Source organism: Electrona antarctica, assembly GCF_951216825.1.
Source record: "Electrona antarctica genome assembly, chromosome: 24".
Taxonomy (NCBI): domain Eukaryota; kingdom Metazoa; phylum Chordata; class Actinopteri; order Myctophiformes; family Myctophidae; genus Electrona; species Electrona antarctica.
Window position 1 is genome coordinate 33437094 of NC_136803.1, and position 72089 is coordinate 33509182.

The window sequence follows — 72089 nt, forward strand, 5'->3', positions numbered from 1 at the left end:
TTTGAGTCCTGAGATCCTGATTCACACCTAGGGCAACCAAATGCTAAACATGGGTTCAAAGTGGTCACTGTTGGAGTGGTTGATCAATGCGTAAGCTGGGGTTGACTTCAGGGGAACAGTGAACACGCCTCTATTCTCACCTCTTGTCTGTGGGATTGTACTTAATGTCATGCAATTGAATGTAACCAGTTCAGTCAGTCAGTTGGCCAGTCACTACCTGGTGGTGGCTGGTCAAGGCCAGCCAGGCCTATGCTATGCTATGCTGTGTTGTCGAAATAAACATCAAGGAACATCTTACTCTGTCTGCTGCCGTCTCACAATTATCTCAATGCTCTCCCGTTTTGGTTAAGTTTGTATGGTCTCGTGTCCATAATAAGATGCGACAGATGGTGCGCGATCCCGACCTTCATGGTGTTTACGCCAGTTAGGAGAAGAACCAGTTGGCTTTTTTATTCAGTCTAATCAGCGAGTTTTTGTGAGAGACGGCGGCGACGGGTTCCAGCGGAACGAGGACGAGGATGACGACGGACCACCGCGATGAGGAGTGTTGCGCAACGGCGGCCTGCGTCTCTTTCCAGCTAGCGGGCAGGGGGAGCGGTCGGCGGGGAAGCAACAGCCACACGGGGGCCTTCGATCGTCAACTCTACGCGGGGGACGGCGAGCAGGGGAGCGATGCAGCGCAGCACGGCACGGGGACGCCAGCGGAGGTCCACGACGGGGTGAGGCGACCACTCGACGCTTGGCGCGGCGGTTTCCACTTTCGGGAATTCGTTTCGGAATGGACAGGAGGACAGTGTCGGACAGCGGCCGTGTAGTATGCAGTGTACTGATCACACATCGCACGCACGACACGTGCCGAAGGAGGACACATCTCCGTGGCGGCGGTGACTTGGCTTTCCATGGCCGACTGACGACACAAGCTGAGGGCCTTCACGGACCTGAGCAGGGGTCTGTGATGAAGATGTTGCCTTTTCTTTCTCGTTTTCCCATCTCTGTTGTTTCAGAGCTGGGAGGGGGGGGGAGATGATGATGAGATGATTATGAGAGCTTTCAGCGAGAACAGCGGTGAACATTTTCTCAACTTGATCCGTGGCTGAAGCGAACTTTGAGGTAACGGAATGCAGAATACAGAAGATTTTCCTTTGTTCATACGGAGGGGAGACGGACATTCCTTCTTTCTGATTACAAAATTGTGCGTCGTGTTTGTTTCAACATGAAAAGATAGGCCTCATGTTGGTATGTTTTTGTCGTATAATTAGGTAAGTTGGTTCATAAGTAGCCTAATTGTGAATCAAATAGGTGTTTTCCTAGAGACGTGAAGAGAGTATTAATTAGTTAAATATTGCTTAAACTCTGGCCTGTTAATGTATTTGTTTATGGTCAGGATAGGTCTGGAGACTTATTTTGATTTTGGTCAGGAAACTCCAAAGAGAGAGTTTCATGTGATTTGGTGTGTATGTTCTATATACCTTAGTGGAGCAGAGTTTTATTTAAAGCATTATAAACGTATAGATATGTTATGGCACGTCCTAAATTTCCTGAAAGCGGCAATGTCTTGTTTAAACGTCAGCTAATTGTAACTTACTAATCATTTTCCATTATCCATTGTTTAAGATACTTGTCAGGATAGTGCAATTGGCAGTCGTGTAGTGCCGACAGTGTTAAAGAGGGTTTAATTTGAAATAACGCAAAGAGAATCCTCCACTGATACGAAATTGTATTTGAACTTACTGTAATGGAAACCATTTATGAATTATCCACTGATACGAAATTGTATTTGTACTTACTGTAAATGAAATCATTTATGTCGAGTTTTGTAATCTTGAATGTCTGTTTGAAAACCATGTTGGGGTAAAGCTGCTATTCTGGTGTCTCGAATGTATTGTTAACCTGAGGGTCAAGGGGGGTGGTAACTGGTAAGAATTATGGTTTCTTCATATTCTTTTATATGACATATATGTCATAAGGGGGGTTATGTGGAATCTGGAAATCATAATTATATCCATAATGTGTGCTACTGTGCTCATAGCATATGGTGATCTGTTTAGTTGGTCAGACTAGCTGGCTGGCTTAATTGGGGTCTGTCTTTGATATTCAAGGACCACCTGGGGACAGGGGTTGTTTTTACTGTGCCTTTTGTTTGAGTCCTGAGATCCTGATTCACACCTAGGGCAACCAAATGCTAAACATGGGTTCAAAGTGGTCACTGTTGGAGTGGTTGATCAATGCGTAAGCTGGGGTTGACTTCAGGGGAACAGTGAACACGCCTCTATTCTCACCTCTTGTCTGTGGGATTGTACTTAATGCAATTGAATGTAACCAGTTCAGTCAGTCAGTTGGCCAGTCACTACCTGGTGGTGGCTGGTCAAGGCCAGCCAGGCCTATGCTATGCTATGCTGTGTTGTCGAAATAAACATCAAGGAACATCTTACTCTGTCTGCTGCCGTCTCACAATTATCTCAATGCTCTCCCGTTTTGGTTAAGTTTGTATGGTCTCGTGTCCATAATAAGATACGACAGTAACTAATACAATATATTTATTTTTTTACAATTACTTATTTGTAGCCAAGGAAATTATTCCAAGATTGGTCATTGCATGGGAAATTTTCTGTGAATAGTCTTATTGGCGGACATCTTGGATTGATGCCAATTAAACATATTTCCGCAACTGGGATTTCTTGGGACTTTTAGTATGGTGTTCTGGAGACTTCATAGAAATGGTATGCGAAGAAAAAAAATCTTTTACAATTACCACATGGTCAGGAATGTATTCCAAGATTAGCCATTTTTCTGATAATAGTCCCAATTGGCGGATATTTTCAAGTAATGATGCCAATTGAACATATTTCCGCAACTTCGATTTCTTCGAACTTTTAGTATGACGTTCTGGAGACTTCATAGAAATGGTCTGTGAAGATTTTTTTATTTTTTACAATGACTTATTGGTAAGGAATTTATTCCAAGATTGGTCATATTGGACCATTTTACTGAGAATAGTCTATTGGCGGACATCTTGGATTGATGCCAATTAAACATATTTCCCCAACTGGGATTTCTTGGGACTTTTAGTATGTTGTTCTGGAGACTTCATAGAAATGGTCTGTGAAGAAATTTTTTGTTTTACAATTACTTTCAGTTTTAGGTTTAAACTGAGCTAGAATGCCTGGACTAAACCTGTGGAGGGCAGTAATACCTTAGTAATACGCCTCGCGGCGTCCACACAGCCGGAAATCCAAAAAAAGAAGAAGAAGAAGAACACCGTTACCCACAATGCAGTTGTGAAAACAACATGGCGGTGTGTTGACTGCGCGGTGGCATTTTGATGCACACTTTTACATTTCGGGAAGTGGGGGACCTGCTGTTGACACTTTAACAAACAAAGAAAAGGAAAAACGTGTCGTTTCAAAACAGTGTGGTCGTTAAGCAGCAGGAGGACGTTTGTTAGCAGCTCGACCACGGAAACACAGCAGGTAAACTATTGACGTTGTGCTTCATCCGTTTGTCTTTGACTCGTCTTTTAAGATGGAACATCAATCGTATTTCTCTGCTTGCTTGTAAATGTGATCATAAACAACCAGTAGTTACCCCAGTAAAAAACAGGTATTTTTTTCTCCTTTCTCCCTGGTTAACTAGTTAGGGGAGAACGGGGTAAGATGAACCTGTCCTGGAAGCAAGGCAAAATGAGATGGCAGTAAAATCCAATGATCTACCCATATTTCATGATGTCTTCTATCAATTGAAATGATGAGTAAGCATCTATGACAAAGGGCCATGAAAATATGACCTTTTTAAAAAAAGTGGTCATGTGGCTCAATTTGCCCCAGGTAAGGGGTAGCCGCAATTTGCAACTCTAGATTTTTTTTATAATGGGATGAATCTAGAGTTGCAATACCCTCCATTGACTCCCCACTCATCATTTTGCGTTTGCGATCTGCTTGTCTTAAACGACGTTAAACTCACCAACATTGCAGCTGTAGTCCAAGCTTGAATTATTCTCTTTCAATCTGCAAAGCTTGTTTTTCATAAAAATCCCCCGTAGACATGTTATGAGCTACTTTCTGTCAAGAAATTCTGTGCAAGTGATTATTTTTCTAAGTGCTGGAGTTTGGAAGCGCTCGTCGTAAGTCACTGAACGTCCCTGCATGCATCTGTTTCGCATTTGCACATAATGCAAGAGGCAGCAGCGCGACCCCTTAATAAAAACGAGCGCTTCCAAACTCCAACATTTCTTCTTCTTGACAGAAAGTAGCTGAGTAGATGAGTGGGGAGTCAATGGAGGGTATTGCAACTCTAGATTCATCCCATTATAAAAAAATCTAGAGTTGCAAATTATTGCGGCTAGGTAAGGGGTAAGTTGAACCACATGATATTTTAATGTTAAAAGCTTAAACTTGAACAGATAATGTATTCACTTATCGATAATAATATAACAGTTTTCCCTTTTGAAAATAGTCTTATTTGTTTATTTATTATTTAAACAATATTAAGACAATTAACCTTATATTTGCAATATTGTTAATACAATATTGCAAACTTCTCTTAAATGAGTGTACATTAAAATTAAAGGTCATTCAGTATAATTTGAGTAGCAAAGACTTAATATATGAATATCCCATTGACTCAATTTACCCCCAGACATTGGTTCATTTTTCCCACATCCACCATTTTAGAAAACAATGACTAGAATAAGCTACTTCAGACAATTTATTTGCTAAATGATTCACATGGTTCTATCTATTGGCAAATCATCAACGTGTATGATATTACATTCTAGACCTAGGTACGTAACAGTCATTTTACATGATGTCTACATTTTACTTTGACCGAGAAAAAACAGTTTTTTGTGCAAAAGATTGTTTTCTACTTTCCCCATGTGCTTCCCAACTTCACAGCCAGGTGTAAATGATGGATGCTTACTAGATTTAAGGTCACATGGCAACACAGTTTTCTAGTTTTCTAGATAAAGGGGGTGGTTCAATTTACCCGCTGGCTGGCGTTATTTAATTATATTATTATATATTGGCGATTATTATTCAGACCTTCAGTTAAATGTCTCTCAAACGCTAGGAGACACAGACTATTTAGGCGAGATGTTGTCATTGTAGTTTTGTGTGCACTTTTTACTCTTTGCACAATAGAAAACAGACGTTCAACAGTACATGCAGTGTAATTAGTGCCCATAAGAGGTAATGTACACTAGTGCAACGGTTCAGTTACCCCACGGTTCGGTTCGTACCTCGGTATGGGGGCCACGGTTTCGGTTCGATTTCGGTACATGTTTTGCATAAAAAGAACAAGAAGTTTTACTATTTCCAAAATTCTCTTTTATTTTCCTTATAAGCAAATTCAAGTATGACAGTTTTGAGAGCCTTGATGACTCTAATATGTATATAAAACACTTTTCAAACTGTTAAAGTGCCTCTGGATTAGACTACTGTACTGGTGGTATAAAGTATAAAAGGAGGTAGGTACAAAAGGTGCACATTAGCTTTGGCAAATGGCAATAAAACAAAATAGCCTATTTTAAAAGTGCTTCAGTAGTACTATAGGCTCATTAGGCTATACTGTATAAGTGTATATACATTCAGGATGTAGGGAAAACATTCAAATAAAAAATGGCCAGCAGCAAACAAAATAGCCTATTTTAAAGTACTTCAGTAGTATAATGGCTATGTATTCTGAATGTAGGAGAAACATTTAAATAAAACATTACAACCAAATAATATCTCTCAGCAATGTGTTCTCAATTCAGTAAATTGTAAGGTTCTTCTTTAAGAAGACAAGCTGGTCAACATTCTCTGGAAGAAGGCGAGAGCGACATGCACTAACAATGTCTCCTGCGGTGGAGAACACTCTCTCACTTGGAACAGAGGTTCCAGGGACACAGAGGTGACGTTGTGCAACTTTTGCTAGATGGGGGAACTTGCTCTCGTTGCTCTTCCACCAGGCAAAAGGATCACCATCAACATTGATGCAGTCCGCTAACCTGTATGATGTGACTTCCTCCTCAATTAACTGGGAAAGGGGCTTGACCTGGTTCTGTGTTTTGAAAACGTCTCCAAATAGCTCTGCCATGGCTGTCTTCTTCTGGGGAGGAGGGGAGGATGGATTCCGTCCCTCTGTGGATGGGCCTGTTGGCCTCCCCTCTGGCTCTGCTTGACTCTGCAAGAATAACAAATGTTTTAATATATATTCAATTCAATTTTTAAATGTGTTAAATGTGTCAAATCACAAGTTGTCTCAAGACACTTTAAATAAATTAATAACTAACAGCCAATCTAAATAAATGTACATTCTGTTTCTGTGGACTCAATTTAAAGGACCACAATTGAAATAAGCTATCATCTCATGAATACATGACAGACATGTATTCTGCATTTGCATCAATACAACATATAATAATAATAATCATAATCATAATCATAATAATAAAACAATACAATTATATGCAATCATAAAATCACAAAAACAAAAATAATACCTGCTGTTCATTCTCCAGGATCTCTGTGATGAGGTCCCTGTAGAGTCTGTCACGGGATGGGTCATCTAGGGATGGCAGGGATTTAAACCTGGGGTCCAGGACTGTGGCCTTCTGGAGGTACTTTTGGAGATCAGGGTCATTGTACCTTTTATTCAAGTCTTGTTTAATCCCTGCTTTGGCATCTCTGATTGTTGGGGTGTCCTTGGGCTTCTGTGAGTCTAGTGTGTGCTCACGGTCTGGAGCCATGGCGTTGAGAATCTTTTCTTTCAGAGGGATGATCATTGATACGGTGGGGTGTGTTTCACTGCTCATGAGATTTGTCATAGTCGAGTGGTTTGAGTAGTTCAACAAATTGTTCTCCAATTAGCTGCTCATCATCATTCAACATGGCCATGTCCTTTGTGACATTCTTCTTCACAGCCGGGTCCATTAATGTAGAGTAGATGGCAGGCTGCTGTTCAAGATAACGTTCTAACATGTCATGTGTTGAATTCCAACGAGTGCTGACGTCATGGATTAACTTGTTTTTTTTATCCAAATTTAGCAATCGTTGTTTCTCGGTCAGAACAGCGGCAGCTGTGGTGCTTTTGTGGAAGAAAGATACAACTCTCCTTACCTTCCCAAGGAGTCGTGACACTGTGTTGCCTGCCACTGCCTTCTTGGCTGCCAGATTAATGGTGTGAGCAAAGCAGATATGTGGCCCCAGTTCCTCGGCTTCATGAATCGCGTTCACTATATTTGATGCATTATCTGTGGTAACTGGGATGGTTATGTTTGGCCGTTCCAACTTCCATTCGGTCACTGCTTTTCCCATTTCTTTGGCCAAGTTGGCGCTTGTATGGCTTTCATATATGGGGCGAGTTTGAAGGACTGCGCTCTTCATTTCCCAATCCGACATGTAGTGGACCGTCACGGTGAGGTAACTTTCTGTAGCCCGGGAGGTCCAACCATCTGTGGTCAGTGCAAGGCTTTGTGTGTTAGCCAAATCTTCTTCAATGACTTCGCGCACCTTATTATAGATGCCAGGAATTATTTTGGTGGAGAAATAACTACGGGAGGGTACAATGTAACGTGGGTCGACCGTTTTCATTAAGTGGCGAAAGCCAACATATTCAACCACGGAAAATGGCTGCATATCTTTAGCGATCCACATCCCTATTGCATGGGTTATTTTCTTGTATCTCTCTGAATCAGTGCTGTATGGCTTATGGAAACTATCCCCGATAGACTGTTGTTTTCTCGCTGTTACCTGCGGGGCTGCTGGTCTGCTCTGAGAGAGCTTTACCTCTGGGTGGCGACGCTGGAGATGCGCGCCCATGTTAGAAGTGTTCCCATTTGCGTACGGGACATGCTTCACACAAAGCTTGCAAACAGTGTTAGTTCGGTCAACTCTTTTGTCTCCCTCGTCGCTGTACTCAACAGCAAAACCAAAATGCTCCCACACCGCAGATTTGAACGAAGCGGGTGCTTTTTCAAACTTAACTCGCTCCACTCCTCCGCTCGCCATGGCTTTTTTGTTTCTCCTTTTTTTTCTCAGCTCAGCTCTCTGAGTTGTCGGCTCAGGTTACACACGGGCAGTGTGTGGGGGGGGGGGGGGGGGGTTTGGGAGCTCGACAGTGATTGGATATTAGTTTACTCGTGGGGCGGGGGTTTCTTTCTGCAGCACAGCAGCCTGTTGTCTGCCTGTGAGTCTGTGTGCGCTCCGCTCCAGCTGTAAGAAATTAATTAATGCAAACCGAAATAGCGCGGTTCATTAGAGCGTATTGAACCGTGTATGCTGTACCGAACGGTTCGGTTTTAAACCGAGAACCGCTGCACCCCTAATGTACACTCACTGGCGAAACGGCTGAGCACGCATCAAATTAAATACCTTCACCAGTCACCTTCTCCCACTGAACCCCACCCCCTGGCTCTCCTTGAACACAAAGGCGTTGCATTTGCATGTCTATGGGAGGGTCGCGCCACGTAATGGACATGCCTGTGAATGGCACGTCGTCAACATGGCTTTGCATATTTGCTATAAAGCAACGAGGTTCAAAGTGCAAACAGTGGTGTGCTGTTGATTTTAGACAGCTATCTGGGTCCCTGGGTCTGTCCCTGGCTGGCTGTGTCCGAGCACAAAAATAGCTTTTGGTTGGTTTTCACAACCAAGTGTCACTGTTGCGCAGCCGCACTCCGGTGCGGTATTTCCGAACGCTCCCAACGTTAAACAGAGGCGTGTTTGTCAACCCAGATATTTCATGGTGCTACTGTATCGATACAGCAGTCTTTCTAGAGAAAGGCCAAGAAATGGCCAAGACGTTTTGGCCATTATCTCTGGAACGGGAGGTCCAATTTGCTCAGTTTAAAGTGTGTTGGATACGTGACAATCAGGACATTAAGCACATTGGATTGGTGGGCCAGTCAAAATTGCGCCGCGGGCCGGAAGTGGCCCGCGGGCCAGAGTTTGAGTATCACTCGGCTACAGTAAGTTCCTGGGGGTCTGGATGTTCCGGGGACCCCCCAGGGACCCTTACATGGTAACTGTCATTTCTCGACCGTTTTGGATGCGGGGCGGCTCGCCGGAACCGGGCCGGCACCCTGGCCGCGTTCCTGGGGGCCAGGAACTTCCGTGGACCCCCACACGGAGTTGCACCACTCACTTAACAACGGGAGCTGCTATGTTTTAACGATATCACGTGCACGCGCAGATGCAGCTTAGAGGCTGGTCAATTGTTTATTTTATTTAATGAAACATGTGTACGTATTGAATGAAAAATATGAATTATGAACCTACAGTGACTAGTCCAGTGTGGTGCCGTGACACAAGTCCAGTGGTGCTGCAGAATACTTTAATATTTGGAATGTATCAATGTCACTTCAGTTTAACCACTAAACCCTTTATACTTGGACCACCAAACCTAATATATGGACTCCCAAACCTAAAATAGCCGATCTACAAGCTCACAACACGTCACAACTTGACCCGAGCTTGTAGATTTGCTATTTTTGGTCAATGTTTTCACTTTCGGTCCAGTGGGCACGTTCTTTAAAATATCAAATTGTCCCTAAGCAGCCATTTTAATTGAGGCAGAAGCGAGCCTTTAGTTTGCCGAATGAATGTGTGGCCTTATTTATTTACCATTGTCCTTCTTATTTTCATGATGATGAATTGAACTAAAACATTATTTTCTGTTGGTGATTTCCACAGAGCACCACAGGAGGAGATCTCACGCCATCAGGAGAGATGGCCTCCAAAATATATTCAGCACGGTCAGAGGAACAGCGGGAGATGGACCAGCGACATGGACTGTTTGATGCAAAGCTGCAACCCGTAGTAAAGTTGTACAGGATGGGTATGTACCGTTTTATTTACAGCTAGTTAAACATGTGAGCCATGAGCTATTGCACATTTAATCGCTTCCATAGCGACAATCTGCCGAAATCTCTCACGGCCCACGTCTATTTTACATTTGGGTGGCTGCACAAACATTGACTGCCAACAACGGCTATTTTTATTTATGCGGAACTGCCAAAGACGGTGCTTTACATTCAATGTTCTTTTCAGTGGTTTACCATAGATGGCGCTCTTCGCCAACGTATCAATGGCTTTAGGTTGCTAAGCGACAGATACAACTGGAAATGCAGCAGCGTAACTAGACATCAGTAGGCCCCCACGCACGCTGGTCAGCACCAGACATAGGGCTGACCTTCGATCACGCTTTTGAAGATCAACGCTTCGGAAAAAAAGGCGAGCAGTGACGCACAATGAATTAGGCTTAAAATAAATAAAACAACGATCGGATGTTTATAGGTCAGATCAATTAGCAGAGCGGAGCAGCTTCTCACTGACCAGCTCTTAAAGTTTACTTACTTTAATAATATGACATAGTGTTGGATCTCCATTCTCCAGACAAACAAACCTTGGATTATAATTATTGGATTAGGCCTATAATTCTTCTTTCTTCAAACCAGCACGAGCCACGAGGTAAGAAACTATATAATTATTCACTGTTCGCACAGCACCCAGGCAGGTGTTCTTAATCACGTCGCATTCCCATCAAAGTAGCCTATAGTCTACCACACTAACTTTGTGATCAACCTTCTTAATTTGCTTATTTTATTTGTAAAAAGCAACACTGTATTAAGACATGGCAGTATAATATTGGTGCAAAATGGAAGTATGTAATGAAATACCGGTAGTTGAGAGAGAGAGAGAGAGAGAGAGAGAGAGAGAGAGAATTGCTTTGAGAGAGAGAGAGAGACGTAAAGCCGTTCCATTTCAAAGAATAAAAACATGCCGACTCCGCGAGGCCCATGTGCAGCCGCACCGTTCGCACAACCTAAACAGCGGCTCTGTCTCTGAGAGTGCAATATTATAGTTAGTTACCGTACTTATATTAGTGCAGAAAAGAGACAATAAATCCCACTTTGGAGAAGATTTGCTCCGAATGGGTTGTATAGTGGCAGGGAATCAGGGATGGATAGAATCCTCTTCGCTATATAGGTGCCAACTTTGCATAACGTGGCACATTATTTTTCCACCACAGTGGTCGTGGTGGCAATGACTGTAGCTGCAATTGTTGACTTCCTTGTTAATTAACACGTGAGGACGGAGGAAGCTCTGCGAGGCGTGAGCATGGCTCGCGGACCAAATGGGCCGGCTCGCGGACGAAAAGGGGACGCTTTTTTAAAAATGACTATTCGATTTTTTATTTCAAGATCGACTCCCGTGCGTATCGATCGAATGTCGATTAATCGATTTTTTTGGGTCAGCCCTAACCAGACACCACCCTCCCTTGCGCGGTCTGCGTTTTGGTTTATAAACAGCGGGGCACTGTACAGTAGTTTGGATTTGTGAACAGAGCAGCAGCATCCAGTCTGGACTCGGGAGAGCCCACTGCACACTCGCCACTTCTGACTTCATGTTATTCTCCACCAGAGCTGTTGTAATTGGGAGGCGAGGCACGTGTGTGCCTATGGTGTGTGGCTGTGTGCTAGCAGCAGCCACCATCAGGCTCCGCCAAACGTTGGTCAACTCAACTGTTATTGCATCTCTGTATGTATTTATCATTTTATTTTACGGTTGGGCGGCCGTGTGTCGCCCCCCTTGCTACTGAGCCCCAACGCAGTTGCTTTGTCTGCGTCACGCTAGTTACGCCCCTGCGGAAATGAACCGGATCAGATTTATAAATATATATTACGCACATCCACGACAAAAATAAATTATGTTATTAATATTAAGCTCAGAGGAGTTTCTGGTCTTAGTTAATCCTAAACTCCTCTGGGATTTCAATGGTTTCTTTCCAGACTCTGAGAAGTCCAGACAGCAGGCTCAGATGAATTCTCCAGACCCAGCCAGACCTGTTTCAGTGAAACAGGAGGAACCTGAAGAGCAGCCAGACCTCAGTAAGTCTCTCTCTTTTCCAGCTTCAAGGTGTTGTTCATTGTCACATAACAACAGCTGTTGCTGCAACCGAAACTGCTTGTAAATCCACCCATCAGTTCAATAGTTAAAGTCCATTGAAAATGTAATGGTGGTCTCGGGTGAAGTGGAACGATACAGGAAGGGGGTGTTCCAATGTTCTAGAAATTTCTCTAACATGGGAGTGGATGGCAGGCCAGTTTTATTCTCACTGGAGACCTAGCCTGTGCACCATTTCATTTAGGGTATATGATCCTGTCGGGGGCAGATGATATTGTTACGTCATGTTGTAGTATTCTTTTGTAGTCGACAACGGGGTGGCAACTTCCTTTTCCCTCAAACCGATTTTTCTCAATAAAAGCTGCAGGCTACGAGAGCTTTTATTGTTATTCTTCCGGTTTGAGGGAAAAGGAAGTTCCGTTTGATTGTTCCTGACTTTACATGACGTAACAATATCATCCGCTCCCGACCGGATCATACAGATTTTTTAAACGGAGACCAGGCTTTCCTCCGAGGTGGTGGAAAGCCTGGTGAGGCGAGGTTACTGGAGACCTAGTGGAGAATACTAATAACAATAATATTATTATTGTTATTAGTATTCTCCACTAGGTCTCCGGTTATTCAATTCCTTATTCACTTGCTGCATTTCAGACCAGTGTGTGGAGTCCAGACTGCAGGTGAAGATGAACTCTCCAGACTCAGCCACGGACGTTTCTATTAAACAGGAACCTGAAGACGTTTCTATTAAACAGGAACCTGAAGACATTTCTATTAAACAGGAACCTGAAGACATTTCTATTAAACAGGAACATGAAGACGTTTCTATTAAACAGGAACCTGAAGACATTTCTATTAAACAGGAACCTGAAGACCACCAACACCTCAGTAAGTTTAATTTGCTCTTCCTTTTTCTCCTCCTATTTTCTGTTCTGTCGGGCTGCCACAATGTCTTATTTAAAGTTATTTTCACTACAATAACAATGGCAAAACATATCAGGACACTGATAATATGCCAATATGAAAATCCATCATTGGAATATCTCTCAAATTTAATTTAGAAAGATTATTTTCTTATTACCATAAACAAAAGCAACATCATATTTTGCACAAATGCAATGAGAAAGTAAACTTGACAATATAAGTTCACCATGTTTCTTTACAGTAAGTAGGTCTCAAACAGTTTTTCATGGTGTGTCTCTGTAGGAGACGAGGTGTCTAGAAATGGCTCTGTGAGTCTGAACTGTGTAAGATGACAGATCTCTGACTATCTTTTAATCAGCTTCTTCATTTGAGGTTTAACCATTTGAACCTACAGTATATTGTGGGGGGAACAGTTGCCTGAAATAGTCAATCCACAAGCTCACAACACATTGCAATTAGCTGCAATGTAGGAATTGCTGTTATGTTCTGTCCGTTAATTTGACATGGACATCACAATGACATTAGACGAACCAGATTATTATTATTATTGCTTAAAGTGTATATTGCACCAGTGCTATTTTTCAGCACCTATCCACAGGAGGCTTTTCTAATTTCACTATAGTCGAAACCCAATCAAGTACAAAAAATATAATATATAAATATATACAGTGAGTTGCTGCGTTTAGCTGTAGCCTATAACAGGCTATATTGTTCCATTTTGTGAGTTGTCCCGGCGTTAATAGTGAATGTACTTCGCGCTTCCCTGCGTTGGCTGATCTGAGCACGCAGGAGTTTGTAGGGTCCGATAACAAGAACGCAAGAATACAAGAACGCAAGCCCCTAAAAAACATGCTCACCCCAGGTGTGGTAGGCTACTTAAAGGAACACAATCAGGTGTGAATTAATGAGTCATAATTTGCAAGCAGTGTTTGTGGAAACATCCAAGGCATGCAAGGTAACACGCCTCACAAAACCCCAGCCGCCAGACCACAAACATGTCATTAACACAAAGGCTATACTAGTGCAGCGCCATATCAACATCATTCAAAATGAGGCATTTAAGTGTAAATGACAAATATGCTACAATCGATAATATGGCGTCTCGTTCTTACACCTTTGTTGCCTTACCTCGTCATGACGGTACCAAAGAAGTTCCGACGACAGTGTCACTCTGCCGAAAGATAAAGTCCACAGCGTGTCTCATCACAACGTACTGTGAGCTTGCTTGTAGGTCAGACAAAATAAGCCTGAAGTGTAAAGCCAAATATATCCTTTGTCATATCACGGGGTCCCACACCGAAAATAGCCACTCTACAAGCTAATCTGGTTGTCCTTCTTTTTGAATATTTTGCAGGGCCTTTGCTCCTAGACCATAAGGGTCATAACACATTGTATTTGTTTTTTTGTAGACTTTCTGCACGTTCCTGTGTGTAAAGAGGAGGTTCCACCTGAAGAGGAGAGGAGCTCCAGTCTGGTCCAGGAGGAACCACAAGCTCCAGAGATGAAAGAGGAACAAGAGGACTTACTTCAAAGACCAGAAGAGGCTGGTGGAGCAGCGTTGACATTACTAGCAGTGAAAAGTGCAGAAGATGATGAAAACAGAGAGACAGAGCCTGTAGCCGGCACCTCAACCGAACACATGAAAACACAAGCTGATGTAGACGACTGTGGAACATCACAACCAACTAGTGACCACCAGCTCCTCTCTTCACACTGTTCTGATTGTGACACTGAAGACAGTGATGAGTGGGAGGAGACTAGGGGAGATCAGTCAGCTTTAAACACACTGAAATCACAAAACACACACAATGTGGGAGGACAGAGCAAGCTGTCCAAGGACCTGAAATCATCGAAACAAACTGACTCCATGTGGAGTCACACAGGGAAGAAAAGTTTTAATTGTACAGAATGTGGCAAAATGTTTAATCTAAAGGGGACTTTAAAATCACACATGAGGATTCATACAGGTGAAAGGCCATTCTCTTGTACAGTTTGTGGTACAGGCTTTACTCAGGTGAGTAATCTAAAAACACACATGATGATTCATACAGGTGAAAAGCCATTCTCTTGTACAGAATGTGGTACATGCTTTACTAAGGCGGTTAATCTAAAAACACACATGATGATTCATACAGGTGAAAAGCCATTCTCTTGTACAGTTTGTGGTACAGGCTTTACTCAGGTGAGTAATTTAAAAAAACACATGCTGATTCATACAGGTGAAAAGCCATTCGCTTGTACAGTATGTGGTAAAGGCTGTGTGAACACAAGTAGTCTAAAAACACACATGAGGATTCATACAGGTGAAAGGCCATTCTCTTGTACAGTTTGTGGTACAGGCTTTACTCGGGTGGGTCATCTAAAAACACACATGATGATTCATACAGGTGAAAAGCCATTCGCTTGTACAGTATGTGGTAAAGGCTGTGTTAACACAAGTAATCTAAAAAGACACATGATGATTCATACAGGTGAAAAGCCATTCTCTTGTACAGTTTGTGGTACAGGCTTTACTCAGGCGGTTAGTCTAAAAACACACATGAAGACTCATACAGGCGAAAAGCCTTTAGTTTAAGACATAATGATCAGTCAGTCTAATCCAGGATGACAATGATGCAAAAGCAGAGGAATTACATGTGTAATCTGACACTATCAACATGACAATAAAATACCCATTAATAGTTTCTTGTGGAGTTTGGAGTTTAATTTGTATCTTGTGTATGGATGTTATTTTCTATTCAACATGATGATTTTTTTATTTTATCTTGCATTATTCCCTCCAGCTCATAGGTTACTGGTAGTACAATATGAGCATCGGTGTGTGTCCACATTTGTCAGTATTTAACAAGGCATGCATTAACATTCATGCAATAATTATGTTCATTGATATGCAGTAAATGATGGTGCAGTAAAGTGCTCACAAGCTGCTGGGTTTGTGTAGATCAGGGGTGTCAGCTACATCTTATAATGTACCTTTGGACCATAACAAAGCCACATATGCATCACAGTTACGATTCTATTTAACTATCATCGTCATTTAAAGCTATATTTAGTGATTTGAGGGATTTTGGAAAACCTCTGTCCGCTAGGAGGTGCCTCCTGAAGTTATTCCTCCATGATACGGAAACAGAGGTTTTTGGCTACTAGCTACCTATTAGCATCGAACATTCGCCATCTTATTGGCCAAGCCCATTCTGAACGGGAACCCCTTTTGGTGTTTTAAGCATTATGCTTTAGCTTTTGAAAAATAGCAGATCTACAACAAGAGCTTGTAGATCTGCTATTTTTTTTAAATCGTGAAAATGTGGCGCACATCTTTGAATATATATTCTTTCAGAGCGTTTTGAACTCAAATCTTTGCTTCTGGGAGGTCCCTGGAACAACATATTTTCAGATTGGGGTCTGTGGCCAAATACAGATAATTCCATGGGTACTTGACATGGAAAGGTTGAGAACCAATGACATAGAAACATGGGTTTTTCAGAGACACTGAAGTCACACTCGGATCAGATTACACACACAACCCCTCCCTCCATTGAAAGTCACATGAGAGAGCCCTCCCCTCCCTGAAACAAAGATATTATAAGATAAACAAGAAGACTGCAGCCAGCTTGGTTATGAAGCCATTATGTTGCCCCGAGATGCATGGGAGTCTCCAGCCTTTACGTGAGTGACAATACGGGGGCTGGGCTGCCTCGTGCTGTTTTCAGGAAGGGAGGGGGTGAGGCATTTTTTTCTTTTTTTTTGCGATCACGTGATCGGAGTGTTGTGCTATCATCCGATGCTAGTTGATAAAGTGCCCGGGTGTGTAGAAAGACGATTGAAAGTAATCAATAAAAACATGCGGTAAACGTAGAAATCCGCTTCCCGCACGTGACATTTGAGATTTGAACCACGTAGAAATCCCTCTCCCGCATCCACTGTGTTAATTATATCAGAGTATCTAATGAGGTTCTACGCAGTAGCAATATCGATAAACCATACATAAAGACATCCCATATAACACTCTACAGTAGGCCTTTGCAACACCTCTGCTCTCTGTATTAGTGTACAGTATACTAGAGCGGTGCCCTTGGGGCCTCTACAGCGGTGCCCGTTGGTCACTGGCCTACTTGGAACGATGCAAGTTGGAAATGAATGCCCCACCCAGATATTATGAATGTGTCCCTTTTATGCCCATATATGGAGTTCTTTGTCAGGCATGCCCACATGTGAAGTATATGCAGACGTCAGTATGATGTCAGAACAGGCCAGATCCAGATATGGACCCTGGGCAGGGGCCCTGTCCAGAGCCCAGGCAGAGGCCTTTTTGGGGCGGTTCTGGACAACCGGTGGTCCGAATCGACTCTACACCGGCCACTGCACCCCCTGTAGTGTGGAACGTGTGTGTTGAATTTGGAGTCGGTGGTGCAGACGGTGCTTTGCTTCTGTTGTTGGCTGTCTTTCATTTCTTCTTCCTCGTGGCAGTGCAGCCTGTGGAAGTTGATGGATGGAGATCTCAGGTAGCCTGGCGCAGCCACACTTCACCCGCCCCTATTGCATATGCACGTAGCCCAGCGCAGTGGTATATTAGTATCGCAACGCGAGGCTAGATCTCAGGTGCATCTTGATTAGATGTATTGTGCTCGCCACCTATAAAAACAAAGCAGCACTAAAATGTGCTTCATTGGTATATACACCAATGCAAATCAACTTCTTTCTAAATGTATCTGCGGAATATACAGTATAGCAACTGCTTATATATATTTTTGTCCAGTGCACAGCATGCAAGCACAATGTTGTCAACGGTTGTTGGTGTTAGACGATTCTGGAGAGGAAAACACCCCAGCGGTTCGCCATGTGCTCGAAGGCGTTCTCGACAACTGTTCTTGCCCTCGACAACCTGTAGTTGAATACACGCTCTGCACATGTCAGACCTCTGTCTGCATAAGGCTTCAGAATGTACTCAGTCATTGTGAATGCTTCATTTGCCACTATGGCATATGGAGCCAATTGCTTTGTTCCAGGGAGTATATTGGGTTAGGGATTTTAGCCATCCTGTTCTCCAGCGACTTCTGTAGCGTACACCCTTCAAAAACTCCACCATCTGAGACTCTGCCATTACATCCCACGTCGACATACAGGAACTTACAATAATGTCAACCAATGCCATTAGGACAATAGAGGATCCATGTTTGTAGTTCCTGTAGATTTGTAGTTCCTGTAGATAGAGAGGTCGTGATCATGAATTTTTGTGGACAATTCATTGTCAAATAATTGCACTTAGCTATTTTATGGTGTTTTTAAAGCACAACATTTTATAATTTAAAAATGTTAGCAGAAATAGGCTATCTACAAGTTAACAACGCATCACAATGTGATGCATTTGTGAGCTTGTTTTGCCATTTCTCAACAGATTAAGAAATTCATAGATGAATGGAAACTAATCTGACAAAGAAAAAACAATGCTGATTATCTTAATTGCATTAAGGTGATTATGTAGAATTGTAACAGGACTACCTGAATACTGAACCAGAGTTTCGTGGGGGGTAGATATAGACATGTTTGCCATCCAATGCGCCGAGGCAGTGGATTTGAGGAAATTCCACTTCTCCTCAAATCCTTTTGCGACCTCGAGCCACTCCTCTGCTGTACTAGGACACTGAAAAAGAGATGCAATTAAATGAAATGTTATTGAAAATGAAATGTTATTTGCTACAACTGTCTGTTATCATCATTTTTACAGGAGGATGATGATGGCGAGACATTTTTAGTGAGCAACAAAGAGAATGAGGCAGGAGAGAATGTGGCAGCAGAGAATGAGGCAGCAGAGAATGAGGCAGGAGAGAATGAGGCAGCAGATATGGAGGAAGAGGTGGGGCATGCAGGAAGAGGAACTGCAGGAAATTCACAGGCACCCCAAAATAAACGTGAGAAAGAGACAAACGTCCCCAACTCAATTGGCAACTACCTAAAACGATCCCAACAAAAAAAGTCAGATGACATTTCTGCTTTTTGTAAAAACCTGGAGAATAAAATGAGGAGAATCAAAAATGAGCAAGTATACGACTTGAGTTGGAGCATCAACTAGAAGAGGCCTGCTACCAAGCAACATTGAGTGATCGCTCACTGCAGAACCCCAACCCTTCTGGAAACCCCAGTACTTCGGTCCACTATTCCCCCACCACCTCAACCAGCTATGCTCAGTTTTACCCATCAAGTTACCACCCTTACCAATATGGTAATTAGATGTATTGCAAATCTTTTCTTGTGCATTTACTTTATATAATATTTAGTTATTCATTATTTTTGAGGCCCCTCCTATATATAGTCTTTAGTTCAATGTTTGTTTAATAAACGCCATTGACAATGAAGGGAAAACTTTACATCACCTAATCATGAGTTAGACTTTAATATATTAGTGCCCCTCACTTCACACGGGTGTGATTTTTTTTTCTAGTTCCATAGATATTTAGTCAATTGTGATTTATTCACTGAATTGTTAATTTGTATTCTACCTTCTATTGCTATGTATTCATTATTCTAAATAAAGTACATTTGAGGCACTTTGGCCAGCTATAAAGTTTTCTTTGTTTACACAGAGTTGCCAGTCATGAAAGTCCTGGAAAATATTTTGAAAGTGCTGACATTTTTAGTGAGCTAATATAGGAATAGACTATGTGACAACCAGGAATATTTATATATAATAATTGTTCTATAGACCATTATCTACAATTTAGAAGTGAAAAGTAAACTTTTACATGAATTGTAAATGACAATGTGTCTAGGAGACCCCACGATTATGCAGAATGTCTCAAGTTTTGAGAATGTATAAAAGTATTTTTTTTAATAGCAGATCTACAAGCTCACACCGTATCAAACTGCAACACGATGTGAGCTTATAGATTTGCTATTTTCAAATAGCTATTTTCAAAAGTGGTTAATGTTTTGTAACTACTAATAATTAAAATAACACATTTTCTATGAGGTTGAGATCAGGCAAGTTGGCTGGTCAGTTAAGCACAGCAATACCATGGTCAGCACACCAATTAGTTTTGGGTGTGAAAGCGGAAAGCGCCCTTTCTCTGGAAAACCAGCAGTCACAGGGGAACACTTCTTCCGGTACAACCCACTTGTATCTTTTATTACTATTTTCCCTTTGCACAATGGTGAACAAACAGTCTCTTTTCTTCAGGCACTGTTAGTTTATTATAACTCATTTAATAACATTTAATTTAACATTAATATTAACAAATTATTAAATGAACCACTAACCAATTCCGAGCCGTAGGTCAGGGATTGTTTTTATTTCTCAAATTGATTAACAACGTCAGCCCTGTTACACTAAGTTGTTGTGTGCGACTTGTTAAAATAGCTAATCTACAAGCTCAAAACGCATCGAACTCTGCCTTGTACGAGTTTTAGATTTTTTTTTCATTATTTTTTTTCTTTTTCTTTGGGAAGATGTATATTGACAAGCTGTCCCTGCTAAGTGCTTGTGCGTGTGCGTGTGCGTGTGTGTGTGTGTTTTAACAGATCCAATGTCAACTACATCCCTCCACCGCAAGAAGTGAGCGTGAGTACTCTCTCTCTATCTGTATCAGTGTCTCTCTGCCTTTCTCTCTCTGTCTGTCTCTCTCTCTCTATCTCAATCTCTCTCTAAAGATGCAGATAATGGACAGTATTTGCACATACGCAGTGGTGTAACAAGTACTCAAATGTTTTACTTGAGTAAAAGTATCAATACTGCAATGTAGAACTACTCCGTTACAGGTAGAAGTCCCATATACAAAATAGACTCAAGTAAAAGTACAAATGTATCTGCATCGAAATCTACTTAAAGTACTAAAAGTAAAAGTACTCATATTGCAGAATGTCCCCTTTCACTAGTTCAAAATGTGTACAAAATCTTTTGGAAATAGCCGATCTACAAGCTCACGCGATGCGACGCATTGTGATCACAACGCGAGCGGATGATGTCATGTTGTCACATCATGTTGTAGTCATTGTTTTGTAGTCATCAGGCCGGAACCCTCAATCTGGAACTTCCTTTCCCTCAAACCGGAAGAATAATACCTTCCCAATAAAATCGTCACTCATCACCCGCTCCCGTCCAGGCTACTTGTAACACACGTTCTTTTTCTTTTTTTTGTATCCATTTCCTGAGACGTAACCGTTTTGGACATACAAGGTTTCTCCACCCGACAGTGTCACTGGCACTAACCGTTACCCAAGTGCAATGAATTGCTAACGAAATTTGCTGTTGTTCTTTAGAAGTGACTCAAACCATTGTTGCAGTGCAAATATAGTTAAACACAATGTAATCTCTCTCTCTCTCTCTCTCTCTCTCTCTCAGCCCCAGGACTTCAAACATACCCAATCGTTCATGCTGTGAGAAGCAGGTCTTCTTTTAGTTCAGTTTTGCTTTAATGTGCCAACACTGGATTTATTTTTATTCTCCTTAATTTTTCTATTTTTGGACTCAAAAGAAGGAACTTCTTCGCCTCCTCCCCCTCACCCAGTGCAGACACCATACTGTTGTCAATCTAACACCCACACTTTTTTTTCTTCTTTTTTTTGAAGGACCCCTGTAACTCTGAGAGGGTGCATATGGACCTGTAATGGACCCGTAAGGATCCATTTGGTTCCATTTGTACACTCTCAGAGTTACAGACCCATAAGGGTCCATTTGGTTCCATTTGTACGCTCTCAGAGTTACAGACCCATAAGGGTCCATTTGGTTCCATTTGTACGCTCTCAGAGTTACAGACCCGTAAGGGTCCATTTGGTTCCATTTGTACGCTCTCAGAGTTGCAGACCAGTAAGGATCCATTCGGTTGTATTTGTACACTCTCAGAGTTACAGACCAATAAGGGTCTATTTGCAAAGAGCTCAAGGAACCCTGAGGGTCCCCGGACCCCAACTTTTGAGAAACACTCTTGTGGATGGGTAGCGACAACAGGTCATCAAGGCTTAAAAAAAAAGTATCCTGTTGTGTTGATGTGTTGCTATTCTGTTGCCATTGCAGTGGGCCTATGAGGTTTACTACACTTAACATGGCACAGTGCCTCCCCCTAGTGTTCAAACGATGAAAGTGTGTGTTGTTTTGTGTTCCCCCCTCGATGAGCTGATGACTGGATTTTTATTTTATTTATATTTTTACGGAAGAGTGGGCGCCTGACAAGTATGAGCGCCTCATCGTTAAATTGCCAATGTTTCCCAAAATATACTAATACTAATTTGGGAAAATGGTCTGAAGTACGTGATTTGAACACATAACAGTACAGCCTTTAAATATCAGACTTAAATGTGCCCAAAATGACTGGTTTAGCTACAGGTTTTATGTAGAAGTGTAGAAACATTAGGCCTTCAAAGTCAAATGTTCAAGCACGTTCAAATCATGTATAATTTACAAATCTTCCAAATTCTTAAAGAAGAATTGCCCACAATGTTTAGGTGCCCACTCGTCTCGCGAAGCCAGACAACTATTCCACAATCTCCGAATACTACATACATAGAGGCTATGATGGAGGCATTTGAAGATCGTGGGAGGCGAGAGTCTGGCTCGCGGCACTACAGTATAGGTAGGTCTTCCATGTGTCCCTTTTATTTACTCTCTGCAGGCCAAAATTATGAACTACCTACGCGTTCCTTTACCAAAGACTGTCTTTTTATCGAGGAAAATCTTTACCTTACAGTATTACACACACTATGCGAGACTCGAAGGGAACGTGTTTTTCGCCGTTAACTTAAAAAAGCCATAGGGAACAACATCTTAATTACGCAGCCGTTCGTTCCCACTTCTGCCAGTCAGTATACACACGTGCCATTTATTTACCTCGTTGTGACGTCGCCGTTTGGTGGAAACCTTGTATACCGTTCAGGAAATTTAAATAAAATAACCTGTGTTGCAATTAGGCAGTTTTTTTCTTTTCTTTTTTTCTTTGCTCCCAATCCGATTCCGAACATTGGATTTTGAGTATCTGCCGATAACGATTTCATATCACAACAGTACAACATCCAAAATCACAGACAATATCCAGTCTAATGTCATGATATGGATATAATATTGATACTAGGGATGTCCCGATCACGTTTTTTGTCTCCCTTTCCGATTCCGATAATTTGACATGATCGTGATCGGCCCCGATTTCCGATCACGTGATCGGATCGGGACAACTCTAGTTCCAATGGATCCAATGTAGTTATGTAGTCACTAGGGATGGGACGATAATCATTTATTGTGATAATTTAAAAAAAAACACTCGCAATAATCGCATCGTGGAGATTGTCATTTATGGTGAAATTGTCCTCGGTCATACACTTAGGAATTAACTTTTGTTGAGCTGCAACTTCAACGCCACTTAAAACCCTCCATACTTGATAAAACAGACCTGTAAAGAGTATATTTGGTGTTTCTCTCTACACAAATCGATTCGGCCAAAACATAGCAGATCTACAACTTCACAACGTGTTGCAATGCAACGCAACGCATTGTGAGCTTGTAGATCTGCTATTTGTTTTGGCAAATGTTCCTCCCCAGATTAGGGATGCTGGGGGTTCAAGTGGTTACTACAAAAATGGCGTTGTATGCATATTTTTATTATCGCGATAATATAGTTAATTGCAATCATTTTTGCCACAATAATCGTGAAATGTCATTTTCATATTGATATTTCTAAAAACCCACTTAACAACTTTCACGTAAACGGTTTCCAACTTGTAGACCGGCTATTCTTGCGACTTTTGGGTGACACAGTAGCATGAGGAAGAAGTGCATTACTAAAATACAGAGATACAAGGTTTCTGCCCAACATAAACGATAAGCAATCTGACAGTATTTTGTAGGGCTGCACAATGTATTGTAAATATGCAGGATTGGATTTTCTGGGTGTTATTTTGCCTGTGCTTTTGATATCCCTACCCTCTGGTCATACTTTTTATTTTATTTATTTTTTTATGTCCAGTTGGAAATATGTTTTTATCCCATGTTTATTTTTATTTGAAACAAAACAAAACATATGTTAATCGTGTTAACCCTGGTGTTTGGGGTATATTTTCAAAATGTGTCAATTTGACAAAGTTAATAAAAAAAGAAAGAAAATAGAGACAATCTGCAAAGTGGACGCGTGGCATTGTGAGTTGCGTTGTGACTTTGTAGATAGTCTACTTTCACAATTCCGCGTACAAAGAAGAAGAATAGTAAAGAACCCTCCCCCGTTTGTTTTGTTTTTTGTTTGTCTGTTTTACAAATCAACAACCCTGCAAATATATGTAAAACGCTATATTGACTAATACAATATGCCGTTTTTCATTTTTCTGTTTGTGCGTTTGTTTGTTGGTCTGTCATTGTTGTTTTATAGCATTAGCATTCCCCCAAGCCGTGTTCATTTCACACACGCAATGCAGTACATATCTCAACACTGAGCCTATTGCAATGTTTTCTATAGATCAGTGGTTCTCAACCTTTGCAGGCCGTGACCCCCCCAATCCCAATCCCCCAAAATTACATGAATAAATAAATCCTATTTGAACTGAGGACCCCCACCCTGACAAGCACTTGGAATTGTAGAAGTTGAGGCGTGACATTTAGTTTGACTCGGTTCCACAGATACATTGTGAATACATCTACAGCCAGTGAGCTCGTAGATTGCCTATTTTCAAAAATGTTGCCTCTTTCTTTGACCCGTTTTTATAGTACAGTTTGTTGATTACTTTTGATGCAGTAATGGTCTTCTTTCTTGTCTTTTTTCTTCCTCTTTCTTTGAGGTATTAAAAAGTCCTTAAATTGTGGTCCCGACCCACAGGTTGACAACCACTGCTGTAGATAAGGGAGGCGTCTCCGACCGATTTGAGACCAACCCCCCCCCCGTCTCCGCCCTTATACACCCCCCACCCGCTCTAATGTGCCTGCATGGGAAATCTTTTTTATATACCTTGTGCCTTTTTCATTTGGTCCCTCAGAGTTTATCTGTGGAACTGTCTTTTTTATGTGAAAGGATCTGCCTTAATCGTTTCTCGTCTTTATATTTGGTATATCATGCTACTGTTGTGTCCAATGGAGTGTCTGTTTTTCGACATGAAGTGCGAGTGCATTGCTGAGAGGTTTATTTGAATGACGATGATCAATGATAACATTAAAAAAGGGTTTTATATCAAACTTGTCTCTGTGTGCCGTGTTAATTTCATTGACTGGTGTCATGGCCATGTTACATGCAAGGTTACATGCAGGAAGTAGAGCTACTGAGTTAGGACACTGGCTATATGATCTGGAGGTTGTGGGTTCAGACCCCACTCAAGTCTTTACTTTCAAGACAGATTTCCAGAAGAACAATTAAGGACAAACGTTTCGGCTATCCAGCCTTCATCAGCCATCACACTGATGAAGGCTGGATAGCCAAAACGTTTGTCCTTAATTGTTCAAATATGAAATAAACTTTTTGAACTGCAGTATTGGTGTGTGCGACCCACTACCTTTATTTTGATATGTTTTGAATGGGTAGCGCACCTATAGTCAGAGCGCGGTGGTCATATGAAGAGCAGAATAACAACTTCAAAGTTCCAAAAAAAGCAATGTCAATTGGCTGGTACCAGTGGTGCCTATGGTAGTCAATAGGGGACTAGTGACGCAGGATACCTTGAAGGTCATTGCAACAGGCATCACCGCTTGGTTCAAATCTCGTGCCGGCGAACAGTCAACGCCAGTGTCCTCACACATTCACACACCAATGGTGGCAACCACTGGGAGCAATTTGGGGTTTGGAGTCTTTCTCAAGGACACTTGGACAATAACTGCAGTGGTCCGCGTCGTCCAGGGCAGGGTGGTTGAAGTCCCTTACATGAGACGGAGTATGGAACTAGGGATGTCCAGATCACCAGATCTTTTCTTTGCTCCCAGTCCGATTTGAAAATGACGTGATCGGCCCAATTTCTGATCACGTAATCTGATCGGGACAACCCTATATCGAATTCATAATTGCACATGATGTTCACAAACCAGGGCAGGCACCTCGAGCAGAAAACGAACCTCAAAACCATTGTTGAATCTTTGTTATGAAGATTTGTTTCTCAGTCAGAAGGACGTAGATTATTTTGCTTCTGAGAGGCTGCCTGATAAGTGTGGTTACTGCAGGATCCATGTTGTCTTTCTAATATGTGAGGTGCCCGTGTTAGTTCGATTATTTTTTTAATATATTTTTGGAGGGGAAATGGGGAGAACAAGGATCCATAAACAATTCAAAAATTAAAAATAAATGAAAAAAAGTAATCGAAAAAACACAGACACCTCACGTATTTGAAGGACAATATCAGTCCTTTCCCTTAACAAATACAAATTTGTATTTGTTACATCATATTTTTGGATTGCTCATTAATTGATCATCCCATTACACGAACACACAATAACAGAATGTTGAATTATATGACTAAGAAATAAAACAGGCACTAGAATTAAAGGGCCACTTCACCCCTGACACCACCTGATCTTATTTGAATGATGTTTAGGACACTAGAAACACTTTTCCTGGGTTCTTTTGTGTGTAATCTGTTTTCAGATATCCTGGACAGGAATTCATGTGAAAGTGAAATTCAATCAAGTTTGTACCTTTATTAGTATAATATTTATTTAATTTGTTTCGGCATAGTGGTGGACGCCATCTTTAAATGGTCCATTTTGAACACGTGAATCTCGTTTGCGTCCGAGCATAGGCATGGTAACGCCCCGCCTGCCTCTGATTGGCCTACCGACACTGCCCGTCTTGACCACTGTCCTCTGAGGTGGATATAGCTATTAGGAGTAGGGATTCAGCAGACTAGCTGAAGACAATGTCGCGTACATTTTGAAGGCTTTCATTGACCAACAATAATAACTAGACAAGCAGGAAGGCAATACGAATAATATGCACAAGAAACATGGAAGACTAAACTTGAGAAAAAGACCATGGAATTGTGACAGGGTCGTTTTTTTTATAGTGGGGGGGCAGGTACAGGTTATTGAAGACTCACAGAGTTGGCGGTGCCCAGATTTGAACCCATGACTTTGTGTTGCAAAGGCAAGAGCTCTACCTACAGAGCTAACAAGCAAAATCATTCAGTGTTTTTGTAGCAAGTTGCCCAAGGATAACTAATGATAAGGTGGGTATAAAGATTTATGAATTGACTGCGTATAAACCAGAAAATATACCAGATTCGGATGAGGAGCTCAATGAGTGAAAACCAATGAAATGAGTCTGAAACAGGGATTAAAGGTTAACTGAAAAATTATTATAAAACTTCAGAGAAAAGAAACAGCTTTGAACAATCATGAAAAACAAACGTGGCCCACTTCAAGTTGTTGACCTGAAAAGTCCCAGTTCAGTTCCTATTCAGTTCAGGGAAAGCAGTCTCTTTCTCCAATTTGGAGAACCAGATTACCACATTTGTGGGTGAAGGGGGGGGGTTCAGAGTTCCGGGTCGGCTCGCCAGGTCTGGGTACCATCCGGTACCAGAACCATCCATGCAAGGGAATCCTCTCAGGACACAAAAAACCTGAACTGAAAGGCCAGGTGTCCAAATCAGTCTTTGTTTCAAAATCACTGTTGTACAACATCAAATAATCTATCAATTCATGAGTAAAGAACCTGATTTGATCAGGATCAAGTTTTTTTATACATGTTTCCATCAGTTTCTAGCATTGTTACGGCCCTTTAAACTTGGCTCAACCAAGGGCTAACATAAAAGGACACAAAGTCAGATCAAAAGTTTACAAAGATATTACACATTTATTTAAAATCCTGCATTGCAAAACAGGGACTGATTGACAAGAATACTTACAACCAGCCCATCTGAAACTTAACTAATAACAGCAACAAAAAGGGAACACAACTGTTCAGTTTGGGTGTTTGGGAGACAATGAGCTGCTGGCCACAGGTCCACTTATATAGCCTGCAACTAATCAAGAACAGCTGACTAAGGGTGTGGCAGCCAATCTCAGGTGATTGACAGGTGATGCACTTTAGACCAGCAGAGGTCAGCAAAGCCACAGGCACTACAACAGAACAAAGTAAAGACAAAATTTCACAAAACAGCAATTTTCATTGGCTCATAAAACCTTCATTTTTTCACTTACTATACTTTCCCATGTCCGTATAGGTCCAAAGTTCACGTGTAGAAGTTTTCGTGCATTTTGATCAAAGATCCTGGGAGGAGATGCATTTTAATTGATTTTCATATAATTCAAAATGGCGGGTGATCTAGAGGTCAGAGGTCAAAAGTAACAGCGCGGAACTTGTTCGGCATGAGGAGACGCATATGTGTGTTGAGGTTTCATTGCCGACGGTCAAACGGTTCATGAGCTATGCGTGGTCAAAGTTTGCATTTTCAATATAGCGCCACCCTTTGGCCAATGGTTGTGGGCTTCGCATCCTCACCGTTTGGCATGGCCCTCTACCATATCTCCAAATTTCGCGAAAACCGACTGCACGGTTCAGCCAGAACTGCTATTTTTGGTGGAAGAAAAGAAATAGCAATTTCAAAAAAGGACCAAGTTCTTTCAGAACTGCTTGGTCCTTTAAGAGAAACATGATGAGAAATGACTAATGAGCAAAGTAAAAGAATATGGAAATGTAATTTATAATGAATATTATTATATATGAATATTACAACCCCTATCACACAGGAAAGTGTATTTATGAAACTAATAATAAAACAATCAGCTTAAATACCAAAATAGACGTGATAGACATGTATAAATAGGCCAAGCATGTAGGTAGGCACTGACTGTGAATAAGGACAGTTTTTATAAAGTGATGCAAAGTTTCATGAATGGCGGACTCATCTTCAAAGTGCTGTCCCATTTCTTTCACAACAATTTGGAGGCGCCCTTGCAACCTCTCAGGCTCTCACCCTCAAGCACTTACAGCCGACGTCACTAAAGTCAATGAGGGTTCAGGGCTCAGGGTTTGAGGGAGGCAATAAGCCTATCTCACAGAATTTCCCCGCCCCCCTAAATACGCCCCCTTTCGGGGTTAGTGGTGATAGCGTGACGTCACTCCATAGACGCTACATGTTAACAGAGGTTATTTAAGAAGTCTACAACTTTTGTTTTCTCAAGGTAAGGTTTGTTCTATCTGCTCGACCTGATTTACCATCTTGTTTGCTTCATAATAATATTGGTCTGTCACATTTTTACATTAGAAAATGTACTTAGATTCTCCAGAGAAAAAAACGTGTAAATGCCCATGTTAAAGTCACCACTATTTACCGGAAGTGGGCGTGAAAAACGGGCTGTGAGATAGGCCTATTGGGCCCTATATACGCGCTACCGGCAGTGTTGTGAGGCCCCACAGCTTTCGGACCTGCTACCTGCCTGCTCAGAAAGGCTTTAAATACCCCTGTCACTTAATCTCTGCCTCCCTCTAGGGGTTACATAAAGATGGTGCTGCAAGCAGCAAGGATGTTTTTGAATGTGGAAGACATAAGTGCTGAAGAACTGGACAACACATTGAGAGAGGGGTTTACCCTGACTCAGCCAAATGCGGCTGAAAAATAGAACCGAACTAGAAGAAGTGCCCTTCTGGGCACAGGTCTCCACCAGGAGGATAGGACTGTGTGAGATGTTTGGCAAAATGTTTAGGAGTAATATAAACATGTTTGCCTTTGATGGAAATTGGATGATTTGAGGCATTTTGTTCCAAAAATGTGTTTTGCAAAAATCAACCTGTTGGTGGCGCTATAACAGGCCAATGTGAAAAGGGTGGGATATATTCCTCAGCCTAGTAAGAAAATGTGTGAAAGATTTCACGTAAATTGCATGCTGCGTTCATGATTTGAGGCTATTGTTCAAAACGGGGCAATCTTGCAAACTGTGAAAGCCAATTATAGCCAATTAGGATGGAATATGAAATATGGGACAGATCCAACTTGAGCACATGACCATAGAGATACTGTGTAACGATTTGTGAGATTTTTGGACAGAATCTGGAGGAGTAATGTAAAAAAATGTGTTTTACAAAAGTCGGCCTCCTGGTGGCGCTATAAAAGGCAGATGCGGAAATTGCAGGTCAAAGGTTTGTCCTTGGCCTCTAGGGAGTGTGCATGCAACGTTTCACGCAGATCGGTGCAGTTTTAGGTAAAAATGTGAAAAGCTGCCTCATGGTGGCGCTATAACAGGCCGTTCTGGAAAATGCGGTGCCGGAGATTAGCTGTACACAGACGGACGGAAGGAAGGACGGACACACACACACACGGACGGACGGACACACACACGGACGGAGTGCAAAACATACTCTCTCCCCATGCCAGATTAGCTGTACACAGACGGACGGAAGGAAGGACGGACACACACACACACGGACGGACGGACACACACACGGACGGAGTGCAAAACATACTCTCTCCCCATGCCTTCGGCCTGGTGGAGACAAATATCAGTAAGGGGAAAGTTCGGGTGGGCACTGTAATGATTCACTGAGGATGCCAAAGGAGACATTATATTCCCAACCTGTGGAGGGCAGTAATACCTTAGTAATACGCCTCGCGGCGTCCACACAGCCGGAAATCCAAAAAAAGAAGAAGAAGAAGAACACCGTTACCCACAATGCAGTTGTGAAAACAACATGGCGGTGTGTTGACTGCGCGGTGGCATTTTGATGCACACTTTTACATTTCGGGAAGTGGGGGACCTGCTGTTGACACTTTAACAAACAAAGAAAAGGAAAAACGTGTCGTTTCAAAACAGTGTGGTCGTTAAGCAGCAGGAGGACGTTTGTTAGCAGCTCGACCACGGAAACACAGCAGGTAAACTATTGACGTTGTGCTTCATCCGTTTGTCTTTGACTCGTCTTTTAAGATGGAACATCAATCGTATTTCTCTGCTTGCTTGTAAATGTCAAACAACCAGTAGTTACCCCAGTAAAAAACAGGTATTTTTTTCTCCTTTCTCCCTGGTTAACTAGTTAGGGGAGAACAGGGTAAGATGAACCACTTTTTGCTTAAGTTGTCCTGGAAGCAAGGCAAAATGAGATGGCAGTAAAATCCAATGATCTACCCATATTTCATGATGTCTTCTATCAATTGAAATGATGAGTAAGCATCTATGACAAAGGGCCATGAAAATATGACCTTTTTAAAAAAAAGTGGTCATGTGGCTCAATTTGCCCCAGGTAAGGGGTAGCCGCAATTTGCAACTCTAGATTTTTTTTATAATGGGATGAATCTAGAGTTGCAATACCCTCCATTGACTCCCCACTCATCATTTTGCGTTTGCGATCTGCTTGTCTTAAACGACGTTAAACTCACCAACATTGCAGCTGTAGTCCAAGCTTGAATTATTCTCTTTCAATCTGCAAAGCTTGTTTTTCATAAAAATCCCCCGTAGACATGTTATGAGCTACTTTCTGTCAAGAAATTCTGTGCAAGTGATTATTTTTCTAAGTGCTGGAGTTTGGAAGCGCTCGTCGTAAGTCACTGAACGTCCCTGCATGCATCTGTTTCGCATTTGCACATAATGCAAGAGGCAGCAGCGCGACCCCTTAATAAAAACGAGCGCTTCCAAACTCCAACATTTCTTCTTCTTGACAGAAAGTAGCTCATAACATGTCTATGGTGGATTTTTATGAAAAACAAGCTTTGCAGATTGAAAGAGAATAATTCAAGCTTGGACTACAGCTGCAATGTTGGTGAGTTTAACGTCGTTTAAGACAAGCAGATCGCAAACGCAAAATGATGAGTGGGGAGTCAATGGAGGGTATTGCAACTCTAGATTCATCCCATTATAAAAAAATCTAGAGTTGCAAATTATTGCGGCTAGGTAAGGGGTAAGTTGAACCACATGATATTTTAATGTTAAAAACTTAAACTTGAACAGATAATGTATTCACTTATCGATAATAATATAACAGTTTTCCCTTTTGAAAATAGTCTTATTTGTTTATTTATTATTTAAACAATATTAAGACAATTAACCTTATATTTGCAATATTGTTAATACAATATTGCAAACTTCTCTTAAATGAGTGTACATTAAAATTAAAGGTCATTCAGTATAATTTGAGTAGCAAAGACTTAATATATGAATATCCCATTGACTCAATTTACCCCCAGACATTGGTTAATTTTTCCCACATCCACCATTTTAGAAAACAATGACTAGAATAAGCTACTTCAGACAATTTATTTGCTAAATGATTCACATGGTTCTATCTATTGGCAAATCATCAACGTGTATGATATTACATTCTAGACCTAGGTACGTAACAGTCATTTTACATGATGTCTACATTTTACTTTGACCGAGAAAAAACAGTTTTTTGTGCAAAAGATTGTTTTCTACTTTCCCCATGTGCTTCCCAACTTCACAGCCAGGTGTAAATGATGGATGCTTACTAGATTTAAGGTCACATGGCAACACAGTTTTCTAGTTTTCTAGATAAAGGGGGTGGTTCAATTTACCCGCTGGCTGGCGTTACTTAATTATATTATTATATATTGGCGATTATTATTCAGACCTTCAGTTAAATGTCTCTCAAACGCTAGGAGACACAGACTATTTAGGCGAGATGTTGTCATTGTAGTTTTGTGTGCACTTTTTACTCTTTGCACAATAGAAAACAGACGTTCAACAGTACATGCAGTGTAATTAGTGCCCTTAAGAGGTAATGTACACTAGTGCAACGGTTCAGTTACCCCACGGTTCGGTTCGTACCTCGGTATGGGGGCCACGGTTTCGGTTCGATTTCGGTACATGTTTTGCATAAAAAGAACAAGAAGTTTTACTATTTCCAAAATTCTCTTTTATTTTCCTTATAAGCAAATTCAAGTATGACAGTTTTGAGAGCCTTGATGACTCTAATATGTATATAAAACACTTTTCAAATGTAAACATTAGACATTTTAAACTGTTAAAGTGCCTCTGGATTAGACTACTGTACTGGTGGTATAAAGTATAAAAGGAGGTAGGTACAAAAGGTGCACATTAGCTTTGGCAAATGGCAATAAAACAAAATAGCCTATTTTAAAAGTGCTTCAGTAGTACTATAGGCTCATTAGGCTATACTGTATAAGTGTATATACATTCAGGATGTAGGGAAAACATTCAAATAAAAAATGGCCAGCAGCAAACAAAATAGCCTATTTTAAAGTACTTCAGTAGTATAATGGCTATGTATTCTGAATGTAGGAGAAACATTTAAATAAAACATTACAACCAAATAATATCTCTCAGCAATGTGTTCTCAATTCAGTAAATTGTAAGGTTCTTCTTTAAGAAGACAAGCTGGTCAACATTCTCTGGAAGAAGGCGAGAGCGACATGCACTAACAATGTCTCCTGCGGTGGAGAACACTCTCTCACTTGGAACAGAGGTTCCAGGGACACAGAGGTGACGTTGTGCAACTTTTGCTAGATGGGGGAACTTGCTCTCGTTTAGAGTTCTCATTTTCTGCCCGAACCCGGCCCGACCCGACCCGGCCCGACATTTTCGGGCCGGGCCGGGCCCAAAACATTATGCTAATTAGTCGGGCCGGGCCGAGCCTCGGGCTCTGTGATTTTCCGTGATTTTTTTCTTTTTTCTTTCTCTTTCTCCTTTTTTCAAGAATGTTATTATAATAAAAATAGCAATTCTGTTATTTGTGTAATGTGTAGGCTATACTGCCTACAAGTATGTATTTATTATAAAGAGGGCTTCACTTAATTGTGACAGGAGGAAGACGGAGGAGTGGAGGCAGGGGGCTTGGATTACTGACTGCGCACAGTGCGCAGGCATGAGCAGAGAGAAGTGAACGGTGGGGTGGTTGTTTATACCGCTGGCTGGCCTCTGGTTTGCGGCGCACCAAATGAGCTTCAGTTCATATGCTAAATGTTTTATAAATCATTCGGATTATCACACGATATCTGATTCAGCTATCGTGTGACTGCAACATGACGAAAACAGTTGCACAGTTGCACTGAGCCATCTCGTTAAACCCAGCTGGCTGCGATGAAATGAATAACCTAATCATTAGGCCAGCTAATCAACGTCATATAGTCACCAACCGTTCCATATAATTCTGTAGTGTATGATGACCACGCAATGTTACAGTCCACTGCAGGCTACAGGCTATTTGATTTACAAAATGATTAGTATTATAACCGCCGTCCCTCAGTGCGGCGGCGCTCCTCGTTATATGTGCCCGATTTAAAATAACAGATCTCTAAGCTGTCGAGACACGCCATGAGCGGGTGCGTGGATGGTTTGTAAACTTTGTAGGCTATGTTTGTTCTTTTGGACACCGAACGCAACGGGGACGATACTTGGGGTCTTGGACATAGCTGCTTCACTTCAGAGGAAACTAAGGGGAGCTACTCAACACCACTGGAAATGGAATCCATTAGAATGATATGGAAATGGTACATTAACAGTCTAACGTGAGCTACATAAATCCTTTATTTCGGCGATAAGTCCATTGAACTCCTTTCTCACTCTCACACAGACACACACTGAACCACTGACGGCGCACGCCGCTGCGCTGGCCATGCATTAAAGTGGCGTTCTTTTTTTTTTTTTTTCCCGGGCTTCATCGGGCTTCGGGCCTAACATTATGGAAATCTTTAGGGTCGGGCCGAGCTTCGGGCTGAACCAGTTAGGGCCGGGCCGTGCCGGGCTTCAAATTTCGGGCCCGATGAGAACTCTACTCTCGTTGCTCTTCCACCAGGCAAAAGGATCACCATCAACATTGATGCAGTCCGCTAACCTGTATGATGTGACTTCCTCCTCAATTAACTGGGAAAGGGGCTTGACCTGGTTCTGTGTTTTGAAAACGTCTCCAAATAGCTCTGCCATGGCTGTCTTCTTCTGGGGAGGAGGGGAGGATGGATTCCGTCCCTCTGTGGATGGGCCTGTTGGCCTCGCCTCTGGCTCTGCTTGACTCTGCAAGAATAACAAATGTTTTAATATATATTCAATTCAATTTTTAAATGTGTCAAATCACAAGTTGTCTCAAGACACTTTAAATAAATTAATAACTAACAGCCAATCTAAATAAATGTACATTCTGTTTCTGTGGACTCAATTTAAAGGACCACAATTGAAATAAGCTATCATCTCATGAATACATGACAGACATGTATTCTGCATTTGCATCAATACAACATATAATAATAATAATCATAATCATAATAATAAAACAATACAATTATATGCAATCACAAAAACAAAAATAATACCTGCTGTTCATTCTCCAGGATCTCTGTGATGAGGTCCCTGTAGAGTCTGTCACGGGATGGGTCATCTAGGGATGGCAGGGATTTAAACCTGGGGTCCAGGACTGTGGCCTTCTGGAGGTACTTTTGGAGATCAGGGTCATTGTACCTTTTATTCAAGTCTTGTTTAATCCCTGCTTTGGCATCTCTGATTGTTGGGGTGTCCTTGGGCTTCTGTGAGTCTAGTGTGTGCTCACGGTCTGGAGCCATGGCGTTGAGAATCTTTTCTTTCAGAGGGATGATCATTGATACGGTGGGGTGTGTTTCACTGCTCATGAGATTTGTCATAGTCGAGTGGTTTGAGTAGTTCAACAAATTGTTCTCCAATTAGCTGCTCATCATCATTCAACATGGCCATGTCCTTTGTGACATTCTTCTTCACAGCCGGGTCCATTAATGTAGAGTAGATGGCAGGCTGCTGTTCAAGATAACGTTCTAACATGTCATGTGTTGAATTCCAACGAGTGCTGACGTCATGGATTAACTTGTTTTTTTTATCCAAATTTAGCAATCGTTGTTTCTCGGTCAGAACAGCGGCAGCTGTGGTGCTTTTGTGGAAGAAAGATACAACTCTCCTTACCTTCCCAAGGAGTCGTGACACTGTGTTGCCTGCCACTGCCTTCTTGGCTGCCAGATTAATGGTGTGAGCAAAGCAGCCGATATGTGGCCCCAGTTCCTCGGCTTCATGAATCGCGTTCACTATATTTGATGCATTATCTGTGGTAACTGGGATGGTTATGTTTGGCCGTTCCAACTTCCATTCGGTCACTGCTTTTCCCATTTCTTTGGCCAAGTTGGCGCTTGTATGGCTTTCATATATGGGGCGAGTTTGAAGGACTGCGCTCTTCATTTCCCAATCCGACATGTAGTGGACCGTCACGGTGAGGTAACTTTCTGTAGCCCGGGAGGTCCAACCATCTGTGGTCAGTGCAAGGCTTTGTGTGTTAGCCAAATCTTCTTCAATGACTTCGCGCACCTTATTATAGATGCCAGGAATTATTTTGGTGGAGAAATAACTACGGGAGGGTACAATGTAACGTGGGTCGACCGTTTTCATTAAGTGGCGAAAGCCAACATATTCAACCACGGAAAATGGCTGCATATCTTTAGCGATCCACATCCTATTGCATGGGTTATTTTCTTGTATCTCTCTGAATCAGTGCTGTATGGCTTATGGAAACTATCCCCGATAGACTGTTGTTTTCTCACTGTTACCTGCGGGGCTGCTGGTCTGCTCTGAGAGAGCTTTACCTCTGGGTGGCGACGCTGGAGATGCGCGCCCATGTTAGAAGTGTTCCCATTTGCGTACGGGACATGCTTCACACAAAGCTTGCATACAGTGTTAGTTCGGTCAACTCTTTTGTCTCCCTCGTCGCTGTACTCAACAGCAAAACCAAAATGCTCCCACACCGCAGATTTGAACGAAGCGGGTGCTTCTTCAAACTTAACTCGCTCCACTCCTCCGCTCGCCATGGCTTTTTTGTTTCTCCTTTTTTTTCTCAGCTCAGCTCTCTGAGTTGTCGGCTCAGGTTACACACGGGCAGTGTGTGTGTGTGGGGGGGGGGGGGGGGGGGGGTTGGGAGCTCGACAGTGATTGGATATTAGTTTACTCGTGGGGCGGGGGTTTCTTTCTGCAGCACAGCAGCCTGTTGTCTGCCTGTGAGTCTGTGCGCTCCGCTCCAGCTGTAAGAAATTAATTAATGCAAACCGAAATAGCGCGGTTCATTAGAGCGTATTGAATCGTGTATGCTGTACCGAACGGTTCGGTTTTAAACCGAGAACCGCTGCACCCCTAATGTACACTCACTGGCGAAACGGCTGAGCACGCATCAAATTAAATACCTTCACCAGTCACCTTCTCCCACTGAACCCCACCCCCTGGCTCTCCTTGAACACAAAGGCGTTGCATTTGCATGTCTATGGGAGGGTCGCGCCACATAATGGACATGCCTGTGAATGGCACGTCGTCAACATGGCTTTGCATATTTGCTATAAAGCAACGAGGTTCAAAGTGCAAACAGTGGTGTGCTGTTGATTTTAGACAGCTATCTGGGTCCCTGGGTCTGTCCCTGGCTGGCTGTGTCCGAGCACAAAAATAGCTTTTGGTTTGTTTTCACAACCAAGTGTCACTGTTGCGCAGCCGCACTCCGGTGCGGTATTTCCGAACGCTCCCAACGTTAAACAGAGGCGTGTTTGTCAACCCAGATATTTCATGGTGCTACTGTATCGATACAGCAGTCTTTCTAGAGAAAGGCCAAGAAATGGCCAAGACGTTTTGGCCATTATCTCTGGAACGGGAGGTCCAATTTGCTCAGTTTAAAGTGTGTTGGATACGTGACAATCAGGACATTAAGCACATTGGATTGGTGGGCCAGTCAAAATTGCGCCGCGGGCCAGAAGTGGCCCGCGGGCCAGAGTTTGAGTATCACTCGGCTACAGTAAGTTCCTGGGGGTCTGGATGTTCCGGGGACCCCCCAGGGACCCTTACATGGTAACTGTCATTTCTCGACCGTTTTGGATGCGGGGCGGCTCGCCGGAACCGGGCCGGCACCCTGGCCGCGTTCCTGGGGGCCAGGAACTTCCGTGGACCCCCACACGGAGTTGCACCACTCACTTAACAACGGGAGCTGCTATGTTTTAACGACATCACGTGCACGCGCAGATGCAGCTTAGAGGCTGGTCAATTGTTTATTTTATTTAATGAAACATGTGTACGTATTGAATGAAAAATATGAATTATGAACCTACAGTGACTAGTCCAGTGTGGTGCCGTGACACAAGTCCAGTGGTGCTGCAGAATACTTTAATATTTGGAATGTATCAATGTCACTTCAGTTTAACCACTAAACCCTATACTTGGACCACCAAACCTAATATATGGACTCCCAAACCTAAAATAGCCGATCTACAAGCTCACAACACGTCACAACTTGACCCGAGCTTGTAGATTTGCTATTTTTGGTCAATGTTTTCACTTTCGGTCCAGTGGGCACGTTCTTTAACTCTTTGAGAGTTTCATGGATTTCTATATAGTTTTTAGACTTCTCTATGGCAGAATGGCGTTTTTGAATGATTTATTGAAAATTCTCTGTTGTGAATGTGTGACAACGAAAGACCTTCAGAGAAAGCTTGGCTTGTCTGCTTCCAAGGATAGTCTAAGAAGGATAAGACGCGAAGACCGTACGGGCGACGCCATGTTGCTTTGGAAGGAAAGAAACATGCGCAATGGGCTATATGCAGCCAACACTTCCGCGTTCAGCTTCCTTGGTCTCAACTGCGCATGTTTCTTTCCTTCCAAAGCAACATGGCGTCGCCCGTACGGTCTTCGCGTCTTATCCTTCTTAGACTATCCTTGTCTGCTTCCAGGAAAAAAATGAACTGAGTTGATAAAATGTTTAGTTGTGGTGTTGGAAGCCATTTAAAAGAGCCTGCATTTACACTGGGTAGTGTTTCTAGGACAACAAAAAAAGTTATGACCGGTTGAAGTTTTATTTTCTAAATAACTTTTTTTCTGCTGGGCGTACATAGCCATGCAATATCTCATTTTAAAGGGTGAGTTGTCTAGTTCAATTAAAATAAAATAAAAAGTTTCTCACATGTACCACTGTAGATATTTTGCCATATATAAATAGCATGGTCAGTCATGATCAATCTGACCTATCCAGCTAAAAGTCCCCCTAGCTCTGAAATGGAACATCATATAAACTCAATTCTTTTTTGGGGTAAAATTAGACATTCTAACGCACATTTTGATATATACCATGTTTACATAGTCTTACCAGTACCGTGTCTATTCATGCATGTATCTCAAAAACCTGTTGTGAAGAAACAGTTTTGATAAAAAACTCATCCAAGGACATTGTTTTGATATGACTTTGTGCCCATGATATGTATCAAAATATAGACTTGAATGTATACTGTATTATAACAAAAAAATTGGGTTCTTACCATCTACCGTTACAGAGTAAATCACAGTTGAAACTCGCTTAGTCAAACCATAAACCTCAGACTAGTGAACAAAATAGCCATGACAGGTCTAACTCATTGTAAAAGCTTGTCTTTTATTTTTTATGACTACTAACATAATACAATTATAATAAATATTACAGAAAATAAATAGGCCTACATACAAAACAGTTGTCCCCAAACTCCCCAGTGTCCCCAAACCACTGCATTCCAGTTGTTCTTGACGGTGTGTGTGTGTGTGTGTAGGCTAAATTTAAAAAAAAACAACAACTGAAATGAATGAATGCATCCGGTTCAGTGTCGGAGAACTCCATCGCAGTCTTGACTCTTCGTCTTCATCATCATCATCATCATCATCCTCCTCCTCCGATGCCAGTTCTAAATATATAAAAATAAACATTTAGCTGTAGTCAGCCCGGCCAATAGCCAGTTGGGGGGGGGGGGGGGGGACGTAGGCTATCTGACATCATCGTCATCATCATCATCACACGGAGACACACTAAACAATGTACAATCATGATTGTATACAATATACAATGAATGCAATTATCATGCAAGCTCAGACGTCAATGAAACGTCATACAGATCTTATATAATACGCTACTGTTAGCTTCACTCCCCGTCCCCCCTCCGATCCTTGTAGCAACGTCATCATAACCACGCGTTGCTTCAGTAAACGATGCATGTTTGTTCTCCGTCTTTGTAGACAGTAAATAAAAGGAGCGAACATTACTCTAAAGATCAGATCGCCTATAAGGCACGCTACAATATAAAATACTTGTACTGCCATGCGTGCATGCCTGCTACGATACATTTGTACTGCACCAACCAACCCCTCCAGCCCTTAGCCAGCACCAATGCACCGACCAACACCATTAGCCAGCACCTTCGGTGCTGGCTAATGGCTGGGGGCCATCGTGGTGAGTCATTCTGGCGTCATGATCTGACTAGTAGTAGTAATTATCCAAGCATCTATTTGTAGCGATCATCTTATGATTTCTGATCACTATAGAAGGGCATTTTCTACAATAAGATTACCTCAAAACATTCCGGGTTGATCGTCTTCTTCAATGGTTTCCCGGTATAGCTCATCGGACGACGATGGGGAGACAATGAAAAAAGGAGGGAGGGAGCAGCGAGTCTCGCTGTAAGCACTGGACCAGGGCTACTCCGCCTGGAGAAGGCGACTGGGACGCGTATGGATCAATACTACTACCACAAAACTCGCTCAAATAAATAGTACTGCTTTCAACTTTTTCTGCTAGAAAATCGCTCGGGCGAGACGGCAAACAGGCAAAACAATGAAAACTATGAAGACTCCCTCTGCCCCCACTGTTTACAGGGGGTGGGACCAGCTTCCAATGGCAACACGTACACGTGTGTCACGTGACACGGGTTTTCTGGGTAATGTAGTTGGAATATAAGCTCAGGAATTTAAACAGCGCTTCGGAGCATATTAATATGTTTAGATTCATCAAAAACTGTGAAGACGCCAATTGGCGTCATTGATCATTTACGGAATTCTGATGAAGACGCCAATTGGCGTCTTTCATCTTCTAAGGGTTAAAATATCAAATTGTCCCTAAGCAGCCATTTTAATTGAGGCAGAAGCGAGCCTTTAGTTTGCCGAATGAATGTGTGGCCTTATTTATTTACCATTGTCCTTCTTATTTTCATGATGATGAATTGAACTAAAACATTATTTTCTGTTGGTGATTTCCACAGAGCACCACAGGAGGAGATCTCACGCCATCAGGAGAGATGGCCTCCAAAATATATTCAGCACGGTCAGAGGAACAGCGGGAGATGGACCAGCGACATGGACTGTTTGATGCAAAGCTGCAACCCGTAGTAAAGTTGTACAGGATGGGTATGTACCGTTTTATTTACAGCTAGTTAAACATGTGAGCCATGAGCTATTGCACATTTAATCGCTTCCATAGCGACAATCTGCCGAAATCTCTCACGGCCCACGTCTATTTTACATTTGGGTGGCTGCACAAACATTGACTGCCAACAACGGCTATTTTTATTTATGCAGAACTGCCAAAGACGGTGCTTTACATTCAATGTTCTTTTCAGTGGTTTACCATAGATGGCGCTCTTCGCAAACGTATCAATGGCTTTAGGTTGCTAAGCGACAGATACAACTGGAAATGCAGTAGCGTAACTAGACATCAGTAGGCCCCCACGCACGCTGGTCAGCACCAGACATAGGGCTGACCTTCGATCACGCTTTTGAAGATCAACGCTTCGAAACAAAAGGCGAGCAGTGACGCACAATGAATTAGGCTTAAAATAAATAAAACAACGATCGGATGTTTATAGGTCAGATCAATTAGCAGAGCGGAGCAGCTTCTCACTGACCAGCTCTTAAAGTTTACTTACTTTAATAATATGACATAGTGTTGGATCTCCATTCTCCAGACAAACAAACCTTGGATTATAATTATTGGATTAGGCCTATAATTCTTCTTTCTTCAAACCAGCACGAGCCACGAGGTAAGAAACTATATAATTATTCACTGTTCGCACAGCACCCAGGCAGGTGTTCTTAATCACGTCGCATTCCCATCAAAGTAGCCTATAGTCTACCACACTAACTTTGTGATCAACCTTCTTAATTTGCTTATTTTATTTGTAAAAAGCAACACTGTATTAAGACATGGCAGTATAATATTGGTGCAAAATGGAAGTATGTAATGAAATACTGGTAGTTGAGAGAGAGAGAGAGAGAGAGAGAGAGAGAATTGCTTTGAGAGAGAGAGAGAGACGTAAAGCCATTCCATTTCAAAGAATAAAAAAATGCCGACTCCGCGAGGCCCATGTGCAGCCGCACCGTTCGCACAACCTAAACAGCGGCTCTGTCTCTGAGAGTGCAATATTATAGTTAGTTACCGTACTTATATTAGTGCAGAAAAGAGACAATAAATCCCACTTTGGAGAAGATGCGCTCCGAATGGGTTGTATAGTGGCAGGGAATCAGGGATGGATAGAATCCTCTTCGCTATATAGGTGCCAACTTTGCATAACGTGGCACATAATTTTTCCACCACAGTGGTCGTGGTGGCAATGACTGTAGCTGCAATTGTTGACTTCCTTGTTAATTAACACGTGAGGACGGAGGAAGCTCTGCGAGGCGTGAGCATGGCTCGCGGACCAAATGGGCCGGCTCGCGGACGAAAAGGAGCCGCTTTTTTTAAAATGACTATTCGATTTTTTTTTTCAAGATCGACTCCCGTGCGTATCGATCGAATGTCGATTAATCGATTTTTTTGGGTCAGCCCTAACCAGACACCACCCTCCCTTGCGCGGTCTGCGTTTTGGTTTATAAACAGCGGGGCACTGTACAGTAGTTTGGATTTGTGAACAGAGCAGCAGCATCCAGTCTGGACTCGGGAGAGCCCACTGCACACTCGCCACTTCTGACTTCATGTTATTCTCCACCAGAGCTGTTGTAATTGGGAGGCGAGGCACGTGTGTGCCTATGGTGTGTGGCTGTGTGCTAGCAGCAGCCACCATCAGGCTCCGCCAAACGTTGGTCAACTCAACTGTTATTGCATCTCTGTATGTATTTATAATTTTATTTTACGGTTGGGCGGCCGTGTGTCGCCCCCCTTGCTACTGAGCCCCAACGCGGTTGCTTTGTCTGCGTCACGCTAGTTACGCCCCTGCGGAAATGAACCGGATCAGATTTATAAATATACATTACGCACATCCACGACAAAAATAAATTATGTTATTAATATTAAGCTCAGAGGAGTTTCTGGTCTTAGTTAATCCTAAACTCCTCTGGGATTTCAATGGTTTCTTTCCAGACTCTGAGAAGTCCAGACAGCAGGCTCAGATGAATTCTCCAGACCCAGCCAGACCTGTTTCAGTGAAACAGGAGGAACCTGAAGAGCAGCCAGACCTCAGTAAGTCTCTCTCTTTTCCAGCTTCAAGGTGTTGTTCATTGTCACATAACAACAGCTGTTGCTGCAACCGAAACTGCTTGTAAATCCACCCATCAGTTCAATAGTTAAAGTCCATTGAAAATTGAATGGTGGTCTCGGGTGAAGTGGAACGATACAGGAAGGGGGTGTTCCAATATGAGTGTTCTAGAAATTTCTCTAACATGGGAGTGGATGGCAGGCCAGTTTTATTCTCACTGGAGACCTAGCCTGTGCACCATTTCATTTAGGGTATATGATCCTGTCGGGGGCGGATGATATTGTTACGTCATGTTGTAGTATTCTTTTGTAGTCGACAACGGGGTGGCAACTTCCTTTTCCCTCAAACCGATTTTTCGCAATAAAAGCTGCAGGCTACGAGAGCTTTTATTGTTATTCTTCCGGTTTGAGGGAAAAGGAAGTTCCGTTTGATTGTTCCTGACTTTACATGACGTAACAATATCATCCGCTCCCGACCGGATCATACAGATTTTTGAAACGGAGACCAGGCTTTCCTCCGAGGTGGTGGAAAGCCTGGTGAGGCGAGGTTACTGGAGACCTAGTGGAGAATACTAATAACAATAATATTATTATTGTTATTAGTATTCTCCACTAGGTCTCCGGTTATTCAATTCCTTATTCACTTGCTGCATTTCAGACCAGTGTGTGGAGTCCAGACTGCAGGTGAAGATGAACTCTCCAGACTCAGCCACGGACGTTTCTATTAAACAGGAACCTGAAGACGTTTCTATTAAACAGGAACCTGAAGACATTTCTATTAAACAGGAACCTGAAGACATTTCTATTAAACAGGAACATGAAGACGTTTCTATTAAACAGGAACCTGAAGACATTTCTATTAAACAGGAACCTGAAGACCACCAACACCTCAGTAAGTTTAATTTGCTCTTCCTTTTTCTCCTCCTATTTTCTGTTCTGTCGGGCTGCCACAATGTCTTATTTAAAGTTATTTTCACTACAATAACAATGGCAAAACATATCAGGACACTGATAATATGCCAATATGAAAATCCATCATTGGAATATCTCTCAAATTTAATTTAGAAAGATTATTTTCTTATTACCATAAACAAAAGCAACATCATATTTTGCACAAATGCAATGAGAAAGTAAACTTGACAATCTAAGTTCACCATGTGATTTTCTTTACAGTAAGTAGGTCTCAAACAGATTTTCATGGTGTCTCTGTAGGAGACGAGGTGTCTAGAAATGGCTCTGTGAGTCTGAACTGTGTAAGATGACAGATCTCTGACTGGCTTTTAATCAGCTTCTTCATTTGAGGTTTAACCATTTGAACCCTAGTATACCTACAGTATATTGTGGGGGGAAAGGTTGCCTGAAATAGTCAATCCACAAGCTCACAACACATTGCAATTAGCTGCAATGTAGGAATTGCTGTTATGTTCTGTTCGTTAATTTGACATGGACATCACAATCACATGATTAGACGAACCAGATTATTATTGCTTAAAGTGTATATTGCACGAGTGCTATTTTTCAGCACCTATCTACAGGAGGCTTTTCTAATTGCACTATAGTCGAAACCCAATCAAGTACAAAAAATATAATATATAAATATATACAGTGAGTTGCAGGCTATATGGTTCAATTTTGTGAGTTGTCCCGGCGTTAATAGTGAATGTACTTCGCGCTTCCCTGCGTTGGCTGATCTGAGCACACAGGAGAGTTTGTAGGGTCCGATAACAAGAATACAAGAACGCAAGCCCCTAAAAAACATGCTCACCCCGGGTGTAATAGGCTACTTAAATGAACGCAATCAGGTGTGAATTAATGAGTCATAATTTGCAAGCAGTGTTTGTGGAAACATCCAAGTCATGCAAGGTAACACGCCTCACAAAACCCCAGCCGCCAGACCACAAACATGTCAATAACACAAAGGCTATACTAGTGCAGCGCCATATCAACATCATTCAAAATGAGGCATTTAAGTGTAAATGACAAATATGCTACAATCGATAATATGGCGTCTCGTTCTTACACCTTTGTTGCCTTACCTCGTCATGACGGTACTGAAGAAGTTCTGACGACAGTGTCACTCTGCCGAAAGATAAAGTCCACAGCGTGTCTCATCACAATGCACTGTGAGCTTGCTTGTAGGTCAGATACTTTCAGCGAGCAACGCTGCCATAAGACAAAATAAGCCAAAGCCAAATATATCCTTTGTCATATCACGGGGTCCCGCACCGAAAATAGCCACTCTACAAGCTAATCTGGTTCCTAATCTGTCCTTCTTTTTGAATATTTTGCAGGGCCTTTGCTCCTAGACCATAAGGGTCATAACACATTGTATTTGGTTTTTGTAGACTTTCTGCATGTTCCTGTGTGTAAAGAGGAGGTTCCACCTGAAGAGGAGAGGAGCTCCTGTCTGGTCCAGGAGGAACCACAAGCTCCAGAGATGAAAGAGGAACAAGAGGACTTACTTCAAAGACCAGAAGAGGCTGGTGGAGCAGCGTTGACATTACTAGCAGTGAAAAGTGCAGAAGATGATGAAAACAGAGAGACAGAGCCTGTAGCCGGCACCTCAACCGAACACATGAAAACACAAGCTGATGTAGAGGACTGTGGAACATCACAACCAACTAGTGACAACCAGCTCCTCTCTTCACACTGTTCTGAATGTGACACTGAAGACAGTGATGAGTGGGAGGAGACTAGGGGAGATCACTCAGCTTTAAACACACTGCAATCACAAAATGTGGGAGGACAGCACAAGCTGTCCAAGGACCTGAAATCATCGAAACAAACTGACTCCATGAGGAGTCACACAGGGAAGAAAAGTTTTAATTGTACAGAATGTGGAGAAATGTTTAATCTAAAGTGGACTTTACAATTACACATGAGGATTCATACAGGTGAAAGGCCATTCTCTTGTACAGAATGTGGTACATGCTTTACTCAGGCGGTTAATCTAAAAACACACATGATGATTCATACAGGTGAAAAGCCATTCTCTTGTACAGTATGTGGTAAAGGCTGTGTTAACACTAGTAGTCTAAAAAATCACATGAGGATTCATACAGGCGAAAAGCCATTCTCTTGTACAGTTTGTGATACAGGCTTTACTCAGGGGAGTAATCTAAAAACACACATGCTGATTCATACAGGTGAAAAGCCATTCGCTTGTACAGTATGTGGTAAAGGCTGTGTTAACACAAGTCATCTAAAAAGACACATGATGATTCATACAGGTGAAAAGCCATTCTCTTGTACAGAATGTGGTACATGCTTTACTCAGGCGGGTAATCTAAAAACACACATGATGATTCATACAGGTGAAAAGCCATTCTCTTGTACAGTATGTGGTAAAGGCTTTATTCAGGTGGGTCATCTAAAAAAACACATGAAGACTCATACAGGCTAAAAGCCTTTAGTTTAAGACATAATGATCAGTCAGTCTAATCCAGGATTATTTATGCAAAAGCAGAGGAATTACATGTGTAATCTGACAATATCAACATGACAATACAATAACCATTAATAGTTTCTTGTGATGGAGTTTAATTTCTATATTGTGTATCATGGATGTTATTTTCTATTCAACATGATGTAATTTCATTTTTATTTTATCTTGCATTATTCCCTCCAGCTCATAGGTTACTGGTAGTACAACATGAGCATTAGTGTGTGTCCACATTTGTCAGTATTTAACAAGTCATATGCATTAACATTCATGCAATGATGATGTTCATTGATATGCAGTAAATGATGGTGCAGTAAAGTTCTCACAAGCTGCTGGGTTTGTGTAGATCAGGGGTGTCTGCTACATCTTATAATGTACATTTGGACCATACACAAAGCCACATATGCATCACAGTTACGATTCGAACTATCATCGTCATTTAAAGCTATATTCAGTGATTTGAGGGATTTGGGAAATCCCCTGTCTGCTAGGAGGCGCCTCCTTGATGTTATTCCTCCATGATACGGGGACGCGCAGAGGTTTTTGGCTACTAGCTACCTATTAGCATCGAACATTCGCCATCTTATTGGCCAAGCCCATTCTGAACGGGAACCCCTTTTGGTGTTTTAAGCATTATGCTTTAGCTATTGAAAAATAGCAGATCTACAAGCTCATAGGGCAGCATCGAGTGCCGCACTACGAGCTTGTAGATCTGCTATATTTTTTAAATCGTGAAAATGTGGGTGCAAATCTTTGATTATATATTCTTTCAGAGCGTTTTTAACTCAAATCTTTGCTTCTGGGAGGTCCCTGGAACAACATATTTTCAGATTGGGGTCTGTGGCCAAATACAGATAATTCCAGGGGACCTTGACATGGAAAGGTTGAGAACCACTGACATAGAAACATGGGTTTTTCAGAAAACTGTTAGAATTCAGAAGCCTTTTAAAAGAAAATCCTCCTCAGGTCTAAATGGGTTAACGTTGTCGCACTGGTGTGATATGTCCCGTCGCAGGTCAGCACATTGTGACGCTTGTAGTTGCAAGGCGACGCAAGTGATTCAATTCTAAGGCGCTGTATTGGCATGTGAAAAATATTAACATTGCCAAAGCAACTGTCAAAAATATAATACTATATAATATAATAAAAACAGCTATGTCACATTGGGTCGTTATGTATTGCTTATGAGTATAAAGCTTTTAGGAATATATAATAATATTTAAGAAATATATTTGTATAGTAGCTTTTGGACAAATAGCAGCATTTCTCCTCAAAACAGTAGGCTATACAAAAAAAATCTGATTTAAAATGTGTTTAAAAAGGTAGCAGTTATGCTTCTGTATGTGAAAGGACGCCAAGAAGTAAAGCACGAACGTGTGTGTTACACAGAAGCAATGAAGAAGAATCCTCACTCTGGTGCAACACATTTATTTTAGTTTCTCAGGATAGGGGAATCTGTGAAACAGATTTAGGTCACACATCAGTTTACATTCAGTGTCTCATTCAGTCTGTACTGCACTGATCTGATCTGAATACTACTACTTGTTTTAGTAATACAGTCCATATACAGTAGATATCAATACCATATAACCTTAAAAGTACAATACTCTTTCTCTGCATAAATGCACCAATTTAAAGTTATACACAAAAACGTTGAACACAGTATTTTCAATAAACACTGTTGCAATAAACATATTACCTTAAACATATTACCTTAAGTGCCAAAACCTTCAGTTTAACATACAGTAGGCTACATAACACAGATTCAGCAGCAATCTTAGTAAATAGCACTTCTTATGTTCGTTGACTGACTAGAAATATCACAGTCCAAACTTAATCAACTGTTGTGTTGCAGTGTTAGCCTGCCAGTTAGTGCCACTGCAATGCTAAACACCAAGATAATCACAACCCACTCATCATAAAACACTCATCTCATACTGAACTCATCTCTGCCCCATCTGCCCATTCAGATCCCCATTCATGCACATACCACTTGGAAATGTACTCTTTGGTCATTATAGCAGCTCTTACCTGTGAAACAGATTTAGGTCACACATCAGTTTACATTCAGTGTCTCGTTCAGTCTGTACTGCACTGATCTGATCTGAATACTACTACTTCCTGTTTAATGTGTGCAAGGCGTATATCCAGAGCTATAAAGGATAGAGACCGAACTGGAAAATGTGGATATTATTATTATTTTTTAAATCACACCCGTGTGAAGTGAGCGGCGCTCTTATCATCATACATCATCATCATGGCCACGGGACGATATTTACAGTAGGAGTTTACAGCACCAGTGGCGTGCACAGATAGACACTAGGGGGTGCTCTAGCACCCCCTGCCCTTTTGGCAATGTGCCCTTTTGAAAAAAATTAATAAAATCAATTCTTGATAAAAAAGCTTCTAATATATTATTTAGGCCCAAAAATCTATAAATCTCACACTATTAAGGCAACCGGCCGGTTCCACGCGCTGCACAAGGTGCCCTTTTTTCACTTGAGCACCTGCCCCTCTAAATGTCTGTGCACGCCACTGTACAGCACACACTTGCGCATTTTCACGTGGAAAAGTGGCTTTTACTTTCACACGCATGAGCAAACTGACACATGCTACTAACCAGGATAAGGCACCGATACTGTGATACAGCATATTTATTAGGACTAGTAACAGAAATCTTTTTTGATTAAAATTTGTATTATTTTCCCCCTCCTGTCCGAGGAGGAGGAGGGGGGGGGGGGGGGGGGGGGCTGTGCCTGGGGGGAGGGGGTGCTCCAGCCCCCTATTCCCTCAGCCATGATCATCATGACGTAAAATAGACTCTATGCCTGTTTGCTCAGACACTATGATGTAAAAAATAATAACAATAAAACCAGAAAGCCCATTGTGGGAGTGTGGGATTCATCACTATCACTCTATCACTAAAGCCTGGTGAAATTCACCTGAACACCTGCCTGTAGAAACAACATGGATGTGGGCGGGGCAACACAACTACCTTCTATGATGTCACTGAGCATCCTGAAGCTACCCAAGGAGCTGTATTTACTGTCTCTCTTCAGCTAAGAATGAAACCAGAGCTGTATTTACTGTCTCTATTCAGCTAAGAATGAAACCAGAGCTGTATTTACTGTCTCTCTTCAGCTAAGAATGAAACCAGAGCTGTATTTACTGTCTCTCTTCAGCTAAGAATGAAACCAGAGCTGTATTTACTGTCTCTATTCAGCTAAGAATGAAACCAGAGCTGTATTTACTGTCTCTATTGAGCTAAGAATTAAACCAGAGCTGTATTTACTGTCTCTATTCAGCTAAGAATGAAACCAGAGCTCTTTCTCACTGGTGGATTTATTGGCTCTCACAAATAATCCCACAACGTCAAACTATATAACAAAATAAAGCATAAAAACACAAACATTCATATTGTAGAATAAACATATACAGAAGCATTAACATATAACCGAAATAAAGGGCTATGCCCATATATGGTAACCTGTTGGTCAGTGACAGGGCTATGACCATATATGGTAACCTGTTGGTCAGTGACAGGGCTATGACCATATATGGTAACCTGTTGGTCAGTGACAGGGCTATGAGATTTTAGGGAGGCAAAAATACACAGTTATAATTATACTGTATCTTACGATGGGATGTTGTTTGAGGTGAGACTTTACAGAGGATGGGATGTTGTTTGAGGTGAGACTTTACAGAGGATGGGATGTTGTTTGCGGTTGTTTGCGGCCCGGAAGAGAATTTCACATTAATTTTCCCCCATAGACGTTTCATAAAGTATTTATTTAAAGACCTGTAAGCCTCAGACAAAGACAACTCGGATGGTGACACATCATGACAATAAACACTTTTTTTGGGGGGGCCGAACAAATAATTAGAAAGAATTAAAAAGGGCAGGTACAACACATGTTGTTGTTTTTCAATTATTTGTTATCTCTTAAAAGTGATCAAAATGGACAAATTAAACAATGGAAACAAAAGTCGGGAATGTTGCGATCGGCAGTTTAACAGTATTCAGAACGGGTACATTTCAAACGGGGAAAAAAAACTGTTAACTGTGGACGACACCATAAAGCATTACACTTACAACAGGGTCCACCATTTTCAATTCATCAGGACATTTAGAGACGTCCAAATATACACTTATATATATAAAAAAAAATCACACACGTGTGAAGTGAGGGGCACTCATATCATCGTACATCATCATGACGTAACATAGATAGATACAGTAGATAGATACTTTATTTGTCCTTTCGGTAATTTGTTTTGTGCACAGCAGTCATCAGGATATTCATAAAACATATGCAAACAAATAATCACACAGTACATAGACAATAAAGAAACAATGCCAACAGAAGGCCTGCACCAGTCATAGTTCCAAGAGGCATCACATCACACTTTATGCACGGAACTGAGACGGGGCCTGCTTGTTCATAAGTCCTATACTTATAGAACTGAGACGGGCCTGCTTGTTCATAAGTCCTATACTTATAGAACTGAGACGGGCCTGCTTGTTCATCAGTCCTATACTTATAGAACTGAGACGGGCCTGCTTGTTCATAAGTCCTATACATGTCGATTTGCTCGTCTACATATGACGTAAATTCTCCATGCATTGTCAATGGCGTTTAATGTTTGTGTTAGGACAAAAATCTACACTATAGCTGAATATAGGAGGGGCTAGCTGAATATGGGAGGGGCTAACTGAATATAGGAGGGGCTAGCTGAATATAGGAGGGGCTAGCGCCCTATAAATCTACACTATAGAGACACACGGGGACTACAAATGTCACGCCCCCAAATGAGACAGCGTCCCCACTTCTGATCCGTTGACACGGATACTGCAGGCCAGCCCATAGAAGTCCATTGAAATTCAACTGTAGTTAGCCTACTTTTAAAATAATATGAAATGAACTGAAGACTATATTGATTTGAATAAAAATATGTTTCCAAATGTATGAAGTGTCTTTGTCAACATATATTGTTTTCTCAATAGAGGATGTATTTCACATTTAATTTACCACTTGAATGAGTTACCCATAATGTTAACGGAGCAGAGGGTTGACGGCAGACAGAGAACCTGTCGCTTTAACGGGACGTCACTGCCTTTACGAGGCTACGAGCGCCGACTTTGAAGAGTGGAATTCTCAATATACATCCCGATCCCGACTGACTTTGTTATTCATGTCTATATTTTGAACATGTCACAGGATTACTATGTATGTCCTACCTACCACGGAGCTCCTACGGTGTGTTTTACCGCTGTCGACTTGTTGTATATTAACTTTGCTGAATAGTTGCATGGGAAAATAACCCAGCTAAATGGAGGAGTGACATCCTGACATTTTCAACTACCTAGTGAATTCTCCAGATGAGTATTAATAATAGTCTTGCAAGATGCTGTTTAGATCATTTTCAACAAATACATAGCATATAAAACGAAATACAACAAATATATCTGGGTATTGAAAACCTCAAGGGATGCATCCATGACTTATATACCGTGCGACCACTTTGACTTGAGATGCTTGACAATGCTAGCACTTTTCACAAACTGATGGAGTATATTATAGTACATTGTAGGATGTATATTGAAATGGCAGGTATGTGACATTGAAAAGGACAAATTAAACATATGGGACACTTTAAAAGAACATCGCTATAGCCTCAGTAATGAACCAGTGAAATTAGGGTATTTTATGATGCCTCTCATAGGGATTGCATTGGCAGCTGCAGTACACAGTTGAAACGGACCAGAAGTGGGGCCGCTGTCTCATTTGGGGGCGTGAAATTTGTAGTCCCCGTGTGTCTCTATAGCTGAATATAGGAGGGGCTAGCTGAATATAGGAGGGGCTAGCGGCCTCAACAACCAGAGGAACAGGAACAAACACGAGGGAACTCGAGGAAACTAGGGATGACTAGGAGCAAGAAATATACAAGGAATCACCAGGAGCTAAACAACACTGTGACTATATTTACCAACGAACTAAGAACTGAAAACACAAGGACATATTTATAGACAAGGACTAACTAGACACAGGTGAACAACTGACACATCAGTACTGGGATTGGCTGGGGGACTAAAGGCTCATACATAGTCTGGATTTTCGGTGGTGGGGTGACCACCGAACTACAACATGGCGTCACGAGCCGCGGTGAAGAACAAACCACCGCCACCGCTCCAGCCCTTCTCTCTGTTTTTACTCACCACCGCTCAACGTTATTTCAGCTCCGGTGGTCAGCTCACCACCTGAGCGGTGGTCACCTCACCACCGAAAATCCAGACTATGAATAGGCCTTAAGAGGACACAAGTGATTGGCTGGGGTCTAAGAGGACACAGGTGATTGGCTGGGGGACTAAGAGGACACAGTTGATTGGCTGGGGTCTAAGAGGACACAGGTGGAAAACACTGACCAATCACAAGGTTAGACAAGGCAGGTACAGAACTACAGAGGCAAGACAGGAAGGCACAAAACAATACTACAAAATAAAGGTACACAAGTGAAAAGTAAAACTCTTAACTAAAAAACAATGAAAAATACAACAGGGACACAAACTGTGACAACTTCAAATTTGACACACGTTCCACACCCCCACAGGGAGTGCAGTGCCCGGTGTCGAGTCCGTCGGATAGCCGGTTGTCCAGAACCAGCACAAAAGGCCTCTGCCCGGCTGGGCTCTGGACAGGGCCCAAATTAGCCAATTGACCACACCTGATCACCCCCTAGATCTCCAACTATGGAGCTGGCCTGTTCTGACAACATCTGCATAGACTCCATATTTGGGCATGCCTGACAATTTTACCCGATGTATTATATTCCATAAACAATATTTCTAATCAAAATATATTAAAGTACAACAACATATGGTCCATGTGAGGTACTGTTCTGTAATATTTCACCAAGAAACAAAACAAAATCACACCTGTGTGAAGTGAGGGGCGCTCTTTTTTTTTAACTTATTGTTTTTATTGTCATTGCCGGGGTAGACAATACATTTTATATGCATCATATATATCATCATTCAGATCTTCAATACAAAATTGTCTCCCCAAGGAGACAGCAGCAACATAGAAAGTAACACATTTGAAAGTGAGGGGCGCTCTTATCATCATACATCATCATGACTATGATTAAGTATACACTATGCCTGTTTGCTCAGACACTGTGACGTAAAATTATCCATTCATTGTCAACGGGAATCTAATGTTTGTTTAAAACAGTTTCACTGCCTTAATTGATCCCAGTCATACTTCTCATTTGCCGGAAATTATAAAGAACTTTGAAGACCCATTGCATATTTTGTCATAATGTGACAATATCACGAAATGTCTCAAATGAAAGAGGGGTCTTTCCTCTTTACTCAGAAAACATAATTATGTTTCTAGCATGTTGCATTCTTTAGATACAGGCAGTTTTATACACATCGGTTTCACCCTAAACAGGCCTCTGGGAAACTGCTTTTGTAGTTATTCTCATTTGTTTGCAGCACACTTGTTATGCCCACAGCATATCCTCTATTATAGTGACAGAGACATACCATATATCAAATGAAAGCTGTAAGACTCTACTTTCACCAGGAAAAGAGATACAATTTTTATCATGTTTTCAAAATGTAGCCATTTGAATGAGTACAACACTTTAGAAAAACATCTCAAAGCTTTGACCAGTCACATTTATATACTGTACCCATAGCATATTTTTGTAATAATGTGAACATGTCACGGAATATACCAATTGAAAGGGGAGTATTTCCTCTTTACCCAGAAAAAACTATTATGTTTCTAGCATGTTGCATTCTTTAGCAAAAGTCAATTCAATAGAGCTTGTTTTCCTTTTATAAAGTTCAATAGAGCTTCAAGAAACAGGAGAAAACCACTTGTGACTATCCATCAAGCCGAATGGACTTGAACTTTTTATTTGTACACATAAAACAGTAATAAGAAAAAGAAAAGAAAAAAGGAAAAAGCTTCTTTATGTAACCTGGGCACTAAGGCCCGGAAACAGAGCCAGACTACGCCACAATGGGAATTTCACCCAGAGAATATAATACACAATACAGATTTCAAGCCCACTGGGCAGATATAAGAATGGGAGCAGAGACGTGCAGTTCCAGTTTAAAGTAATATATATGGTTTTATTGATAAGTTATAGCAGAATGAAATGAGAAATGACTTGAGTTGACTGTAAGAAGAGGGTAGGTTTAGACAATGTATTTATTTAATTATGTTGTAGTTTAATACAAAATGTTATTTAAAAGTGACTTTATTATCACAGGTCATTATCAAAAGGATCTAAAAAAGGCAGAGCCTAATATCGTAAAACTACCAGTAGTCAGGGGGTGCCAAGGTGTCCTTGCTGACAGGAGGAAGGCAGGGAGTGAGGGAGTGAGGGGGAAGGTCACCGCCACCAAAAGAGCGCACACTTCACATAAAGCACTGAAAGAAAAGAGAATACAATTATACACACATCACTGGTCTCACATTAAACAATCATGCACTATAGCTAAAACCCCAAGACAGCCTACAGGACCACGTGACCCACCACCTGTCGGGACTACAACTACAGCACCCTTAGCTACTGGCACTACTATAAACTGAGGCAGAGCCCAATATAACGTTATGTTCAAGCCTTATGGCATCAATTCATGAGAGCTAGGTTTGCACCAAACAAAATAAACCAAAACAAAACGAAATCATAACCAAAATAAAGGAGGACAAAAACAGCAGAGGCAAGGCAGACTGGATTGAGTTCTCCTAATACAAACAAAAGGATATCATTAATACCTGGACATTAACTGAAATCAAACTATAGTTTAGTAGCAGAACTGCCTTACCTCTGTTAAACGGTTCAAACACATATTGAGCAGACGTGCCCACATCACAGGACAATGCCTCCGCTTGCAAGGCAAACGACGGCAGACGTGCCCACGGCCCAGGACAATGCCTCCGCTTGCAAGGCAAACGACGGCAGACGTGCCCACGGCCCAGGACAATGCCTCCGCTTGCAAGGCAAACGACGGCAGACGTGCCCATGGCCCAGGACTGTCTGAATGCTTCCGCTTGCAAAGCAAACGAGGGCAAACAGGTAAGGGGGGGGGGGGGGTTAGCAGCGAGCACCTGCAGAGTCAGGACCATGGTAAGACACTAAACAGTGATAAACATTTAAACAATAAACACACATAGGCACATATACGGTACCTCAAGCACGAGGCACTCCCGCACGCACCCCCACGAACAGACAAACAATTCCAGCTACATGCCAGCCATGCACAGCTCCTATTAATTAGCCTGATGATGAGGGGGGGCGTGGCATTGCTAGGGGCAACCTGTCAAGTTCAACCCACTACATTTACATACACCAATCAGGCAATCACACAAAAGTAGGAGTGTGTGTGTGCGTGTGCGTGCGTGTGTGTGGTGTGTGTAAAGTTCTCAGGCCGACCCTGCACGGCTGGCATTTGCATAGTCAGGCAGTGTGTGATAGTGGGTGAAGCAGAGCTTTCTGTGCAGTGGCATACAACAAGCAGCACACTGGTATCTCGTCTCACTCCGCTTGTTCTTCATTTTGCAGACTCTGCATTCCCTCATTGGGTTCTGTTTTTTGGCACCGGGTGCTGGTTGAATTTTCACCGGAATATGGGCTGTTGTCAGAGGTGCGATGCGTGCAGAGAGCCTGGACCGAGGGTCACGCCCCCTTGGTGCCCTGGTTGGTTTTGTGGGGCTAGTCCACGCCTTGACCAGACTTTCTATGAAGGTCATCATGTCCTTCACAGCTCCCTGAGGATTTCTCTTCTGGTACAGGACGAAGGAGTTGAAAATGCAGATTTGCATCATATAAAATACATACTTGTTGGTCCATTTGTAGGACTTTCGGATGAAGGGATAGTAGGAAATCCGTTGGTCCAACTTATCCACACCATTCATGCCGTTGTTGTATTCCTTCACACAGACCGGCTTGGCAACAGTAGTCAGGCCTTCTTTTTTCTTCCATCTGCGGATGTCAACCATCTCATCTGGGTGGAAGGTCATCACCATGCGCACTACCTTGGTGTCTCTTCTTGCCAAAGTCAGAACCGTGTCTGTGTCTCACGATTCTGTCCCCGACTTCCAGGGTGGAATTGGATGCCTGTGCCACTTCTGGTGGGGCCCCTCTGTTTCTCCGGAGTGTTCCGCAGACATGGGTCTTCATTTCAAGCAGCAGGTTGCACATGGCGACAGAGTTATACAAATTGTCCATGTACAATGTGTAGCCATGGTGTTTTAGGCGTCCTAGGAGTGAGGGAACTATCTCAATCAAGACACCAGGCTCTCCACAATAAGGCCGCATGTTGAAAGCATAACCAGTGTCACTATCACATACCACATAGCTTCGAATTCCATAACGAGTTGGCTTGTTCGGCGAATACACCCTGAAGCTCAAACGGCCACGAAACAGCAATGTCCCTTCATCGATACTGATCTTCTGTGAAGGCTGAAACTGGAACTTTGTCACCATGTAGTCGAAGATGGGGCGTATTTTGTGGAGCCTGTCATTTGGATCCAACTTGTCGTTGAAGTGGATGAAGCGCATAATGTTCTGAAATCGGTTGCGAGCCATGACCTTGGCGAAATATGGGGTGGCGGTGATCTCCTCTGTGGACCAGTAAAGTTCAATTGCTGGTTTCCAAACTAGACCGGACAGGAAAAAAAAACTTTTTAGTCCCTCCCTGGTGACAGGCACCCAGTCGTGGGCTCTGGAGTGTGGCATGAATGGCATTTCAGCAATGGACTTCTCTGCGTAGACATTTGTCTGATAGACTATGATATCCAATAGCTCATCAGTCACAAACAGGCTGAAGAAGTCCACTGGCTGGTCTGACTCTAGCTCCGCTGCACTGTTGATCGGCCCAGGTGTAGCAGTGAATGGAATGTCCTTAGGCTGCCAAGGAACTTGCTCCGTACCACGCCAGCCAGGAGACACTGGCTCCTCACGGACACTGCCCTTTCCCCGGCCTGTGAATCATAGAAATACAATATATGCATTTACAATAGGCCTACATGTACTTACAATAAAATGCAATACTGTTGTGACATCTGGTGGAGCTGTTGCCCCCATGACCCGAGTACAGATAAGCGGTCTACACATGCCTACATGTATTTAGAATAAATAAGTAAAATAAATAATGTGCTGATGTCCACACAGAAAACATTTAGGCAAACAGAATGAACGTGTAGTCTGATCAACAACCACTAGATGGCAATGATGCTCTTATGCTGGCAATTCTGACGAATAAAGTCACATGTGATGTGTAAAGGTTTTGAAATAAAGCAAAACAAATGTATTTTCTCTTACCCTTGCCTTTGCCTTTGCCCACCGCTAGGGGGCCGTAGAGCGGCCCCGGAACGGTGAGGATCTACCCTTTTCACAAACCGAAACAGCTCGAGCGAGGTGAGCGACGGGTGAGCGATCTACAAGGAGATCCTTGTAGATCCTCACCGTTCCGGGGCCGCTCTACGGCCCCCTAACGGTGGGCGATCTACCCTTTTCACAAACCGAAACAGCTCGAGCGAGGGAACCACAACGCATTGGAACGGGGTTCATGATCATCATAAATAAAGTTGTGTCGCTCGCCACCACCACACAGAGAGAACGGGAGTGTGTGTGTGTGTGTACGCGCGCGCACACACACACACACACACACACCGAGAGAGAGGGAGACAACTATAACGCATTAGAACCATTCATCACCGCCACACACAGAGAGAACGGGGGTGGATTCTAACAACAAAATAAACGAAAGAAATAAACCATGATATATGCACCAACCTGATGGATCGGCAGTGGACTTCTGAGAGTTGTATGGACTCTCCAACACGTCCCGGTCGGTCAGGGATCTTCCACTAGTGGGTGTGGAAAAGATGGATGGTATGTCCCTACTCTCCGGGGTAGTCAATGGCTCAGCTGGTTCTTCATCCGACATCTCGGACCCCGTGTCGGCGTCGGGGAGGGCAGCGAAATAGTCGAACATGGTTGCTGTTGTGATATTAGCCCATGCACAGTACATCTTAGTCTATGTACTTGAACTTGAGATACAGTGTACTTGATGTGTATTGTGTACTGCCGGTACTGTAGCATTCTTTATAGATAGGCTACGAGAGACATCTAGGCGACAGCAAGGTCAGCCTGGCTGCAGTAGGCACGTTCTTCTGTCTCATATCTTATTGTTACGTCATTATGATCCAGCACTATATATGTTTCATGTTTGTGTAATAAACTTTGTGAACCTTAGCGTGATACTGTCTCGTGTCTCGTTAATTTGTTCTCCCGGGTACCCGCCGGCCGCCGCCGTAGTCGCCGTACCAAAGTAATACTTCAACAGGATTGTCACACACCACCCAGCCTGCACACACTACCTGTCTGTCAACCCGGACGAGGGTCCCGTATTTAGATTACAACAGTTGCCTGACCAGGACCCGCCGTGCTCGGGAGACGCTCACCCCGGCCCCGGGCTCGGCCTCTTCCACGTCCATGGTTCGGAGCACTGGGTCCTGGGACTGGAATGGAGGCGGCTCGCCCGACACCACTTTGCCCAGGGACCGGGCTAGCATTACGGCTGCGGCCAACTAATCGCCCGCTGGCACGGCACGGCTCGGTGCAGGGACTGGGACTGGAATGGAGGCTGCTCGCCCGACACGACTTTGCCCAGGGACCGGGCTAGCATTACGGCTGCGGCCAACTGACCGCCCGCGGGCACGGCTGGGTGCAGGGACTGGAACGGAGGCACTGGGTCCTGGGACTGGAACGGAGGCAGCTCGAGCTCGCTCAACACCACTCTGCCTACCGATATGGCCAAACGAAGGCTCGCTGGAACCACGGCTGGGTGCAGGACCAGTCAGCATGCCTTAAATACATATATTATTTATATTTGTATATGTATTATAATGATTAGGAATTATTATTATAATGATTAGGAATTAATTTGCCTTTTGTGCAAACCTGTGCCTAGCTGAATAGGACTACATTTTAACATGAATCATAATGGTGGTACTTGAGAGCCAAATATTTTCTGAGGTGGTACTTGTAAAAAGGTTGAGAACCACTGATTTAACAATATTTCTCTAGTTTTTTCTTAATTTTATATAGGCTAAACATTCTGCTCTGGTTATCAATGGTAAAACTTGTTTTATGTAATTTAATAGAGGTTTGCTTAAAAGTAATCCAAAAGTAACTGAAAGTAACTTTACGTTACTTTTTAAATTGTGGTACTCGGATTACGTTACTGACTACAATTTATAGAAAAGTAACCTTCCGAACCCTGCATAAGGCATAATTAAATGTAGTAGCCTACATTTTTGCCTGCATAAGGTTATTCCCTGACTATCTGCCTACTTACCCTACAAGATCTCCCTCCACAGACAGCTGATTCAAATGAATGATCAATGGCTCACTTGTCACGAGTATCCTTGTTCCTCTGGGTTTCATTCTCACTGGCTGTATTTCTTTTTATTATAGTCTGTGTCGCCCCCAAGTGGACAAAAGCAGTGCAACCTGCCTACAACACAGCGTTTAGAAAGTCATTTAAATAAAGTTATATTTTAAACTTTAAAATGGCTATACAATGTCACGATTACAGCCCACTAAATGTAATGATTTTTTTTAAAGATTCATAATAACTAATTTATTATTATGTTGCTCTTAACAGTATCCTAACTCCTGTCCCCATGTTTCATTCTTCTGACTGGCTGCTGTTGCTGCTGTCACACGTTCTCTGCATGGAGATTAAATGGTTGTTAAAGGACCACTTCACCACTTTTCAACATCTCTTACCATTTTTTCCTACTCAGTCTGTGTCTCATAGGAGGGCTTTGGGCAGTTTGGACACCCGTCCACCAGTGACATCATCATTAGGCAGATTATTTTTTTAAACAAGATTTGTTTTAAAATATATTTCGATTTTTATTATCGTGAGAACGATGGCTTCAACTTTTGCATTGCAACTTTTCAGGAAAAGAAAGCCTGCCGTTTCTATTAGCTTGGATTCACCATCGATGATGTCACTGGTGGACGGGTTTCTGAACTGCCCACAGCCCTCCTATGAGACACAGACTGAGTAGAAAAAAATTGTGGTATTTTATCATGAACATTAGTTAGGACCAATTATAGGAAGAGAAGTTGAAAAGTGGTGAAGTGGTCCTTTAAGCGACTTCAGCTCTTGATAATAAGCACTGATGATTCATTTGAAGTGGAAGGAGATCTTGTATAGACAGACCTTTTTTAATTTCTGTGAAGTTGTGTTATCACATATTATAGTTGACTGCATCAGCAAGCAGATTGTCTACTTTCACAATGGAAGAGAGTTAAAGGAGCATTCAGTGATTTGGGTGATTTGGAAAACCACCCAGTCCGCCCGGTAACGAAATGTGCACATGCACACGCTCTACAGTGGGGGGAAGTGCAACAGGCCAACAGCATGTACACCAAGGCCCACCCCCACTCGATCATGATTGGAGGAAGGCCCCTCTCATCTTGATTGGATGAAGGCTTAGTCACCCGCCACCAAAACTGAAACTAGGGTTTCTTGTCCCCAGGGCCTCACTGGGGACAGGGAGGATCTCCTTATATGGTCAGCACACTCTATAGTAGGGAGGATTATCCAACAAATAAGAAAAAATAAGTGATATTTGAATTAAGTGAATATACCTTTAAATGTAATGCCTCAACTCCAACTACAATTCCAAATGCTCGCCAAGGTGGGGGGTCCTTATTAGTTCAAATATGATAATTTTGGGGGGTCACACACACACACACACACACACACACACACACACACACACACACACACACACACACACACACACACGGAGAGCTTGTAGGCCTACAGTACAGTAACCTACAGTACGTACAGCACAAGTACAGTACAGCACCACTCAGTTCAGACCGGTCAGATTTTTTTGTATATTATTTAGCATACCCAATAGTAACATAATCCATTGAAACCATCTTCTATGAATTATGTTTGCGATGGTTGTTGAAAACCACCATGCCAACAATCAAAGTAGTCACAAAAAGTGCACAATCTTTACGAATTCCCTACCAGCTAGGACACTGGACAATGTTGAACATTGAGTCATAATCAGCAAAAATCTTACACAATCATGATGTTATTATAAATCACAGATAAAAATATAAATAATGGACAGGTATGATTTTCAAGTTAGTTGAAGTTAATGAAACAAGTTGAAGTTTATTGTCATAACAACGTACAGTACATAATTAGCAGTCATGAAATTATTGTCCAACTCAACTTGTCATAGTAATACAAAGATGAGAATGAGTGACATCAAAACAATATTTAATCAATAAATCATGACATTTTGTACTGTCCTCGACGTCCAAAACCAAGACTCCCACATGAATGAAGAGAATCAGAGCAGCTTTATATCAAACATCATGGAGCTTATATATGATTATTGCTCAACCGCACCCCCATTCAATTTCTCGATTTTTACTGGTTTCTCAATTTTACTGTACCTAAGAGGGTACAAATGGAACTAAATGGATCGTTTGCAACTATTAGAGGGTACATACAGGCCTTCTCCACAGCTGACTTATTTGTAGCCCAAAGGTCGAATTAGAGTTCGTGATTTTGAGGGATAAACAATTACCTCAAGAACATAATTACAATTTGTGTAATATAACTTATTGTACATTTACCCCACTACATTTATTTGAAAACTTTAGTATAGTTACTTTGAATATTATTACAAAACATACATTAAACACAATGCGTTGCGAGCTTGTTAATAGCTCGCAACGCAAACAAATATAGCCAATACTTTCGTACTTTTACTAGAGTACATTCCGTACTTTTACCTGTAACAGAGTACTTCTACATTGCAGTATTGATACTTTTACATTAAAGGTATAATCAGTGATTTCACTTATTTTTTCTTATTTTTTGGATAATCCTCCCTACTATAAAGTGTGCTGACCATATAAGGAGTTCCTCCATGTCCCCAGTGAGCCCCTGGGGTCAAAAACCCTAGTTTCGGTTTGGGCTTTGGGTGGCAAAGCCTTCATCCAATAAGGATGAGAGGGGCCTTCCTCCAATCATGATCGAGTGGGGCGGGCATTGGTGCACGTGCTGTTGGTCTGTTGTACTTCCCCCACTGTAGAGCGTGTGCATGTGCACATCTTGTTACCGGGTGGACCGTTTTTTTTCTCCAACTCACCCAAATCACTGAATGCTCCTTTAAGTAAACAAAAAAGTAGTACTTTTTCCACCACTGCCAGTATCTCTATGGTGGGAGGTATAAAACTACTTTCCAAGTGATGGTTGTTGCAGGTCAGTCTCCTCACCTTTAAAACTGGGTCTGTCTTCCTTCTTTTGGCTCCAGCACCTCTTCATGAGTTGTAGCAGCTCCTCCAGCCCTTCGGCCTGCATTCCATCAATATCCTCTAGGGGTGGCCGTACTCCCTTGCAGACATTAAACTTAAAATAGTAGTGCCCAGAATCTGAGAGAGCGGAGGGAAGATAGAGGAATTATTATTATACATATGAGATCGGCTACTTGTCAACTAATGTTTAGTTTAGTTTAGTTTATTTGATCATCTTCACAGAAACAAAACAGCTTATTTGTTAACACACGGTTACATAACCAAAAGGAACTGGAGGTGATCAAAAGGAATAGGCTGAAGCTGAAAGCTTATAAATGCCTATCCTACGAACATCAAAATAAAAAATCCTCACGTGGTTACAGCAATTGAAGGAATTACAATAAACAATCCAAACAATTTAACACCACCGTCAAGAAGATTCACAACCAATTGACGAGAACCAACACCATACCCCACCCACCCCCGTGTCACCATAGAGATCCACCAGGATCCCTATACATTAATTACCATAATCATCATCATCATCATCATCATCATCCTCATAGGTTAAATATGTTATATACAAATTATCTTATGATATACTGTATTTAGCCAAAAGGATATGTGATTCTAATAAATTGTTCTTATTGTCGAATTAACATTAAGTAAAAAAATCGAATCTGTGTGGTCAAGACAATTAGTGATTAAAGCTGCTATAAGCAATAATTATGAGTCAACAGTCTGTCTTGAGAGGCTGCCTCAAAAAGGTCAGAGACTGTTGCTTTATTTTATTGTTTGTTATTTATGTATACAATACTGTCCGTTTTGAGATGCTGCAGTGTGTGCAGTTCAGATTGTTGATGTTGAATCCAAAATGTGGAATATGCAGCATAAAAAGGCTGATGAGAGACTGTTGACTGTTTTTGTTTTATATCCTGCAATTATTCAGTTTGGCTGATTGGAGACTTCTTATTCAAATGAATTGGATTCAGTTGTAAAAGGAGCTGGCTAAACAGCTTGTGTTCTTTTTGCGGGTGGAAGGGGCCCGGTTGAAAAGTAATATATAAAGTAATATGTAACAGTATTACTATTGATTCCAAGTAATAAGTCATGTAATATTATTACTTTTTCTAAGGAGTAGTAAGTAAAGTAAAGATATTACTCTCCTAAGTAATATTGCCCAACACTGGTTGTGCAGGCCCCACAGCTTTCGGACCTGCTAACCTGCCTGCTCAGAAAGGCTTTAAATACCCCTGTCACTTAACCTCTGCCTCCCTCTAGGGGTTACATAAAGATGGTGCTGGAAGCAGCAGGATGTTTTTGAATGTGGAAGACTTAAGTGCTGAAGAACTGGACAACACATTGAGAGAGGGGTTTACCCTGACTCAGCCAAATGCGGCTGAAGGATAGAACCGAAATATCAGTATAAGGGGAAAGTTCGGGTGGGCACTGTAAATATGATTCACTGAGGATGCCAAAGGAGACATTATATTCCCAACCTGTGGAGGGCAGTAATACGCCTCGCGGCGTCCACACTGCCGGAAATCCAAAAGAAGAAGAAGAAGAAGAAGAAGAAGACCGTTACCCACAATGCAGTTGTGAAAACAACATGGCGGTGTGTTGACTGCGCGGTGGCATTTTGATGCACACTTTTACATTTCGGGAAGTTTAAACCAAAGATCCGACATCGTTAATCCCCCCCGCAGGGTACCGGCATCTGGGTTGACACTTTAACAAACAAAGAAAAGTAAAAACGTGTCGTTTCAAAACAGTGTGGTCGTTAAGCAGCAGGAGGACGTTTGTTAGCAGCTCAACCACTGAAACACAGCAGGTAAACTATTCACGTTGTGCTTCATTCGTTTGTCTTTGTTTGACTCGTCTTTTAAGATGGAACATCAATCGTATTTTTCTGCTTGCTTGTAAATGTGCTCATAAACAACCAGTAGTTACCCCAGTAAAAAATAAGGTATTTTCTTCTCCTTTCTCCCTCTGTTTTTGTCACAATCTTGGTTAACTAGTTACTTAGATTATAGGATACTTAATTAGCCTATATTATTACATTGTTACATTTCTCTCAAACGCTACCCACCGTTGTCATTGTAACAATGTAGGCTAATGCGGAAGTGCTCATTCTATCTCAATGGAATAGTTCCAGCCATTGGAGCAATGTTTGGAACTATCGCCCATAGGTACCCGCTTTGCCGCGAGATCAAAGCGTGTCACCACTCTCTTACTAGATTACTCTGACACAGACTATGCAAGATATTGTCATTGTAGTTCTGCGTGCACTTTTTACTCTTTGTACAATAGAAAACAGACGTTCAACAGTACATGCGGTCATTGGCAGTGTAATTAGTGCCCTTAAGAAGTAATGTACACTCACTGGCAAAACGGCTGATCATGCATCAAATTAAATACCTTCACCTTCTCCCACTGAACCCCACCCCCTGGCTCTCCTTGAACACAAAGGCGTTGCATTTGCATGTCTACGGGAGGGTCGCGCCACGTAATGGACATGCCTGTGAATGGCACGTGATGACGTCAACATGGCTTTGCATATTTGCTATAAAGGTTCAAAAGTGCAAACAGTGGTGTGCTGTGGATTTTTGAGTGGTGCAACCACTCCTATAGACAGCTATCTGGGTCCCTGGGTCTGTCCCTGGCTGGCTAACACTCACTCATTTCTCAACCATTTCGGACACAGGCGGCTCGCCGGAATTGGGCCGGCACCCTGGCCGCGTTCCTGGGGGTCTGGATGTTCCGGTGACCCCCACACGGAGTTGCACCACTCACTTCACATGGGTGTGATTTTTTTCTAGCGGAGCAAATGTTTTAACGACATCATGTCGCACATGCAGCTTAGAGGCTGGTCAATTGGTTATTTTATTTAATGAAACATATGTGTATGTATTGAATGAAAAATATGAATTATGAACCTACAGTGACTAGTCCAGTGTGGTGCCGTGACATTGATTGATTTGATTGAAATATTTATTAACAGTTTGCAGAATTACAGTACATTTCAAGCACAAACTCAATACAAAGACTGTTAACTGTGAGTGGACGACCCAATTAAGCATTACATTGTTTACAAGAGGGTCCACCTTGTTCAATTCATCATAACATTTAGAGACGTACAAATAGACACTTCTATATAGTCAAAGAACCGAACAGGAATTCATCATAAGGGAGACACAAGTCCAGTGGTTCTGCAGAATACTTTAATATTTGGAATGTATCAATGTCACTTCAGTTTAACCACTAAACCCTTTATACTTGGACCACCAAACCTAATATATGGACTCCCAAACCTAAAATAGCCGATCTACAAGCTCACAAGTAATATGTAAAATATCAAATTGTCCCTAAGCAGCCATTTTAATTGAGGCAGAAGTGAGCCTTTAGTTTGCTGAGTGAATGTGTGGCATTATTTATTTAGTATTGTCTTTCTTATTTTTGTAGTGCAGATGAATTTGATAGGAAATGTTACAATATATTGAATTCATTTTGATTACTATATTTACCCAGGGTATCTGGGCTAAGCTCAAGAACTTGTTTCCAGCCAGGCCCTGCTCATAGAACACATTTCATCGTAGTGGTTCAATGCCTTGTTCAAGGGCACTTCAGCGGTGGTAATTTTAACGTGTCGGACCGCTGATTCGAACTGGCGACCTTCCGGTATCAAGACCGCTCCGCAATCCGTTCGGCCACCGCTGCCACTACTTAGACGTCTTCTCCTTTCTCCCTCTGTTTTTGTCACAATCTTGGTTAACTAGTTACTTAGATTATAGGATACTTAATTAGCCTATAATTATATATTGGCGATTATTATTCAGACCTTCAGTTACATTTCTCTCAAACGCTACCCACTGAGCAATAGCCGGCTATTAGACGTGCATCTAAAAATGGGATAAAAAAAACGTCTATATATAGACGTTTAAACAACCGCTAATCAACGTCTAATCTAAGAATAGACGTCTAAAAAACTTTCATTTTTAGACTTCTATTAGACTAAAAAATGCTCAGTGGGTAGGAGACACAGACCAGAGTAATCTAGTAAGAGAGTAATGACACTCCCGTTGACTGTCATTGTAACAATGTAATGCGTAAGTGCTCATTCTATCTCAATGGAATAGTTCCAGCCATTGGAGCAATGTTTGGAACTATCGCCCATAGGTACCCGCTTTGCGGCGAGATCAAAGCGTGTCACCACTCTCTTACTAGATTACTCTGACACAGACTATGCGAGATATTGTCATTGTAGTTCTGCGTGCACTTTTTACTCTTTGTACAATAGAAAACAGACGTTCAACAGTACATGCGGTCATTGGCAGTGTAATTAGTGCCCTTAAGAAGTAATGTACACTCACTGGCAAAACGGCTGATCATGCATCAAATTAAATACCTTCACCTTCTCCCACTGAACCCCACCCCCTGGCTCTCCTTGAACACAAAGGCGTTGCATTTGCATGTCTACGGGAGGGTCGCGCCACGTAATGGACATGCCTGTGAATGGCACGTGATGACGTCAACATGGCTTTGCATATTTGCTATAAAGGTTCAAAAGTGCAAACAGTGGTGTGCTGTGGATTTTTGAGTGGTGCAACCACTCCTATAGACAGCTATCTGGGTCCCTGGGTCTGTCCCTGGCTGGCTAACACTCACTCATTTCTCAACCATTTCGGACACAGGCGGCTCGCCGGAATTGGGCCGGCACCCTGGCCGCGTTCCTGGGGGTCTGGATGTTCCGGTGACCCCCACACGGAGTTGCACCACTCACTTCACATGGGTGTGATTTTTTTCTAGCGGAGCAAATGTTTTAACGACATCATGTCGCACATGCAGCTTAGAGGCTGGTCAATTGGTTATTTTATTTAATGAAACATATGTGTATGTATTGAATGAAAAATATGAATTATGAACCTACAGTGACTAGTCCAGTGTGGTGCCGTGACATTGATTGATTTGATTGAAATATTTATTAACAGTTTGCAGAATTACAGTACATTTCAAGCACAAACTCAATACAAAGACTGTTAACTGTGAGTGGACGACCCAATTAAGCATTACATTGTTTACAAGAGGGTCCACCTTGTTCAATTCATCAAAACATTTAGAGACGTACAAATAGACACTTCTATATAGTCAAAGAACCAAACAGGAATTCATCATAAGGGAGACACAAGTCCAGTGGTTCTGCAGAATACTTTAATATTTGGAATGTATCAATGTCACTTCAGTTTAACCACTAAACCCTTTATACTTGGACCACCAAACCTAATATATGGACTCCCAAACCTAAAATAGCCGATCTACAAGCTCACAAGTAATATGTAAAATATCAAATTGTCCCTAAGCAGCCATTTTAATTGAGGCAGAAGTGAGCCTTTAGTTTGCTGAGTGAATGTGTGGCATTATTTATTTAGTATTGTCTTTCTTATTTTTGTAGTGCAGATGAATTTGATAGGAAATGTTAAAATATATTGAATTCATTTTGGTTTAAATTGAACTCTAAATGTTAAAACAGCTATAAGATGAAGCTGAATGATAACTAAAACATTATTTTCTGTTGGTGATTTCCACAGAGCACCACAGAAGGAGATCTCACGCCATCAGGAGAGATGACCTCCAAAAGATATTCAGCACTGTCAGTGGACCAGGGACTGTTTCATGCAAAGCTGCAACCTGTAGTAAAGTTGTACAGGATGGGTATGTACTGTTTTATTTATAGCTAGTTAAACATGTGAGCCATGAGTTATTGTACATTTAATCGCTTCCATAGCGACAATCTGCCGAAATCTCTCACGGCCCATGTCTATTTTACATCTGGGTGGCTGCACAAACATTGACTGCCAACAACGGCTATTTATATTTATTTATGCAGTTAAGCATTTCCAACGCGTTTCCAACTCTTAACTGCCAAAGACGGTGCTTTACATTCAATGTTCTTTTCAGTGGTTTACCATAGATGGCGCTCTTCGCTAACATATCAATGGTTTTAGGTTACTAAGCGACAGATACAACCGGAAATGCAGCAGCGTAACTGGATGTCAGTAGGCCCCCACGCAGGCTGATCAGCGCCAGACACCACCCCCCTCACGTGGTCTGCATTTTGGTTTATAAACAGCGGGGCACTGTACAGTAGTTGGGATTTGTGAACAGAGCCGCAGAATCCAGTCTGGACTCGGGAGAGCCCACTGCACACTCGTAACTTCTGACTTCCTTCACGTTATTCTCCACCAGAGCTGTTGGGAGGCGAGGCACGTGTGTGCCTATGGTGTGTGGCTGTGTGCTAGCAGCAGCCACCACCAGGCTCTGCCAAACGTTGGTCAACTCAACTGTTATTGCATCGCTGTCTGTATTTATAATTTTATTTTACCGACAGCACGGTTGGGCGGCCGTGTGTCGCCCCCCTTGCTTCTGGGACCCAACGCAGTTGCTTGCTAGTTACGCCCCTGCGGAAATGAACCGGAAGTGAACATCAGCGTTATCAGATTTATAAATATACATTACATACATCCACGACAAAAATAAATGATGTATTATTCAAGTTCAGAGGAGTTTCTGGTCTTATTTAATCCTATACTCCTCTGGGATTTCAATGGTTTCTTTCCAGACTCGGAGGAGTTCAGACAGCAGGCTCAGATGAATTCTCCAGACCCAGCCAGACCTGTTTCAGTGAAACAGGAGGAACCTGAAGAGCAGCCAGACCTCAGTAAGTCTCTCTCTTTTCCACCTTCAAGGTGGTGTTCATTGTCACATAACAACAGCTGCTGCTGCAACCGAAACTGCTTGTAAATCCACCGATCAGTTCAATAGTTAAAGTCCATTGAAAATTGAATGGTGGTCTCGGGTGAAGTGGAACGATACAGGAAAGGGGTGTTCCAATATGAGTGTTCTAGAAATGTCTCTAACATGGGAGTGGATGGCAGGCCAGTTTTATTCTCACTGGAGACCTAGCCTGTGCACCATTTCAGTTAGTATATATGATCCTGTTGGGAGCTGATGATATTGTTACGTCATGTTGTAGTATTCTTTTGTAGTCGACAGGCAGGAACAACGGGGTGGCAACTTCCTTTTCCCTCAAACCGATTTTTCTCAATAAAAGTTCCGTTAGATTGTTCCTGACTTTACATGACGTAACAATATAATCCGCTCCCGACCGGATCATACAGATTTTTGAAACAGAGACCAGGCTTTCCTCCGAGGTGAGGCGAGGTTACTGGAGACCTAGTGGAGAATACTAATAACAATAATATTATTGTTATTAGTAATCTCCACTAGTGATCGACCGATAATCGGTCACGGCCGATTATCGGCTTCGATATTCATGATTTTAATTAATATCGGTATCGGTGCTAAAAACAAATAATCGAAAAAAAACGGCCGATTATTATATTTCTCATAAATGCGCAAACATGGTGAAACAACCACTTTCATTGAAAATCCGGTAGAGTACGGTTGTAAGGAGATGTATAGCTGCGTGTCTGACTCTCCCAGTGCTCCGCCTCGGAGGAGTAGACAGACACGGCTCCGCTCTACAGACAGTCAGACACACACTCTGCACTGACGTCTCCTCTCTCTCACACACACACACACACGGAGTCCGAGAGAGGGCCACTGCACTGACTGCAGGAAGGAGAAAGGATTATAGGCTACTAACCTTGTAACCATAAAAAGCTTTGCTGTTTTCATCTTCAATTAACCAAAATAAAATCCACACGTGAGAGGGACAGAGTCACAGAGAGCAGTGGTAGAACTACGTTAGCCAAGCTAGCTGCTGCCTGCTAACGCTGCAAACAACAGCTGTAACACGTTGTCTATTGATTGCCTGGTGTGTGTGTGTGTGTGTGTGTGTGTGTGTGTGTGTGTGTGTGTGTGTGTGTGTGTGTGTGTGTGTGTGTGTGTGTGTGTGTGTGTGTGTGTGTGTGTGTGTGTGTGTGTGTGTGTCAGCCAACTGAAGGACAACTTTTCCCCCCCATCCTGACCAGCCTAATATGATTATTGCATTTTGGCTATATGCAATAACTAACTGCAAGCCAATGAAGAATGGACCAATCATTAGCATTGGCAGTCTTAATTTCTAATTCATATTAATTTAGTTGCCAATAATTTTACTGTTGGCCAGTGTTTTGAGACATATTGTCTTTTATTGCTATAAATGAATGGTAAAAACACATTCTACATGCATTAAAAAAGATCACTATCTTGAAAGTGGCAAATTTCAGTGGTGGAGTAAAAACAACAAGGTCACATGGCTTTGGAGATTTTGGGCAGCAGATCTACAAGCTCTCAACATGTCATGCTGCAATGTGCTGTGGGCTTGTAGATCACCAATTTTGATGAAAGCTACAGCCCATTGGGCACTGACCTACTTGGAACGATGCAAGTTGGAAATTAATGCCCCACCCAGATATTATGTCTGTCTCCCTTTTATGCCCATATATGGAGTTCTTTGTAAGGCATGCCCAAATAGGAAGTATGCAGCCAGCTTGTGGAGTTCTGTCTTCTGTGTCAGGCATGCCCAAATATGGAGTGCTGTGAGGTCAGAACAGGCCAGCTCCATATATGGACGCTGGGCGCCGCATGGGCCCGGTCCAGAGCCCGGGCAGAGGCCTTTTTGGGGCGGTTCTGGACAATTACACACACACACTTGGTGCATTCATAGATAGATAGATAGATAGATATTGGAAAAAATATATATATGCTGCTACAGTACATGTTTGCACTTGAATTTAAAAAAAAGCTGCATTTGATGGAGGGGGGGAAGTGTTACTGAAACAATGTTGGTGCTTCTTGCACTTCCTTTTTTATAAGCGATAAATATTCTCCAATGCATATAAGGAATTCTTGAATTCTTGAAAAAAAAAATTAACTTAAATTAATCGGTTCATAATATCGGCTATCGGCTTTTTGATTGTCCACTAATCGGTGATCGGATATATCGGCCAAAAACCATATCGGTCGATCACTAATCTCCACTAGGTCTCCAGTTATTAAAGTCCTTATTCACTTGCTGCATTTCAGACCAGTGTGTGGAGTCCAGACTGCAGGTGAAGATGAACTCTCCAGACTCAGCCACGGACGTTTCTATTAAACAGGAACCTGAGGACGTTTCTATTAAACAGGAACCTGAAGACATTTCTATTAAACAGGAACCTGAAGACCACCAACACCTCAGTAAGTTTAATTTGCTCTTCCTTTTTCTCCTCCTATTTTCTGTTCTGTCGGGCTGCCACAATGTCTTATTTAAAGTTATTTTCACTACAATAACAATGGCAAAACATATCGGGACACTGATAATATGCCAATATGAAAATCCATCATTGGAATATCTCTCAAATTTCATTTAGAAAGATTATTTTCTTATTACCATAAACA

At 42.1% G+C, this 72089-nt stretch overlaps 2 protein-coding genes and 1 long non-coding RNA gene across 3 annotated transcripts in view; all 3 read left to right on the forward strand.

Annotated features, from left to right (window-relative positions):
* Positions 1 to 3277: 3277 nt before the first annotated feature.
* LOC306917649 (uncharacterized protein) lies at positions 3278 to 13138 on the forward strand (the record flags this gene model as incomplete). The annotated part of the gene is made up of 5 exons (XM_079495944.1): positions 3278 to 3470; positions 9672 to 9816; positions 11771 to 11869; positions 12537 to 12770; positions 13089 to 13138. The coding sequence occupies exons 2-5, from the start codon at positions 9708 to 9710 to the stop codon at positions 13136 to 13138; spliced, it is 492 nt and encodes a 163-aa protein (XP_079352070.1). The 5' UTR covers positions 3278 to 3470; positions 9672 to 9707.
* A 17240-nt stretch (positions 13139 to 30378) lies between these two features.
* On the forward strand, positions 30379 to 46950 carry LOC306917070 (uncharacterized protein). The gene is made up of 5 exons (XM_079495194.1): positions 30379 to 30560; positions 40692 to 40836; positions 42785 to 42883; positions 43557 to 43790; positions 45244 to 46950. The coding sequence occupies exons 2-5, from the start codon at positions 40728 to 40730 to the stop codon at positions 46299 to 46301; spliced, it is 1500 nt and encodes a 499-aa protein (XP_079351320.1). The 5' UTR covers positions 30379 to 30560; positions 40692 to 40727; the 3' UTR covers positions 46302 to 46950.
* Positions 46951 to 64326: 17376 nt separating this feature from the next.
* The window catches only part of LOC306917071, a 10903-nt gene continuing 3140 nt past the window's right edge, over positions 64327 to 72089 (forward strand). The window contains exons 1-4 of the long non-coding RNA XR_013789107.1: positions 64327 to 64539; positions 68294 to 68417; positions 69325 to 69423; positions 71736 to 71888. This is a non-coding gene — a long non-coding RNA (uncharacterized lncRNA). The remainder of the gene's footprint in view (positions 64540 to 68293; positions 68418 to 69324; positions 69424 to 71735; positions 71889 to 72089) is intronic.

What these genes read in the sequence shown, in the direction of transcription:
- LOC306917070 (XM_079495194.1), top strand. Translation starts at nt 40,728, where the DNA reads ATGGCCTCCAAAATATATTCAGCACGGTCAGAGGAACAGCGGGAGATG. An exon ending in AGTAAAGTTGTACAGGATGG is followed by an intron (nt 40,837 to 42,784) that starts GTATGTACCGTT and finishes GTTTCTTTCCAG; the next exon opens with ACTCTGAGAAGTCCAGACAG. An exon ending in TGAAGAGCAGCCAGACCTCA is followed by an intron (nt 42,884 to 43,556) that starts GTAAGTCTCTCT and finishes GCTGCATTTCAG; the next exon opens with ACCAGTGTGTGGAGTCCAGA.